This window comes from Brachyistius frenatus, unplaced genomic scaffold (genome assembly GCF_029030835.1).
Source record: "Brachyistius frenatus isolate BFR_SWC_R1_liver_20210118 unplaced genomic scaffold, ASM2903083v1 Contig_85, whole genome shotgun sequence".
Lineage (NCBI taxonomy): Eukaryota > Metazoa > Chordata > Actinopteri > Embiotocidae > Brachyistius > Brachyistius frenatus.
Genome location: NW_027210684.1, coordinates 141,176 through 212,844, shown reverse-complemented (window position 1 = coordinate 212,844; position 71,669 = coordinate 141,176). Strand labels below are relative to the sequence as shown.

The 71,669-nt window shown below is 40.8% G+C and overlaps 4 protein-coding genes across 10 annotated transcripts in view; 3 read left to right on the top strand and 1 right to left on the bottom strand.

The window, feature by feature from the left end:
- ctnnd2b (catenin (cadherin-associated protein), delta 2b) overlaps nt 1-15,359 on the bottom strand; it is a 180,830-nt gene extending 165,471 nt beyond the window's left edge. For all 4 annotated transcript variants that reach the window (XM_069709815.1, XM_069709816.1, XM_069709817.1 and 1 more), the window contains exon 1: nt 15,056-15,359. The gene's annotated coding sequence lies outside the window, so the exon portion shown is untranslated. The remainder of the gene's footprint in view (nt 1-15,055) is intronic.
- A 9,948-nt stretch (nt 15,360-25,307) lies between these two features.
- pkia (cAMP-dependent protein kinase inhibitor alpha) lies at nt 25,308-32,172 on the top strand. The gene is made up of 3 exons (XM_069709792.1): nt 25,308-25,620; nt 26,006-26,268; nt 28,999-32,172. Exons 2-3 carry the CDS (start codon nt 26,106-26,108, stop codon nt 29,067-29,069), a joined length of 234 nt encoding a protein of 77 aa, XP_069565893.1. The 5' UTR covers nt 25,308-25,620; nt 26,006-26,105; the 3' UTR covers nt 29,070-32,172.
- Nucleotides 32,173-32,480: 308 nt separating this feature from the next.
- Nucleotides 32,481-49,869, top strand: lyn (LYN proto-oncogene, Src family tyrosine kinase). Of its 2 annotated transcripts, none has more exons than XM_069709804.1 (13): nt 32,481-32,851; nt 36,291-36,367; nt 36,863-36,902; nt 38,125-38,230; nt 38,619-38,717; nt 38,887-38,990; nt 39,125-39,274; nt 40,356-40,508; nt 44,470-44,652; nt 44,991-45,067; nt 45,910-46,063; nt 47,929-48,060; nt 48,426-49,869. In XM_069709804.1, exons 2-13 carry the CDS (start codon nt 36,296-36,298, stop codon nt 48,626-48,628), a joined length of 1,473 nt encoding a protein of 490 aa, XP_069565905.1. In that variant the 5' UTR covers nt 32,481-32,851; nt 36,291-36,295; the 3' UTR covers nt 48,629-49,869. The 2 variants fall into 2 exon arrangements, with proteins under 2 accessions (XP_069565905.1, XP_069565904.1); XM_069709803.1 differs by having other exon boundaries at nt 36,291-36,427.
- Nucleotides 49,870-50,296: 427 nt separating this feature from the next.
- urod (uroporphyrinogen decarboxylase) lies at nt 50,297-64,520 on the top strand. Of its 3 annotated transcripts, XM_069709793.1 has the most exons (11): nt 50,297-50,483; nt 51,193-51,388; nt 51,718-51,830; nt 51,943-52,022; nt 52,195-52,257; nt 54,680-54,877; nt 55,052-55,213; nt 57,026-57,160; nt 57,681-57,781; nt 58,280-58,346; nt 63,327-64,520. In XM_069709793.1, exons 2-11 carry the CDS (start codon nt 51,357-51,359, stop codon nt 63,489-63,491), a joined length of 1,116 nt encoding a protein of 371 aa, XP_069565894.1. In that variant the 5' UTR covers nt 50,297-50,483; nt 51,193-51,356; the 3' UTR covers nt 63,492-64,520. The 3 variants fall into 3 exon arrangements, with proteins under 3 accessions (XP_069565894.1, XP_069565895.1, XP_069565896.1); XM_069709794.1 differs by lacking the exon at nt 51,193-51,388; XM_069709795.1 differs by lacking the exon at nt 51,193-51,388 and having other exon boundaries at nt 50,301-50,406.
- Nucleotides 64,521-71,669: the final 7,149 nt, after the last annotated feature.

Genomic DNA, 71,669 nt, shown 5'->3' with positions numbered 1-71,669 from the left:
AAAAGAAACAATGACAATGAAGCCAACAGCAGTGTCCCGTGTTAAAGTCCTATTGTTGTCAACCCATCCATCCACCCTTAACTATTTTCTAAGTGGACTTTGTGAAACTATAACTAGATCCCTTTATATTTCCCTCCTTGCTTCTGTCATGATTACAGCCCACTAGAGAGAGCCATCACAATGAAACTAGCTACTATAAGTCATAATAAACTGCTCACACAAATAACCTATGGGATCATTTATTATAGGAGGACAGTTTCTTGCTGTAACATCACTTTAACTGTGTGCAGTGCCAGATTTTTTAAATGGAGTCTTTTTGAAGGAAGGGATGATGGGAAGCCGAGAAACATGGGGGAAATAAAAAAAAAAGTGCAACTGATTTAAAATCTAAAGAAAGAAATGTCAGTAAAGAAATATAAACCGAATCAGAAGCAGACTTAGAGAAACAACAGAGACACAAACTATAAGGAGCCACAAAAGCTATTACGCTCTAAATTATTGCTGCTAGATGAATTCCTTCTCTGGTAAATGTCTTTAAAGGCAATATATTTTAAATAAATTCACTATTGTAAATGCAACGGATGGCTTCACTCACGGTGAAAGCCGTGGTTACAACCAGAGTCATTCATATTCTGCCACGCTGTGTTTACAGTACAGTAAATGGTTGCGAGTGCAGCATAACTCCTGGAAATAATGAGATGTCTGACAATCAAATGTAATTAGTGTTTTTTATAAGAGGCAAGAAAAGGAAAGTAGGAGTGATACATATGCAGGTCTATAACATAAAGGTCCACTGCAGAAACACATACATCTATCTTATCATTGTCGGATCAATGTCTGCCATTAATTAAGCGAGTTAACTGGGGGCACATTGTTATTTCACTGCAACAAATCAATGGGATTCATTAATTTAGCCTGAAGGCAAAGATAAGTAAGGACACACTGTTATTTTCCTACAGCAGCTGAGAGGAGTACAAACAAGGAATTCCCAGCTTTAACTGCCATACTGGAGCACATGGAGTGCAGTATGTTAGCCAGCTGAGCGAAAATCTCTGAAGGATTTGACCCTTAGCCAATAAACTGCAAAATCTCCTCGTCTCTCAGTCAGACACAATGCTTAGTCATCAGCGAGTCTCGCTCAGCTCAACCTGACAAATCCTCATTAGTCAAACTTAAAAGGTCTGGGAGAAAATATTTCCCCTGTGTTGGGTTCAGGAGCTCACTCTGTCTTCCAAGCCTGTTTTTAAAGGAGGCAGCGTGTGACATTTTCAATCTGCAACAGCCAAACGCTGCAACCATTTTTGCCTGAATGGGTCTGGTGATGAAACACCCCCCAAAAACAGTCCCACACATCTCACAGGGAGTGTCCGATAGCTGAGCCGCACTGGTTATATAATACATATCTGATTTCATTTCATTTCCATCTATTTCCCAAGTATACTTGGGAATACTTCAATCACACACTACATTACGTACTTCAAACTTTTTTAAGTCCCAGATGAGCTGATTAAAAAAAACTTCAACAAGTTTAATATGTATTCTAATGAGTTTCCAAATGCACAAGGACTCCAGGTCAAATACATTAATTTCATGTACCAGTAAATGAGATTATAACAAAAAAACACAGGTATTAAAAGATACATTTGGATTTTAGCATTTATATGTGAAGCAGGGTTTTCTCTTGTGGTTGTAGTTGAGAAAAAAAATACTAATTATGCCTTCTCACATAAGTTTGAACTATTAACATGAAAAATATATATTTACAAAATGGACTGTTTGCAATAATAATCACAAAAGATTGGTAAATCAAGGCTTAGAGTGTGTGAATGGATTAAAATGTGATTTTCTGATCCTCCCATAGTCAGTCTTTATCCAGCAGCAAGCTGGAAGGATGGGTATGGGTAAAAAACTTTTCTTTTTTTTGTTTTAATCGTATTAATACTGTTATCGGTTCTTGTGCATTACAAAAAAAACTAGGATTTAAAATTATCATTAAAAAATAAATTTATAACAAGGCTATTATAAATATGATAAACTATTCTTTTTGTACAGTAACAACAGTTACAACAGTGAAATCACTATGAACTCAATAACATCTCACTTGTATTCCTGACATCAAAATGCCGAGTGAAGTTTCGACAGAATGAAGAACACAGAACAACTTCTTCCTGTCGTCTATCTCGTTGGACTGCTTTAAGGCGGCTGTTGTCTCAGCCAGCAGCTAACTCTACAAGAGTTTAACTACTTCTAATAAAGGTTACAAACTAAGCTGAACTCAGCAGCCAGACATTTCTCTGTTCTGTTTCAGAGCAGCTGAGATTATCGCCACAATGAGAATAGCTGGTCCACTTTAACAGTCAGTCCACCTCAAGCGAGCCTGCTCAGGTTGAGCTAATGCTTTGCTGCTCATGTCGGTGGTGACCTTCTTCACTTTAATCAGCAAAACTTCAGTTTTAAAGAGTTGTAATATTTATTACACAAGACAAACAGTTTAAACTGTAGACACACTGCACTGCTAACTTCATATTCTGCTCTGGTGTCGGGTCATCAGCCTTACCGAGAGGGAAAAGCCTGTTAAGGTGGGTTTCTGTAGACTTAATTTGTGTGACTATGTCCAGCCAGGCTGATCAATGACACTCCTTTCAGCTAATCCCAAATCCAGAGCAGTGCTCTTGCGAGCCGGCGATAGTTTCACAAGACTGGAAACAACATCCTCGTTATTTGCGTGCCTTATTTTGTGTCTAGACATCTCATAACAAGACCTTTCCAGTTAATTAACTCTGTTAATGTTTTCCAGAAATGATTTCCAAAAATAAAAACATCATCCATTATTGCTTTTTTTATTCATCCTGGATAAAAAAAAAAAAAAAAAGTTTTTTCAGTGTGTGCACAGAAAGCCAATCTTTAAGAACAGCTCCTGATGGACCAACAAATCTGATGACTCATATTAACTTCAAGCACAAAGGATCCTAATGTTTGCAAACTCATGAGTTCATCTTGACTATTGTGGTGAGAGAATGAGATAAAAAGGATGACTGTGCTGTTAATGTTTATGGGCAAAGATGCCCAACCAAACAGTGACCCCCTCACTGGCAAAAAAACAACAACCTTATGTCTGGGAAAAAAAAGGTGTAGAGCCATTGTAGTGGGTCTACAGTCCATAGCTATCATTGACATGCTTATAATAGCAGCCTCGCTCAAATGGAACCCGTGATCTCGTGGTTACAACATGGGAAGTCATGCGCACCGTATGCTTGGCGTTCAAGTGTGGTTAAGTTGTGAGAACATCGTTGCTAGGCAACGTGGACGGTGTCTAGAAGCCATAGAAGCTAATAATTTAGTATGCTAACAGGGTAATGGATGCAGGAAATGCAAAGTCACAGAAAAGATGAGGCTGTTGGAAACATCAACTTTTTTCTCAGACGTAGTTATGAAGAAAAACTCTACTTGACTAAAACTATAACCTATTAGCTCAACATCCAACGAAAAATGAACTTCCATGTCCATGCCATTTCCGTAAACTTCAGCAAACACATCACAACTCATGAAGGCTTTTAGAGAATTTTGAGCTCCGAAGTCGTGAATAACAAATGAGGGCGCCTTAGCAGTTATGACATCCACAAACAGAATTACGTTTTATTGGTCCAGACATCTTCCTTGTTAAAACCTGGTGCTTACATTACCCACAATGCAACTTTACTGCCAACATTCGAGTACGAGATCGCAGTGTTTTAGACTGGTAGCAGCGTCCAGCCGATTGTTTCCAGCAGAGATGAGGAGGGGCTACAGTGGTCTGCTAAACTCACTCTTTTCTACCCCACAACCACAGATTTTTTTTTAATTTTCACACTCATGGTCTTCAACCCCAACTGATGCTGACCCTACTGACATCCATTTAGGCAATTCATCAGAGTTTGTGAAGCTTCCTCTGGAGCCACAAAGAACTTTTGTGCAACCTGTTTACTCTTTTGCAGTAGGAAGCTATTCCCCAACATCTTCAATTAAACTTGTATGTGTGAAATCAGAGTTCCTCTTAAAGTGAAAATCAACATCATTAGTAGCACATAATTCTCTGTGGATTAAGAATATCTATAGCAAATCTAATGGCAATATGTGTAGTTAAGGCAAATGATTTCATGAGAAGCTAGAATGTCAACTTGGTACTAGTACTGGACTGCAGAAAAAGTCAAGAGTCATCTGTATTATGGGGTACAGATCGCATAATAATCCATCAAATGGCTGTTGAGATATTTCAGTGTGGACCAAAGTTGTGGACCGACTGACTGGCCATTTTAGCATGGCTGAAAATGTTGACAGATGGAAAAAACGGAAGATTGTCTGCAGTTTTGCATATTCGTTAATAGATCTTCTTGTGTGGCGATAGCATGGCTTGTACCCATATGCACACCTAGACACACAATGCAGCACAACCCCCTCCACAAGCAAAAAAATTATCTTCAGTCTAGATATGTCTACAAATTGTGCTACAGCTACATTGGCGTGGAACCAACCTTACTACTCCAAAGTACCAATCACAACTGATGAACACAATGCAACAGTCCACCAGGAGCACCAGGTTGCTGCCTAAAATCTATGGTTTACTTCTGTCTGAATGGGACACCAAAGTGCTGAGCAAACCTTTACGATAAAGAGGAGATTAGTGGCTGTCAGGGTGCTGGCTCGATGTGAGTACAGTGAATGAAGAGGCATTAAAGCCAGACAAAGCTGGTCCACACTGGCCAGACGCCACTTCCTCTACTGCACGCGTACAAACACAAACCCACTCATTGGAAACCTGCAAGCAAGCAAAGACTCGCAAAGGGTTCAAAATTAATGAGCGCTCGGGGCACCAAACTGCCCTTTAAGTAAAAAAAATTGCTTCGAACATAAAAACTGTCAGTGAAAAAGAATAGATAGCACTGCCTCCCATTTCTGAAACACTTTTTTTTGCTTTTCACCTGCAAGTTTAATTGGGTGAGTGGTCATTTTTTTTTCACATTTAATGGCTTCTTACAGCGACTTTTTTGCAGCACATTCACAATGTTATTGGTCAGAAAATAATCAAGGACATAGCCTGAAGCAACAGAATACAATGACACCATGCAGTCTGCAACAGACCCCACACATACCGCGCTGTCAGCAAAAACATGAAACAACCACGACGCTAAGCAGTGGAGGTGGTGAAGGTGGAGTGGTTAGAGACAAAGAAAAGAAAGCACCATTTGAAAAAAAATTTAAGAAATTTTAGCAGTATAATTTCAGTGTTTAGTCACAAATAAAACTTGCAAATGTGTTGTTTTTATGCCAATAAAAAAGCTTAAATCACATTAAGGGGGCAAAAGATGACTTCTGTAAACCCACTGATTGCAGACCCAGATGAAAGTTCTCTTTCTACTAGTAAAATGTCTGCATGACTGTATCCTCCACCAGTTCCACTGAATGCAGGCGGTAAAATAAAGCAGAGTGAGAATTGTTCTCATCAAGGTGATAAGTGATAAATAGGTGTTTGACCACAATGTGTCTTTACAGCTCCAAAATTTCTGCAGGACATAATGGCTTTCTCTCAGCAGCGTTACAGGAAAGAAGCTCATTTGTAATTACGTAAGGCCCACTTACACATAGGAGTGAGAACAAAGAGCCGCCGCTGTCGGGCTGCAGCCGGCAGCCCTCCAACGCCCACCAAGCCAAAACCACACACATACAAAGAAACAAGGGCGAAGCTAAATGACATGTGAGCGTACACAATGTAAGAACCATTTCTTTTGTCAGGACAACAGAGTGAGCAGGTAAATATGTTGAAAAATGCTCTTACATCGTCTGCGTTCGACGAAGGTTAAATAAAGGGCAGAAAATTTGCCTGCAAAGATTTTAAAGCCCAGAACACCTGAGACATTGAAAGGAAAGGTACGTTTATTTCTCTTCATTTAGGAAGTTCAAAATCTTAATGCCTGATGCCCAAGCTTGATTTGGTTTAGATTCGGTCGAGTGTATTATAGGTACTCTTTTATTTAGCTTTACTGTTGTTTTTTTTTTACAGTAAATTACAGTTAATTAAAATGAGCACCAACTGTAATAATCTCTTTAAACATGTGGAATTGCAAATCTGGTGATAATATATTGACTAATGAGCTGTAAAGTTGGATGCACTCTGATTATAATAATGTACTGTCAACGTTATGTTTGTAAACTGTGTGAAATACATTATTTACTGTTCAATTAAATGGATGAATACCAAAAGACATGTAAGTGGGTCTACATATGTGCTGCAAACTTTTTTTAATTTACAAAAAGTTGCACCAAATAGCATGGTTACATTCATATTGTTTACTTCTTTAAATCTGCACTAATCAATGTGTTTATATTGAATACTGATCATAAGTTCTTGTTTTCAGTGAAAGCTTGGATAAATAAGCACCACAGTTGACACAAGAAGTTATCAAAAACGAGAGACAAAGTGGGCCACTCATGTTAGCCTTATCAACTTTATAAATATGATGGGGCTTGATATGGGACAGATATGGGACTGGATACATTTTGGACAACAGAAAGGAAACGTTTTGTTCGTGAATTTGACAGTGAACATAAAAACAATCAGCTTCAGTCTCTTTTCTTCTCTTAATAAACAACCTTTGAAACTGATATTTTATGTGCGTTGTCCTGTTGGAGTCTGTCACTGTTTATTATCTTTACTGCCGGTTCCTGCTGTTCTGCATCATGTGGTGGAACGCCGCATTGTCATTTTTTACGGGAGAAAGTACAGGCTCTTGTTTGGATGCAATTTGGTCTGTTACAATTAGGTCCTTTAAGGTTAGTCAAAACATTCCTCTTTTGCAGATGTCCCGCCGTGGAGCTGCATGTCTCTGCTCTGTGATTGTCGGCCTCACCAACAGTTCATGTTTTGTATCTCTATGCTGTCCTTTTCTCTCTCTGCTCTCCCCTCACCCTAACCGGTAGAGGCAGATGGCCGCCCACCTCTGAGCCTCCTAGCTTATGTGGGAATTGTTGAGTTTCTCTGTTCAATGATGTAAAGTTCTGACGGCAGATGGTGTTAAGTGCCATGAAATAATCTGTGTTGTGATTTAGCGCAATATAAATAAAACTGAATTGAATTTAATTTAATTCATGTTTTGAATGAAAATGTATCAGAATCATGGACATTTAAAATGAGATCGTATAGAGGTATAAATCAAGAATGAATGCGTGTGCTGTGTGTAGCCTATGCAGTATAACACATCTTGTTTTACTGAAACTCAGGTATTATATTGGTGCTCGTGAAGGGAAATTTCAAACAGCCTTTTCTAGTTGTCTCATAAATATTAATTTCCAATTACCATCCAATTGTTTTATGATAGGCAACATATGTCACACACAAACATACAGCATCTATCCTAAAGGGGAAAGCTCCCCCTTCCCACTCCCACCCACCCACTCACTGTCTCCCTCACACACTCCAAGCTAATTGGAAGTCACCCCTCGCTGACCTCCCCTCATACACAAAAAGAGTCATCGCCATGACAGCAGAGTCTTGCTCATTATCCACAACAAGGGTCGGCCTTGTTAGAGCCCAAACTGCCAGACCGCACCTGGCTGACATCACAGTAAACCGAAGTCTGCGTTGCCACGGCAACCACAATTTGGCAAACCGCAACTTGGCAACATTCGACTCCACAGGGGATTGATTGGGTGAGCAATGCAGTGAGAGGTGGATTAGGAGGAGTATTATTGTCTCCCTTGGTGCAGAGGGACACGCTGGACCTGAGCTTTGCCAGACAATGAGAGGATGGTGGACTCACTGAAACAACGATGACAGCCCTGGCCTGAACTTGGCTTAACACAGAGATGAAAGATGCCTCTCATTTATCCATTACTCATTAATTTGCTAATGTGCTGCGGTGATTAAAAAATAGTGTAGTGGCCTTCTGGCTGAGCAGGCTGCGGCTCGTTCCATGTGGTTGCTAAGTTGAACTAAATGTCATTATTTAACTGAGCACAATGGAACAGATACGGTCGTATTTCCACTCAGATTAATTCACAACCAGATGGGAGCCATAGTAAATATAGGTGCAAAGCAATTTCCCATGGAGAGTTTTCCGTCTGGAAAGTGCACACTCAACCATCGAGTGAAATGAACAAAACTCAAGTGACAAAATGATGTGTCCGACAAACAGCCATTACCCTCTCCATACAGATGCCGATCTGCTCCTCTCTCCTCTTAAGGCCGAGGAGAAGAGGGAAAACCACTCAGTGCCTGAGACAGGGAGGCAAAGTGCAGCTCTTATTTGCCATCATCCATTAGTGAACCAGCCAGATCCACGAGTGAGAGCTGCAGGGAGAGGATGTGGCTGTTGGTCGTTCAGTCACCTGAGTTAGGTCATGGCTGCAGGTGTTCATATAGTGTGCAAACAGAGAAGGTTAATAGCAGCATTGTGAGATTTCCACGAGCGGCTCCATTTACATGCACTCAGGATTTAGTTCTTCACCTGGTTACCCAAGTAAGCTGATTTCTCCTCACTGTCAGTACAGGAATTAATGTACCCTAAGGGCCTGATTTACTAAACGTTTGCGTGTGTAAAATCACGTGCAAACTCCACACCACTCACAAAAAAATGCCCAAGCAGAGACGTACTAAAGACGTGCAGTGAGGGTTGCATCTTTCAAATGTGCAATTTAACACACGTTGTCCATTTTGAGTGTTTTCCTGCATGCATGCAATATTGGGCATTTCTGCTTGAAGGTGCAAAATACTGGGAGGGGAAATGGAAATAGAATAAGTTAGCACCCGCAATGATATTTACTAAACCTGAAAGTAGAAATAAGAGAAGTGACTGCGTGTTTATTTAACCCTTCATTTAAATACAGTGATTTGCACCTGATTTCAATGACGCAAAATGGGTGCAAAAAATTTACAAACTTTTGGAAAAAACATGCAATTTAGTACCCTTTATTTGAGATCTCAATGAATCAGGCCCTAAGTGTATTGAGAAGAAAATAACCGACTCAGACGGTCAATCCTGGGCTCTTGTGTTAAGTGCGCCCACCATTAACCCCAACCTCCTCCCAGTAACCCTCGTGCAGTTCTTAAGTGTAGCACTTAAATCTTTTAAAAAATAATGTTGCCTCTGAAGACGATTCAGTCCCCACAAAAACAACTTAATAATATATAGATGTCATTTGCAGTCGACAGAGTTGTTTTCCTTGTTCTATTTAGCAATGGCAACAGTCACAACATGTCTGAGGATACCATTACATTTTCAGGAAAAGTTAGGCTGCTCAGAGATGCCATTAACTGACACGCCACTGGTACAACGCGTTCTGCTGTCATGTGCTCCATTCCCTCTAGTTCCTGTCGGTCTCAGTGTCCTTTTGTCCAGGCACTAATTTAAGCTTCATCTGTACGTATGCACACGCTTCCGTCATCCTTGAAACATATTTAGCTTCAGACAGATTTAAAAGAAGTGTGACCAAGCTGGAGATGACTAAATGTAAGCTGAAGACTAAAAGTTAAGCAAGAGAACCGGTGAAACAGTAGAGTGTCATCTGCATATTATGTTGATTTCCTATAGAGACTACACTGTAAAGAGGCATTCATATAGAAAAATCAATAGCAGACAAATACAATAGTTACAGAGTCAAATCCAACTGTGGAGAGTTCATGTAGCCTACACGAGGATGTTGAGACAACATATACATTATCTAAGGCAAAAGAGAATTGCACAAAGTTACATAATTGATTATCATTATGGTGAAGCAATAAATGTGCACTGACGTAGCTCTATGGCTGGAATGATTAGAGAGGAAAGCCTTATGTTAACAAGTGTATGGGAATTTAAGACAGGGTGGATAACGACTGTCCAGTTTTTGTTTATTGCATTTATGTTCAATCTATTCTACTTAATCTTCAAGTATTGCTAAATTATTCTTCTATACTTCTGTACTGTTTCATCTCAATATTTAGTTTACAAATTATTTCAATTTTCTTTTAATGAGCTGTACTGTTTGAAAAAAAAAAAAAAAAAAAAAGGTGGCCCATGATGTCAGCGTCCTGTGCTGCTTTTTACATATCCTACTATGTTTCTGCTCTGAATGGTTCAGGGAATAAAGAGGTTGTTGACCAGGCAACCTATCTTCCCATCTCCTCGCTGATGGAGGGAGGGGGTGCCTGCTGTGATATGAATCAGATGCTGCCATGATTGAAATACAATGACCTGACAACACAGAGTCTCTCTCTCCTTCAAGGTTATCAGCAGGGATTATCAGGTTGGTACAATGGACGGCTGCTTCACAAAGGTAGGAAATGGTTGCGCTCCAAATGTATCCTTTAATTGTAATTTTATATCACATTAGACTGCAGTTGTTTTAAAAAATGAATAAAATAAGAGCATGAGTGGGAATTATGTACACTGATACTGGTATATCCCTCCTATTGTTGCTTGTAATTGCAATACTAGGAGAGAAACAATACCAGCATGGAAATAATAATGTACCAATTATATATCATTACATTGCACAAATAATTATAATTATTAGACAATATCCTAAATCATCAAGTTACATACAGCTAATTTATATACAAGCTAACATAACCACTCAAAAAAAAAAACACTAACTTTGAAGTTACCAAAGCATGCTAATGCTGCTACTAAAGTGGGTCATATGATGTTTCATGCTAATTAATTATTTGACAACCCCTTATATGCTGCAGTATATGTAATCTCTGATGGTTTTGTTTCAACTTGTGGAGGCTGCTCTTTTCTCAGTACTTTACTTTTGATTTGTTTAGTCCTCTACTCACTGAGATATGGATTGATTTAGCACTTTTTCTGACTAACGCCTACAATTTAGACATCTGACTGCTTCAACTTTTGTGGTAGTTGTTACAGAACACTTTGAATACTCCCATATTAAGATGGTGATTGCCACCCAGCAACACAACACCTCTTAGGTTCGGTTACTTTCAAGTTGGATCTGGACTTTGAGTTTCCACCATTATTTCTAGGGGTGGTATTAACAATGTATTTAGCAGGTTCGCTTGCTGGGAATGTTGTGACGTCGCTAAAACAAATTCAGGGTTGAGAAACACCAGCAGTCAGACTCTGATGCAGCAGTGATCTACAATAGTTGCTGTAGTTGTACATGCACACTTTTCCAGTGCAACAAACAGGTTAATACCAACATTTTAACTGCACTCTCCTTCAGTCTCACCTTCAAATAAATTTGTACAGGTTGTTTTATCGCTTCTGTACCAGTATGTTGCACCATCACACCAAATCTCAGAAAATGCCTTCCCCCTTAACATTACAGCCCTCGAAACTGCATATGTCCAAATTAGATTCATTAATCTAGATTTAGATTTTAGTGAGGGAAACATTATATATTGATAGTCGATGTTGTGCAGGAAGCAGTAATTCATGTCTTGGAGTCAGTGAGAGGTTATTAAAAGTTTGTGCATGTATCATCGTCTGAATATAAAAACTTAATGAGGCCTGTTGAGGCGGCAGCAGCTGAGGAAAGTCTTTGAAAAAGGGATGATAACACGCTCTTAACACTTCTGTGAACCGTGGCGGAGTGCATCACTTTTCAGACATTTCACAAGGGATGTAGCTATGGGGGTCACTCCACCATCCACAATGAATCTTTGGCAATTCGACAGAGAAATGGAGAGAGGGTGGGCGGGGTGGGGAAGTGGTGGGGTTCTCCATTATATGCCAGAGTAGAAGGTGAATGTTCTCCGAGGACTTCTGGCTTCCTGTAATGCTGCTCAGCGTGTTACAGGAACGCGGCATTTGGGGAGAAGGAGCTCTTTGATCAGTTAAATGTTGTGTGACGAGAACACTGGCTGGCAGTTTCACCTGTGTGTGTTAAGTGTTTAGAGCGCTGCTCTGAGATGTTGTGAATCTAGGCTTGTAGCAGTCAGTAAACACAAGCTGCTTGTGTGTGCGCTCTGGCGGACCAAGTTAATACTAGAGACAAGGAGTTGAAACTGTGATGATGTTCATGCCAGAGTAGCAACATGAGGAACGTGCTTACGTTCAAATGCTGTTTGCTATTATGCAATATGAGGTCAATCACTAGTAAGTCAGGGGTTCCAAACCTGGGGGTTGAGACCCCCTATGGGGTCACAAGATCAGTATCAGGGGTCGCTGGGGCTTTATTTTTGAGCTTTTTTGTCACTTTAGCTTATTATGAAACATAACATCTTCAGTATGTCTGAGAAGATTGATAGTACTGTTATACAGTATCTGCCAGCTAAATATGAAGCTGTAATCAGATTTGAGTCACTAGCCACCCCCCCCCCACACACACACACACACACACACACACAAATGCACACACTTCCCTCCATAAAATGTGTTGTTAGGTTTTTTTTACATTGCAGAGCAGCAGCTTGAAAATGGCCTAGAAGTGACTGCTGCTAAACATGTAGTGGCTATTCTACACTAATTCTGCTGTCTGACAACAGAAATATAAAAATATGTGCAGCTTTATTGGTAATTCAGCTCTGTTAATGTACACAGAGAGAAGGAGAGAAGCAACCAAATATAACGGCCTGAAATGATCTGACACTAGGCAGAATAAAAAATATGCCGCATTTATTCACAAATATGCTAATTAGCAAATTACATCACCAAGCTACACGTCAAGCATTGAGAGTAGTTGGCCAACACTGGTTTTGTTACCTTTAGGCAAGTTCTCTCCCCCTGCTTTCAGTTTTTATGCTAAACTAAGCTAACAAGGACATGACTCCCTATAAAAACACAAACTTCAGTTTTTGTACACGGTGTATAGTTTGATAGCTCTAGAGGAGCATGAAGGCAGATTGTGTTTCCTTTGGACAATCCAGCTATCTGTTTCCCCCTGCTTTCAGTCTTTATGCTAAGCTAAGCTAACTGACTGTGAGACACGAGGGTGGTATCACTTTTCTCCCTGACATGTTTTTTCACACCGGTGTCGTGACGAATAAACGACACGAAAATGTGAAATACTCACCAGCGAATATTTCAATGTGAAATACTCACCAGCGAATATTTCAATGTGAAATACTCACCAGCGAATATTTCAATGTGAAAACTATTCATACGAGCAGCAATGCAAATTTGCCACAGTTGCAACACTAAAAACAAAAACAACAAATTATAGAGATTGACACCAGCTCATTCAGGACAGATTCAAAATGGCACAAATATCTTGTTAAAATAGGTGCAGATGGTATTAAGGTATTCCGCTAAAGGTGGAAATCGTCAGTACTGTTGTAAATATGTGATCTTTTTTATGCTTTATGGTGATGTATCGTCATATATCACTCAGTCATACAGGCAGCCGGGCAGACAACCAGGCAGCCGATCTGAGAGAGAAGGGCTTTTGTTTGGTAATATTTGGGGTTCAGACCTGATGATACGGACAAAGCTGTGTGCTGTGCCTCCTCTGTGAGAGTTGTGCGGGTGGCCAGCAAATCCCCCTACATGTGCGCTTCAGCATGTGAATGAAATTTCAACACAGCGGAAACGAGGGATGTCACGACACCAGAGAAGCACAAAGTGATTGGTTGATCCCTCTACTTGCGCCATGGAAGCTCAAAGCTGACGGAAAAAAGCTTTTCTGTTGCACAATATTTGCGTTCTGTGTCAAAGTTCTCAAGACAAAAACAACGGTTTGAATGACAGAAATTAATCACTTGAAAAAAAACCTCCTCCGATGTTTATAGACCTTAACACTCAGCAAGAAAACAAATTGTAACTGTCACTTCTAAACGAGTCCTTAAAAGTATCAGAAGCTAAGAAGACAGCAACCACTGGTGAAAAGTCAGTATAATTTTAATAACTAAAATAAGTTAGTAGGCTACCATTCGACAAGTGCCTTGCCATATTTTGATTGGTCGTGGTGTTAAATAGGACCTGTGAGACTCTCCATTGGCCATGTCACTATAGATAATCTGCTTTACTGATCTGTGTTGTGTTTTTAGTCTTAAACCAAACATACTGTAGTCTACATGCTCAAATACTATGACCACTATGAAATAAGCAGCATACTGATTACTTAATCGGACATTTCACTGTCTGACATAATCTCTGCTGAACGTTAAACCCCCCCAATCTCCATCACATTAAACTTCTTTTTCGGGCTGGGTAGCTCCTCCATTTTGGGAGTGATCTGTGATCTACAGCACTGTAGCTCCTAAAAAAGAAAACACAGGAAATAAGTTTAAATGAAGCATCATAAACTGCCATGCAGTCCACACTGGCTGGAGATGAACTGAGGGTATGAGAGGGCTAATTCAACGAGCAGGAGGAGGCCCCAATTTCTGCCAGGTCACAGAACAGAAATCCACAGCCAATTAACAAGAGCAAACATTACAATGCTCTCTGCTGAAACCCAGTCATCTTGGCAACGTGATGAACATTAATTACTCTACAGTGGAGAGGAGAAACAGCCTGGAGCTGATCAGAAACACGCTGTGGTGCTGGTTGGAGTGATCAACATGGAGCAGCCAGGCCGGAGCTGGAGCAACACAAGGCAGCAAGGTGCTCTTCATCCGTTCACATGCCTGCTGATGGCTGAGGGAAACTGAAATCCGGAGCTGTGCGTGCTTCGCCCCGCAAAGGCGGCACAAAGACGGTGCAGTCGGCGCACGACGAGTCGCTGTCACCCATCATAATATTACGAATATCGCTCATATTTAGGTCAATCTGAAAGTAAAATCGTTTTGGCATCAGCCGACCCCCCTCTTCCACTCCTCCCCTCCCTCCCCCGACCCCCACACACATCGGCCTCGGATGGACAGCGAGTTAAACTGAAATGGGGGGGTTTCCATTTGCAAGCGCACCACAGCCCTATTCAGCGCGTCACAAACAAAAAACACAGTCCACACCACGCCTCGGGATAAACGCACATAAAACAGCAAAAACATCTGGCACACACTTCGACCACAATACAACATCCAGCCATATTCCCTGCAGGCTGTCATATTCGAGCATTTTTCTTCTATCAAGCATTCGCACAGATGGGAGGTGTGAGACGAGCGGCATGAGGAAACTGGAATGACATTGCGCCTGCTTACTGTAAAATAAATTCCCTCGGGGGATGGAGAGCCTCCTTTTTTTCCCTCTTGACTCCCCTCCTTTCCGACGTGCGAATTTCCCGAAATTCAGACCATGCAAAACAGGTAGTCAGTCCTTCCACCCCTCCGAAGTATTTGGTCCAGCTCGGCTGTGTGAAAGGAGAAGGCAAGCCAGCATCCGACAGAGGAGAGAGCCAGCTGTGGGGAGGAAATGAGAAAGGAAGGAAGGAGCGGCCGGGCCGGAGCACTGCGCACAGGAGAGGAGAGGAGGCGAGGAGAGCGGCAGAGGTTCTCTCTCTCTCTCTCTCTCACTCTCTCTCCGTCTCTCTCCCTCTCTCTCAGTTCACAATACAACATCCCCCCATCCCTGCCAGACAGATTGACACACGGCTTGGGTACCAGTGTCAGCAGCGACACCCACCGGTGATGAGAGGGACTGCAGTATGGAGGGTGATTAATGCCAAAGAACGGCGGCAGCAGCTGGACGACTGAAGCATGTCTGCTATGTTACTGCAGGTACTTCAGGACAACATTTAGTTCATTAGTTAGACGTATGTACGACTTTAGACAAAAAAAATATGTCTTTCCCAAGAGTTACTCACCAAATGGCAAGCTCGGATACATTTTTGTATATTACAATGATTGTCATTGCAATTTTTGTTCAATTATTCTATTATTTCCCTTCTTAAGATAATATGTTTTTGTCATATACACAGTAAAAACACAGGCGGTTACATCATACAATGAGATTTTTACAACTTTGCTAGTCCTCCTTTCATCTTTAACAATAATTTAAAAAGAAAAAAATATATAAGATCTAAAAAAAAAAACTATTTGAAAAATCATCACAATGCCTTTTTCTTTGCATGCAGCAAGCAGTGTGCTTGTTTCACTGACAGCTGAGGTGGCTGTCATCCTAAGTGCTGTGTCCCACAAAGAAATTTCAATCATATTGCCACATAGCCTAAATATACAGTGTATATCATGTTTTTTGTTTTGATAGGTGTTTGTTTTGATGGGTGTTACCAAAAACACAGATCATGCATTTATTAAGGATACTGGGATACCTGATGCCAACGAAGACTACTGAATAAAAACGTTCTGCAAACTGAGGTGAACAGTTCTTGTTCCTGGTTTGCAAATCAAGGTGCAAGGACATCTTTATGTATCTTGGAAGGCATGTTTGAGTTGTTGTGGAAGCCCATGGCTCTTTTTGAATTGCGTGGCAGGCTGCTGTCTGGTTAGTTGTCGGCCTGTGACAGAGTACAGGTTTTATTGTCTGATACGCCTTCACAGCTTTTAATCAAATTATATAATTGGCAATCAATCAGAATCAACAGTGTTCTTCATTTTCACTAAATGGATGCAAAGTGGATGAAAAAGATCACAAAATCATTATTCCTGTTTTTTATGAGACCAGTGTAGGTTTTTTGAGAGCTTATCTAAACAACAGTATATCTGAGGTGTAGGTTAAGTTTAGGTGCGCTAACATGCGAGCTGTTCACATTCCAACTGATTTAAGATATAAGACATCTGCAAAAGGAAAGTGTTCGGAGAGCTTCCTTGTACCAGTAAGCTCACGGTTTGTCAATGAAATCGTTCTGCGTGGCCAGTATACACCAGCGTGAGCTGCAGAGTCAAAAGCACAAAGCTGTTGGAAGAAAAATCCAAAACGGCTTTTATTCAGTCAATGTAACGTCTGAGAGGGAGTTGTCAAACCAGGGTTCAAATCCTGTTTGTGGCAGAGATATTTTACCTTCAGCTCAGGATTCCTCTGAGACAAGTGATCTGTCAGTGAAAACATCCCTACCTGTCCAGGCGATGCAGCGAGTTCTGCTTAACATATCTCACTCTGAGACCATCCCCAGCTCCTTTGGTAAATTGGCTGGAAAGAATACAATACTTACACAGAAACATATGCCAAATCAGGACAAAGCTTTAGTAGAGAGAGTTGGAACATAAAAAGAGGCTGGAAAAAAGTTTGTAACCCAGTTGAACTGAGCGCTGTATATCCTCAGACTCTTTTCTATCTCTGGCTCTATCTTTATTCCTTTCCCTCTCATCCAGTCTCTTCTCTCTCTGCCCGTCTTTGTGTAACATTTCTTTGTTCAGTCAACTGTAAGCTATTTCCAAATGCCACAGTCAATGGCATCAGTGGCAAACTAAATCTTGCACACATTGTTCTCATATACAACATCTGCTTCACTGAACAAGAAATGACTTGGGATGTTCAGATTATCTCCACGTCACAGCCAAAATGTCACGCCATAACGCTTGAAAAAGCAACCATTTTAATTTATACCAAACTGTAAAATATCACTGAATATAAGCATATTCATTGTTGCTGCAGTGCTCGCTCCAGTGAAATGCCTTGTAAATCTGTTTATTCATTTATTTGCTGTATCACCCTCCGCATGCTCTCCTTGTGCTACATCTTTCAGTACTCCAGTCAAGCTATTCTTATCTGTAGCCTATTCGGTGCTGCTCTAATGACCTGACATCTCTACGGGGATCATTAAAGTTTCATCTGACCTAATCTAAAAATTGAAGTCCCCTTAAGCAAGGCACTTGTCTGCTCCAGTGGAGCTGCTCAGTGTCCATCAGCAGGAGGACTGCGTTTGTACTGAGAAGCAGCTCGTAGGTGTTAGGATAAGTATGCATGCATGTGTGAGGCATGATGCTTCAGGGCAGAACACACACACACAAAAAGATTTATGAACCCATGTGAATTAGACTGAAAGCAGGACGGTGGTGCGACAGCGTGGCGAAAATGCAGTTCCAATTCAAACAGAGATAAACACTGACACACACAAAAAATGATATTAATATAGCTATTCATGTGTTTACCTAAAAGTCAAACCAACAAGATTTTAGGAAAGTTAGAGATGCATACACCCATTATTTTAAACTTTGACTTATGGGTCCCATTTAAATGGTAAATGTTCTGCACTTGTTTAGCGCTTTATTACCTTGGCGGTCTCGAAGCACTTTTACACCGTTTCCCATTCGCCCGTTCACACACACATTCACACACTGTGTAATGAGGCTGAGCTGCCATTGCAAGGTGCTCGCCATCAGGAATACATTCACACACATTAACACACCAACGGTATGGAGCAGGAGCAACTTGGGGTTCAGTGCCCAAGGACACTTAGACATCTGGACAGGAGGAGTTGGGGATTGAACTACCAACCTTCTGATTAATGGGCAACATAGCCCCATCTGGTACTTGTAATGGTTTGGACTTTATTTCCATTTTGTAGCTTTTAGTTTAGTGTAGGTTTCCTGTTTTACCTGGTAGTCACTCTCCCTGTCTGCGTAACCGCCCGCGCTCATTCCCAGAGCGTCAAATACTGCTGTTTTGTTACAGCCGATGGTGTCAGGTAAATACGCACAAGGTGCCCTTTGCTATCAAAGACACACGCACAAGGTACCTTATGTGTTATGCACCGTGATGAGCCGGGTGGAAAAGGGTCATTTGAGTACAAAGAGGATGAAGTCTGCAGAGGTGTGGGATGGTTAGATAAGAAAACAGATTCACCGTTCACAGAAGTCAGCTTGTCACCTTCGGCGTCCATTTGAGATGTGGAGTTGCACGGCGCCCAAGACCAGTGGCAATATGTATGCCTAAATGAGACACGAACAGCTTTCAGAAAATGCCATTACTTGACGGAAATAAACGTTATATTATTTAATGCACGTTGGTCTTAGTTTACTTCACTTCATGTCCTTGCATGTCTGCCCACCCTGATTAATTTCATTTGGCCCTCGCAGTACTCCTCTCCCTAATGTGTCTCTTTCTCATTCCATTCCCATGTTCGAGTGCAACACCAGCAGTTTCTGAATTTATTGATCCACCCTCGTAGTTACATCAGTTGACATGATTTTCCACAGTGGAAGGCCGCTCATGTTAGGTAGCTAAAAGGTTTTAATTTTTTTATCAACTTGGACACTTGCTGGTTAGTTTCTTGTCCCTTCTCTTCCAGCCAATCAAATGTTAGCATGCCTTAATTCATCGTCTTTGACATCGGAATTATCTATGGCTCACTCTAGAGATAATCAAGACAGGTTTTTCCAAATATTGGTAGAGACAATTCTGCCCTCTCAAGACACTGCTAGGACCATGTCCATTGTGTCAATAAACTATGCCTGTCAGTTTCAGGGACAGGTCTTTCATTTTGGTGATTTTATTACAGATTTCATCTTTGAATTCTCAGTTGATCTATTGCACTGTATTTCATCACAACACTATTTTGAAGAATGCGTTTCACCAATTTGCTATAGTCTTATTTTTTCCCCCAGGAATAGTGCGAAATATGATGGGTTTATTTTATATTTCCCCCTTTTTGGTTATCTGTAAACCTATTCGGTATTAAAGTTCGACTCATACCATTTCTTTCAAGGGGACTTACTGCTTGTATCACAATTTCAGATACATTTTATTAACCTTGACAGGCGGCTTTGCTTCAGACACCTCTAATTTCCTCCCTTGCAGCTACTCTGAACAGCAACAGCTCTGTAACTCCACTACATTCCCCCATATGATAAAAAATAAATACATACAAAAAATATAAATAGTGTGTGTAACAGGGGCTGACAGGAAGATGTATTATTTATAGTGGAGGGCATAAATATACAAAAATATATAAATACGCAGATCTCCTGCAATAAGTCAAATGCATCTTTACTATAAAGTAATATGCATCATTTAGACAGGTCATATTTTAATTAGGTTATTTTTAACCTGTTCCAACTGTATCATTCCAAATTCACAAAAAACTAACATGCTATAAAAAGTACCGCTCTTGGTCTTAATTAATAGACAAAGCCAGCGAGATTGGTGTTCATATTTGTTTTTCTGCTGAACAGCTCCTCTGCCAATAAGTTCCTGTGCACACTCAGGTCTAGTCAGATTACAGCTAACCAAATTCTCTCTGAGTAAAATATGACACGGCCTTTGCTGAGGTCTGAATCGTGTTTTTTTCTGTGGGAGAAACTTCTAAAGAAATTCCCCCCTCTGAAGGTTTAACTTCATGTAGAAATCCAGGAAACAGGAAGGAGCTTTGGTCAGCGAGAGACTTTGTCAGCTGGAGAATTTAAAGTGTACTCTTTATTGAGCATACAGTAAAAAGACTGCGGGTTTCCTTGATCCACTTCAAACTGACACAAACCATGCTGTTAAATAAGATGTACAGTAGGCTATTACAAGCACAGTGTCACTCTTTTTCCCTGGAGGTTAAACCATTGCATAAAATGAGGCTGCTTATTGTTGCTGGACATCTTGTATCTCCAAAAGTTGCACTTATAGTCAATTTCCTTTCTAAAACAGTTAGCATTGTTCCTCATAATATTTTATAGGAATTCTCTTCAGCTTTAGATGAAGGGCACATTAAATGGCTTCAGACTCGCATAGCAAATGTGCTTAAAGTTAGTAAAGGTGTCCCACAAAGCTCTATGGTTGGTCCACTTTTATTCACTATATGCAAAATACAATATCTGCTACTGCAAGGTGTGATGTGCATTTTTAAGTAGATGACTTCATTGCATGTTACCTCCTCTCTGTGTCATGGTTGAGTAGGGGCAAGGACCCAAATGCACGACTCAGACACAAGCTCTTAAGGCAACAAAAGCACTTATATTTACAGATGGGAAAAAGACAAGGTAAAAATAAACTCAAGGAACGCAAAATCCAGCACAAAACAAGATTATTCCAAAAAGCGGGAGGATTTGGGCACGACATGGTGTTCACTCTGACTTTATAATCTGGTAACTGGGAGAGACTGGAAGTGGCTGACTGATTGTCAGTTGACAGCAGCTGGTGCTGATTGGGGAAGGAGGAGCAGGTGAGGTGATTTAGCAGGCAGGAGAAGAGGCTTGAAGGAGAGACAGGATGAGACACACAGAGGACCTCTGGTGAGAAGAATGAAAGACGCAGGTAGTGGTACAGGGAACAAACACAATGTCTAATCTATTTACTGCAAAATTACACCTTGCTTTTGATACATTTTAGATTATGTGTTGATAAAAAAATTTAAAAAAAGACCACAGAAGAGAATTCAGCCCTATATTCCTACCCTTCAAGGTTCTCAGATTAAAATTGTTGATTGCAGATATTGAAGTATCTGGCTGGAAACATATTGACTTTTAATACAAATGAAAAACACAACAAGCAAACTGCAAAATTATATTTTCTCTGTTAGATGAAAGACCACTCTTTTTCATGTTGTTTATGGCACCACTGTTTGATGAGGCAGAATTTACAAAGAAGTTTTAAGCTTGAACAAAGTTATAATATAACATCTACTGATTCTAAACTAGGGCCATCGTCAGAGATGAATCCTGAGATTGTCGGTTGTTTCGGGTCTCTCGAACATCAGACACGTTCCCTCAGGCAACCCAGCTGAGGTGGATCAGGCTTCAACTTGTGCTCTAGCTGCACTCTCCCACAGATGCACTCTCTTGACCCAGAGCCACCTGGAGGCTTTTTTCAGCAGCCACCCTGATGTGGTGTGACACATGTAAGTGTAAGCCCTACTGAAGGACTGTCCTTCAAAGCCTCTGCAAATTACTTCTGCAGGAAAGCACCTTGTCTTCCAGCCTTGTTTGTGACTAGGCCCTCATATTTCTCCATCTTTCACTCAAAAGCCTCCTCCATCTGGTTCTCCCATGGCACAGTCAGCTTCATCATGACAATGTTCTTTGTTGTTTCTGATACCAGTCCGATGTGAGTCCTGAGGGTGGTCTTGGCGACATGTTGAGGGAACCCGAGTTGCCTACCCAGGTCCACTGTCAGACTGATGAGGTTTTGGCCTTCTAGCTGATGGTGATTGTACTGTAGATGGTATGTGCAGTGGTCTTCAGCACCTCATCAGCCTTCCCAGAGTTTTTGGACAGCAGCTCAACATCTGCTCCAGGGGCCCCTTTCTCTGGCAAAGAGAGCATGTCAATGTGTCAACCGAGCCCCAGCAGTGCAGGTGGGCTGAGAAGGACGTCACAGACCTCCTTGACCAAGAACTTGATGCGTTGTGGCCTCCTCCAGAGGTCAGTCCACCAGGTCTTCCTCTCTACAGCTTGCTCCATTCTGGTCCAGCCGCCTTGCTGTGTCATTCCTACTTCTGTGCTGGCCCTCTCCTCCACAACAACGGCTCTCACCTCATTGTGGACCAGTGGTTTCTGCTCCCTTCCCCAAGCCTTGTCATAGCTGGGATTTAGGCAGGTTTCTAGCCCAGCCCTTCTTCTAGCCACTGTTCCCACTACGACTCAATGGCATAGCTGATCTGCCTTCTCAACTACAGCCTCTGCTCTGCTAGTGGAATAGATTTATAAATGTTTCTTTTAAATGTTTTTTTTAAAGTTTTTTTTTAATTTTTTATATAAAACAGAGTTTGAAAAGCTGCGTGCAAGTATTGAAAGTAGCGAGAACACTGCAGTAAATGTAAAAAAAATATATGGCAAGTTGCTCTTCTTCCCAACTTATAAAACATCTGTAAATGATTTATGAACCATTATTCAATACCATAATAACAGCTATATATAAATGGTGCCTTGTCAGAAAATTATATTTTTACCAGTGTACACTTACAGTGTCTTCCTGAAAGAGTCAGGTGGGGCATAAAAAGGGTGACTTCTTTTACCAGCAGAATTATTTGCAATGAACATTATAACATGTTTCTGGACAAATAGCTGTACAATGCAAATACAAATAATAAAAAAAAGTTTTGTGTTTTTTTCAATCACGGTTCTGCGTGTGTTTGTTGTGCTTGTAACTCCCTCTTGTTAAAAACAAAAGAAGTGACCTCAAAAACCTTGTAATGGATGTAATTTCAGCTCAGTGCTATACATTAACAGGGAGACATTTTTAATAAGCTCTCCTGAGAATTATTTCACAGCCTGGAAACACCTGATGTAAGACTTAAGTGAGGTAAAGCACAGCTGTAGAAACAGTCAGTGAGCAAGTGAGCCGAAACTCAGTTCTGCCACCAGCACACATCTAACAGAAAAGTGGAGCTGCACAGCTTGTGAAGCTGGTAAGGTCTGACATCAGCTCGATGCCACTAATCAGATTCCTTTTTCAAAACTTCCCAAATGTGTCCTGCTGAAATCCTCTGCCATAAGAGCAAAGAGCAGAAGTTGTTTCTGCAGAAACACAGTCTAAGATGGTGGTACTGCTCACTGTTAGAGGTGAAGTCATCGGACAGGACAGGGTTTTTTTTTGTGTGGTTTTGATTCATGAAAAGGGTCCTTCTTTTTTCAGAATAAACAATTATAAAAAAAAAAAAAGATGAATACAATTTTGCTCTTCAAAAAGGTAATGAGATGTTGCTGAAATGTGACATATAACAGTTTACACACAACGTATACAATGTATAGTATAGCATAGTGGCACTGAGCATACTTGATTGCTACCTTTTTCAAATAAGCTGTTTGTTAGAAAATATTATATTATTTTGTTATGTATTATTATTACTTAATATATAAAGATATTCATGAAATCCATTGCTTTAATTTTTTGGTAATTGACAATTAAGTTTCCCTAGACCACACCTCACAATGTTAGATTCTTAATAACAATTTAGTTGAACAATACTGTTTGATTGGTACAACAATTAACAAATTGTTGTATTTCTGTCTGTATCCGTTCTTGCAGACAGCATTGCCACCCGGTGGTATGGAAAGCTATTGCGTACAGTTACCTCCTGGCATTAGAGTACTTAAAAGGGGACTTCACCAATTTTCCTCCCATCATTATAAATGTGGGAAAATATCTGTAGGAAGTATATCTCTCTTCTCTCTGTGTTGCCTGGACTGAGATCTCCCTGTTCTGCAGGATTCCAGCCTACCGTGCTTGAGACTATCCATCCTTGTTGTTTTCGGCCCATTTCCTCTGAATTCTAGGTCAAACCCACCCAAAAGCAGCAGCCTGGAGCCAACAGGAAGATGCCAAAGCACTCTGGTTTCCTTTGGTTATAGACCACCATTTTCAACAATGATTGAAGTCTTTTTCAGGAAACCTCAATTACCAGCAGTAATATGTCATCGAAACAACATCATGGAAGATCAAATAGTTCCCATGTTATATTCACATGTGTCCCTGTAGCATCTCTTCTTATGTACTGTTGTTATTGATTTTAGATTTACAGATATATTGTCCACGTTGAAGCAAAATACATCTCAAAGTGTGCTTTCACCTCTAATTATTTGGCTGCAAGTTTGGTACAACTCTGGATAATGAAAGCTCCAAAAAGACAATCTAAAATGGAGTCGTAGGTTTGTTATTAGGGCTGCAACAAATGATTATTTTCATTATCAAGTCATCTGTCAATTATTTTCTCAAATATTCAATTGTTTTTTTAGTCTTTAAATGTCAAAACATGATGAAAAGTCATCCAGTGTCTCCCAAAGCCAAATGTGGTGTTTTGTGCCGATTAACAATCCAGAACCAAAAGATATATATTTTTGTTATCATTGAGTACCAAATGATCCAGGTAATATTCACATTGAAGGAGCTGGAATCAGAGAATTTTTACTTTTTTTTGTTTTCTTCATTAAAAGGGATTACTTTATTAATTAAGCATCAAAACAGATGACACTTTATTTTCTTTTGAGAAGCTACTTGAGTGATCTACTAAGCACTGCATTTGTATTTTCATGTTCAATAATTGTGATAAAAATGAAAATTGACATATGATGTCAAAACTATTATGAGCTTAGTTTCCCGATGTCTTCAGGTACTGTGGGGAATATAAAGTAAAGTAGTCTGGAGCACATTAGACATTTTATTGTTTGTGTGATTATATTTTTCCAAATTGTTCTTCTTTATTTAGCTTTATTCAATTAATTGTTGTTAACACTTTTAAATTATATAGCCTATCTAATAATTGTATGTCTATAGTTGTTCTGAATTATATTTCTACTTCTTTGTCTTTGATGTAAAACACATTGTTCTGCATTTAAAAGGATGTTTGTTTTTTGTTGACTAATACACTGATTTAACCAAGATTTTAAAATATGTATCTACATTGGTCTTCAAAAGTGAATCTGTTTTCATTTAAACTACAGCGCAGTAGTTATACAAAACAACTTCCCTGTAATTGACCACATCACAGATGAACAGACGCGTCAGTCGTTTGGTTGTCATTTTTCCAGGTGACCTTGAATGCATCACCCGCCCCGGTGCTGCTCAGAGCTCTCCCCTCTCATCCTTTTGTGTCTGCTGTCCAATCGGCCCTCAGATGCGGGTTGCTGGCTGCTCATTGGTCGCGAAGGAGGAAGATGCGGCGGCCATGGAGAAGAGACTGAGGACTTTTCAAAGCTGATTTGATTGATAAGCCGAAATTTGTCGCCTTGCCACGTCGCCGTATGTCGTGAAATCTCATTCGATCATTACTGGCGGGCCGCTGCTCGGTCCCGGGGATTTTGATTGTGTTTGTTTATTTATCTGGCTCTGTCTTGTTTGTGCTGTCGGGTCGGTTGATGTGGTGTCGGGCCCGTTGCGCTGCTTTAGGTGAAGTCACTCCCTACAAAATGTAGCTTCGGTTTACACAGCAGAAGAGTCGTCACTGAAGGTAAGAGGATGCTTACAACGCTACTGAATACAGTCCTGAGTTATTCCGGGGATGAGATCTGACTTGTGGTTCCGGTCAACCTCGATCCTGGACTCGCGGGCCTGTTTGTGAACGGGCTGCTGCTGTTACTTCAGACTGTGACGCTGTTTGAATGAATTAAAAGGGGAAATGTTCAGACTGGAGACATGAAAGTAGGCTATTGAGATGCATTATTGTCTCTACAGGTTTGAAATGAATCATTGAAATAAGGAAATATAGTCCTGTTTCCACCCTTTTGTGTTCATTGTAGAATATTATGTTGGCTATCATAAAGAATATGTTTTTCAGTCATATGACAACAGGCTGTTTGAAGCAACTTAACTGGTCTTCCAGGTCCTCTCATCAGTTCCAGCCGCTGCACTCTGTGCGATGTGCAGGTGAACCTCCGGGGGTGAAGCTGCGGCTCATCTTCTTGCAGGTGTTATTGTGTGAAGGATGCGCGAGCGATGTCTGATGTTGAGGCCACGTACGCAGACTTCATCGCCTCCGGCAGGACGGGGCGCAGGAACGCCCTGCACGACATCCTGCAGAGTCCCACCGACCCCGAGGGACGAGAGCTGCCCCTCACCCTGTCCCTGTCCCAGCTGCACATCAACGCGGGAGGGGGAGGTGAGCTGCTCGGGTCATCTGCCGTATACATCCGGGAGTTCGTCATGTACACTACAGTATTCTTGACTCTACATGAAGTACATTTTGTATTTGGGCGTGTGCATGTTGCATCGTTCGTGATAACATTGGTATCATTTTTTACCTGGTAAAACAAGCTCACGTGAAATAATGACATCATATTAGGTAGCGTGACGCTATGCTGTACGTCACATGCATAACGTGACCACGGCAACAACAAGCACGGCTGAAAAGCAGGTGGTTCCAGACTTCAGTCGTGTGGACGTATTTCAGTTGCAAAGATCAGATGTACAGTTGTGTGATAGTTTAACTGGTGACCCATTGTTGCACTTTATAATGAAAGCGTCCTGTCGTGGCCATAGTAGCTGTGATGGGAGCATTGCTGTGAGGTGGTACAGTTGTAGAACTCTGTCTCAAACCTGATGCAAAGCAGCACCAAGCACAACACGAGTGTCTTTGCTAGTTTCAGGTCAGTCATTATGTTCCCATCCGGCACCCAAGTTGTTCAAATAATGTGTATTTTTTTGAGAATAATGTGCACTCATCGGTGTGTCGGTCTTAACGTGAGTTGTGGTCCGGCACGTCGCTCTTCGCTGGCATTTAGTGATTGACCAACAAAAACCTGCTCTTTTATCAATGGTTCGGTATTTTACTGCTATTTTAACGGTGCATTTGATAGTATGTGCCTCATATGCAGGCGCACAACACGCCAACATACACAGTGACATGCAGCAGCTTGTCCTTAAAGATAAAAAGATGACAAGGTGAAAGAGTGTCGTTGTAAACATCAGCCTGCTCCATCTGCACATGAACACGTCCGTTCCTACAACTTGGCATAGCCGCTGTTATAAAAGCAATTCGCAAAGATGAAAGTGCACTGGTCTTGTAAAAGGAATGTGAGTTGACACTTTGATTGGTTTATTTCATGTTACGCCCAAAACACACCAATGAATAATTAGGACACTAAGTACACCTCTCGTTGAGCCTTACCTTAGATTAGCTGCTTTTAAATGAGTTTAAGTGGATTTGGAAACACTCCAAATGTACTTGTGTTATGCGCTTTACACTAAGGGCCTGATTTACTGAGGTCTCAAATAAAGGGTACTAAGTTGCGTGTTCCTTCTAAAAGTTTGCACGTTTTTTTTCACCTGTTTTGCAGGTGATTTACTGAGTAATTGCATCATTGAAATCAGGTGCAAATCGCTGTAATTAAATGAGGGGTTTGTGTGTGTTAAAGTGATTCCAGCAATGGAAAACAGAGCAAAAGGAAAAAGGAAATGTGATCCCATTGAAATTAAGAAATATAAATATAACAAGAACAAAATGCTGTATTGAAGATTATCAGTGAGGAAATCAATACTGTGGGAAAATAAAAAGGCGAAAAAAAGGCTTCATAATAAAACGTCGTCAAATAAAAGAGGAAGGACGGTGGATGAGATCCTCCAACGAACACTGATCAGCAGGTCCAGATCTTTCTGTGATGAGCAGGTGACTTTCTTTCATTCAGTTCCTCGCGAGTGCTCGTGAACCTTATGAAGCTACCTGTGAATTCTGCGGGACACATTCAGGACCTGTGAGAACACACCTGAATAACGGGACTGGTGGGATATCCAAGCAGAGACACGCTGGAACGACCCAGAGGCACGACGATGCTGAGTCGGAGGAAGTTTTGACATTGCTGGTATTTCATGGCTCCTCCGTGTTGTTGGTTTTAAATCATCATTCAGTTCATTCAATAACTCAGAAATGTCTTCACTGGATAAACGACATGTCTGAATAATTTATGACTCTGACATCAAAAATGTTTCCACGGGTGTAAAACCACGTTCTCTACGTATTCTTTAGTTTCTCTGCGTCTCCTTCTCACCAATAAGAACAGCCGTCTCTCCAGATGTGCGCATCTGATTAACACGTTCCTTTCAGTCGTACTAAAATAAAATTTAGTAAATATCATTGCAGCTGCTACATTTATGTATTTGCAGGTTTCCCTCCCAGTATTTTGCACCTTCAGGTAGAAACGTCCAATATTACATATGCATGCAGGCAAACACGCAAAATGGACAACATGTGTTAAAATGCACATTTGAAAGACGCAATCATCACGGCACGTCGTCAGTAAATCTGCTTGGACTTTTTTTTGTGGGTGGTGTGGAGTTTGCAGGTGATTTTACTCACAAACCTTCAGTGAATCAGGTCCTTCGTGTTTAAATCAAGCTCATCGTGGGTTGGAGATCAGGTTGGATGGATGGGTTGACAAAATATTATACTTAAACAAGTAAAACTGATGTTTATAGTTTCAATGTGATCAGCAACGTTTCTTTTAACTTTGACCGTTCCTCATCCCGACTGGTCTTTGTCTCGTTATAACCATGACAACAAATGTCCAACATTCCCGCTGTTGGTCTGGAAACTAATTCAGGAAGCACACTAACTGGTTGTGACACATTAATGGGATTTCTAACTTTATCTTAATGCAGTCGTGTCTCAACTAACCAACAGAGCAGATATACTGTATGCTGGAGCAAACACTGGATGTTAGTGTCTATTTCTTAGGGACAATTACAGAGCGGACGATGATGAGGCTTTCACACGATTTGGAAAATAGCGACGCAAAGTTTTTTTTGCAGTTTATTTTCCTCCTCCACTTACAAACTGAAGTTTTTGCGAAGTGAAACGTAGGAGTAAAGAAAACTGCTCCTACTTTCTCCGCAGATGGAGACGACACTGAGGACAGCCAGAGCTCCTCTTCGGGCCAGAGGGAGGCGGGGCAGAGGAACAGCTAACCTGCCGCACACTCCCGCCAGCAGACGGAGAGTCGCAGGACGGATTACATCCGCCATCGTGATGAATCTGTTTGTCCAAAGAGGGCTGGTCGCCGGAGGGTAGTACCTTCACTGCTGACATGCCTTTGAGCAGGGCGCTGACCCAACCCCTAAACATCCACTGTAGAGGTGCTGCGATGTGAACACCCAGTGCTCCACGTGGCTCTGTTGTGCACTACAATTCATTACAGGGTGCTTTGTCAGAGTTGGGGTGTAAAACTGATTTTTACCTTCAGTCTTAGTTACTAAACACACAGGCTGGATGACTGAAATGAAAAGAGAACATAGACGGGGCTCCTACGTGAGTTTTCTAGTAGTTCAAGTAATTTGTAAGACCACTGGGACGTGCCGATATAACGGTCACAGTGCATGTTTGTAGAGGTAGTGATGCTGATAGAGATTATATTGCCAGTTAATGGCTTGTGCTTCCTTTAAATTGACATTATTGCAGAGGGAATTGGATTCAGGAGTAGAAGAGCTGGAACAAAAACACTGGAACTTGATGTGTATATGCTGAAAAGTGAGTTCACTGTTCTATAGGAAGCAACCGGCTGCAGCGGAGCAGTAAGTTGGGGGTTATGTTGGCACCAATATTATGTAATAATACACTTCGAGAAAGTAGCGATGACAGATTTAAAAAAAATAAAACCAGAAGTGATGATGGTGGACTATGTTTTAAAATGTTTATACTTTTTTTTTGTATCTTTTTTATCGATGCCATTATAATCACAACCTTCTTGGAGTAGTTTGACAGTTTTGGAAATCATTTTTTTGCTCACTTGCCAAGAGTGAGATGAGAAGATTGATAACACTGTCCCTGTTCAGGACATTTTCAAAAAAAAAAGAAATGCATGAAAAACATTATTTTATTATTTCTTTCATTTGTTTCCAAAATGAATTAAAATATTTAATAGTGTCTAATTGGCCAGAACTTGAACTGTAAAATTGAAGGATTTGGCTGAATTTTCAAATATTATGTGATCACATAATTGTGCAGGGACTAAGTAAATAGACTAGAAAGAATGAATAGACTTGTGAGAGTAATTGTTTGGCAGTGTCAAACTGCACCAATCTTAATGTACCGAACAGTTGGGGACAAATTCACACACCTTTACAACCCTGCTGCGCCTCATACAGGAGCTTTATGTCGCTGGGTTAGCAGAAGCTCAGCTTAGCAAAGCATAAAGACTGGAAAGAGGGGGAAGCAACGAGCTTTATTGGATTCAGACGGAACAAAATGAATCTACCTTCATGTCTAAAGCTCACTAAATAACACTTAACAAAAAGGAAACAGCAATCAGCTGTATTGCGTTGGGCTCTGTGCTGAACTGTTGCCTGGTTACCACTTCAGACTCCAGGAAGAAACTTTTTCATGAATAAAGCAAACGATAGGATGTGTTAATTAGTGACTTTCAGAGGTGCCAGTAGGTGCATGTTGTTACCTTTGGATAGCTGGCGTTTTCCGCTTGTGTCCAGTCCTCGTGCGAAGCTGCAAACTGTGTCCGTATGATATCAACTTCATGTGGCCATATCTGGTTTTATATTTTTTATTTCGCTGCTGTCAGCTTTGTTAAACTCAAGTCAAAAGTCTCTGTGCTGGTTGGTTCCACCAGAATACTAAGAAAGCTGCAAATTAATTAAATGAAAAACAGTTGTTGCCTCGATGTTAACTAGCTTAGTTTGAAGTTTTAAGTGTTGAACATTTTCTTGCTTAACATTTTAGTACAATTATGCAGCTTATATAATGTGGTAAATATCATTTTAAATAATAATCGTGTTACACAATAAGCCGAAGCCTGTCATAGAAAGATGATACTGTGACTTTGTGTTTTGAAAGAAGAAATATTGTAAAAACACATTTTATACAGACGAGCTCTACTGTGATGTCATATTGTTATAAACACACAAAGCAAGACTTTCTGACCATCAACACGCCTCCAATAACAGTAACAAACAGCTGATCCCAGTGCTGCTGGAGAACTGATCGTGGTGCTGTTACATCGCAGCCAGTGTTTGAGAAGAAAGTCTCTCATTTCCATCGTTCTCCCTGTATGTATCATATCATTATAATTAAATGATATTTGCAAGGAAGTTCAGGGGCACAGCAGTTATAAGCAGCAGATGTCATTTTACACAACCCCCGAAGTTAAAAAAAAAAAAAAAAACTAAATTACAATCTTGGAGCACCTCCATGTTGCTGAAACACATAAGGCCAATTCCTCCTGACCTTTGACCTTTGGCTTCCTACTGTATTTTTCAGTTTGGATGAGTGGGTTTACTGACAGATCTGCTGTTCAACTCTGCTGCGGGCTCCCTGATGTGTTCAGAAGCTGTGTCCTCCTCTTTTCTTATCTTTTCTTTTTGTTCATTGATTTCCTGTTGAAGAGGCAACACTTTTTTTTATTGTTTTCGAAAACTTGTGTTGATTTATGATCAGCCATGGATAAGCTAAGTGATCTGACCAGCTGCTGGCTCCAGCTACATATTTAGTGTACTTGCATGAGAGTGGTATCGATCTACTCATCTGACACTCAGAAGTAAACTCTATAAGTGCATCACCAAAAATGTTAAACTATTCCTCAAATGTAGATATGCAATACTCAGTGGAGCTTCCGGTAACTGTAATATCTGTTTGTTTGTGTGAAAGTCTCTATCTCTGACAGGGAGGCTGAAATACATTCCTGCTACGTTGTGTGATAGCTTCTACATAATGATCATCTGTACAGATCACCACGCATGCATTTTGCAAACTCTAACTGTCCCGTAACACCACAGCTCGACTGTGACTCCATGCTGATGATAATCTATTGGCTAATGTAACTCTTGTTATTTTGTAATCCTCCTTCAATCAGGTGTTCAAGTTGTAAACTGCCATGTGACTGTTATAAGTGACTCACTCCGGCTTCAACAAAACCGTGTAAACTTAAATGTTCACCATTCAGCATGTAGAAGTACGGCAGGTGCATGATTCTGCTCAACGTGTAGCTGTTTGTCTGAGTGTCTATAACCATATTTTCTACTTCTGGTGTCGAACAAAGTGAAATAAAGAACGGACGAGAGGGAAGTGTCTCCCGTGTTGTTGTACCTCTGCAGACTCTCCAACAGGCGGCACTGTTGGATCATTTATGAAACTTGAGGTTAAAACGTGCATGAAACTGCAACTGTGGCAAGTTTTAAAGTGTATAGATTGTGTTTAACACTTCTGTAACCAAATATTTGATGAGTTCTTTAAAAAAGATTATATAACGGTGAGAGGTCATTACGATATCTGCAGAATTCCTCAAAGGGAGTTTGACATATTTTGAAACTCGACTTTACTTCAAGTTTAACAAGCGTGTCCGTATGTAGGGCTGAAGGACCATCTGTGTGCCCCTGTGTGTGTGTGTGTGTGTGTGTGTGTGTGTGTGTGTGTGTGTGTGTGTGTGTGTGTGTGTGTGTGTGTGTGTGTGTGTGTGTGTGTGTGTGTGTGTGTTGCTGATTATGCAAATAATCATTAGACAATTGTACCAGGAAGTTTTAGTAATAAAAAAAAAATCCCCAGCAGTTCCTCTAAGTTCCTCATTCTGGTGAAACAATCCATGTCGACCGGCTGACCCACTGTGAAGCCAGATTCTGCCGGTGAGTGTGTGTGAGTGTGTGTGTGACAGTCACTCTGATGAAAAGCAAAGAAGATATCTGAGGACTAAAAGATTTCTACACTTTGGATTAGTTGTTTTCTTTAGCAGGGATACTCACAGAGAGAGGTAAGAAATAAAGCTTGTGAACTGTGAATAAAGTCAGTTAGAGAAGTGTGATCATTACATGAACTCACACATGGCAAGAGTTAAAAACATTACAAGTAAAAGTTTCACTCTGTGGAAAATGGTAAATGTTGCAGAGAGAGGTTTACTTCATAAGACTTTGCAGTCTTTTTTATTACATGGCCCTGAATATGTTATGTAAAAGTTAATAAAGTATATATCTATCTATCTATAGATAATCTTTTTTTTTATGTAAGTTTAAGGATGCAACATGTGGTGACCACCTTCAGCTTTATCATTTATTTGCATTTAAATTCCACAGTGAGTTATCTCAGTTAGCCCAGCCCATTGCTAAAGGAGGAAGTGTGTGGCACACTGTGTGTGTGTGTGTGTGTGTGTGTGTGTGTGTGTGTGTGTGTGTGTGTGTGTGTGTGTGTGTGTGTGTGTGTGTGTGTGTGTGTGTGTGTGTGTGTGTGTGTGTGTGTGTGTGTGTGTGTGTGTGTGTGTGTGTGTGTGTGCTTCTAATGAGATCAGACTTTCAGTTTCCGGCTGTTTGCTGACTGTCAAGTTAAAAATATAAGAGGCACTGAACCAACAAAACACAAAAACAAGCCAAAACTGCCAAACTGCTGGCTCTCACACTTTGATTCAAACAACTGTTTCACACTTTAAAGTATTGTGTGTTTTTTTTCATTTCACTTTATAAACTTCTATTGAGACAAATTCGGCTGATTTTCAGGTGTGCCCCTTGTCTGTTTGCATTAGCTTGATGCAGCTTTTTTTTTTGCTCTTGTCCAAACAACCTAATTCAGGTCAGCCAGGTCCAGTTGTGCAACCTTTCACCTGCATATTTGCAATGAACACTCATTTTAAAAATACTATCACTCAAAACTGTGTCACAAGGTTTTATTCTGTAGGTACAAAAGTACCATTACATAGTAGAAAAAGAAAAGTATGAAGGTGTATTTTGGTGTTATTTGAGGCCTAAAAGCAGCAGAACTGAATGCTTTTAGAATAATGATGATGATGATGATGATGATAGTAATGACTAATAATGGTAATAATAATAATAATAAAGTTTAAACTTTTTTGTGATCAACTGTTTTATTTTTTCAGATATAACAAAAACACAAAGGAATCCGACTCTCTGTGGTCTTCTGGTCAGAGTTTTCAGTGAAATGTCCTCTGTGTGGACCTTCATTCCCCCCTGAGGATGAATTGTAATCCCCTTGTGCCATTATCAGATTTAAATTTCAGTTTGTCCCCTGCTTTGGTTCATGACCAAAAACCAGCAGACCCAACGAGCGTCCAGTCAGCGCTCTACTTTACATTTATTGCTTAATAGCACTAATTAGCATGCTAACACTAAACAGGGGAAAATGGTCGGTTTTAAACCTGATAATTGTAGCATGTTGTGAGCATTGTTGGCGTGCATGGCCCTCAGTTTATTTCTCTCTTGTTTGAACATTTCATGTCATATTACAGATCAGTTCTTCAGCACTGCCCTGGTTCGGGCCACTTGGATGTCGTTGAGAACCGAAACTAGCTGTGGCCCACTTATTTTCTTACTGTAAAGATCCGTTATAACGTTTGTTCTGCGTGACCTGGAGTTTTAAAGAGCATTCACAGACCTGCAGGTTTCGTTGAATGTGTTCCTTTTTTTATTTTCTGTTGCTCAGCAATGCACTTTTGTCTCTGGGAGAAGAGCCAAAGTGTTTTTCCTGTTTTAGACAACAGGTGTTGATTACAGCCACAGTTAAACTTTTCCTGCTTGAGATGAACAAAGCATCTGATCATTTGTTCTTTATCTTGTTGTGTTGAAAATGTTGTTCTCTCTGTGATTCACCATTTCATGAAGTCATCTTTTTACAAACACATTCCAGCCAAATCATATTAGTGTTATAATAACTGCTCTTGTCAGCTCATGGCAGTTTCCCCAAAGAAAACAAAAAGTTTCAACTGATTATGAATTTCGAGTGTCTTCACTTTTGAGAGCCTCCTTATCACTTTTCCTTTATGATACAGACCTTTGCTCTCATAAAAGTCACCGGGTATGATAGAAATAGTTCACAAAATAACTTTGCAAAATATTTTCACTGCTGAAATTACATACAATAGATTTATAACTGTTCACTTAAGCAAGGTGCATGTGTAGGTTGTTTTTTTTTTCACTAAAACTGTAATACAGCAGGTGATGCTGGGATGTGTGCTATATTTACTTTTCATGTTTTATGCCATTTGAAAGTAAAATGAGAGCACACGTGTTTATTTACATTGCAAACTCCGGCTAGGTAGATATACGTTGCACAAAGCACAAAACTTCCTCAATATATTCATTAATACCCAAACATAATCTAAAAGTAAATGTGTAAGTTTCATAAACTGTTTTCCACCTGATGACTTCCAGTTTGCTCTGTGGTCGTTCCTGTCGGCCTCTCCTGCGACCTATTTACAACAACTCTTTGAAATACAACCACCATGGTCACACAGAAAATGTGTTTTTTTTGTTTCGAAAGACTTTTGTGGTCATTTGGTTGTACAGATCTATTTGTGTTTACATGCAAACATCAGTCTGTGGGCATCAAACTGGTGAGCAGAAAACAGCCCAGCTAAAACTCACAATAACAAAATACAATATAGAAAACTGCAGCAATAAATCTTTTATTACAGTAAATTATATTCAGGTTAGGCAAATGATGATGGGATGAGGTGCAGCCATGAGAACAAAGTGTAGTGGAGTAGCACTAACACATTAAGTAAGTAGGTAGTATATTTGGACTGATGCTGCCATAAAAGGAAAATGGGGATTCAAATTTATCTTCCATGATAAAATTTTCTTACCAAATTGAACCATTGGCTCTGTGGAAAAGTCACACAAACAAAACCTGGGCTCAAAACCCTCACCCTTACTCTTTTTTATTATTTTATTTTATATTTGGATATCAAGTTCTACACACACAACAACAATGAGCTAATTTTACAGCTGCTCCTGCCATAACTGCGTGATCAGGTATGGGATTTGGATTTGGTAGCATTTGGGTCTCGTATATCTACATGTATAGGATACAGAGCAGACTGGTTTATACAGCACAGCTGGTAAATCTGAGAGTCCGTGTTGGAGTTAATGTAATAATTATTTACAGAATATTTCATTTGTATTCAAAGCAGAGCGTGTCCCATAATTTGTAGACTACACCTGTTGTTCCTCCTTGTTATTTGCAATGCTATGCTGAATATTGTATAGAAATTAATTTCCCCTTCAGTAATACAAATGGAAAAATTAGCATGGTTTGGTTCTGTTATTGTTACACAAAAGAACTGAAAAGTCACAGGTGTTTGGTACCAAAGTGTCTCCACTCGGTGTTTGTTTGTTTCAGCAGCTGTAAATGGTAAATGTGTAACAGTCATCTTCACTCTTCCTTTTTCTCACTTCCTCCTGCAGGCACGATGGGCTGTATGAAATCCACGCTGAGCGGAGGTCTGAGTGAAGCTATGGAGGGAAAAATCAGCCAGCAGAATGTAAATACTGATCAAATGCACTATGTCAGAGACCCCACCTCCAATAAAACAAACAACATAGTAAGTAGTCAGACAGCAACATCAAAACATTGATTTTTTTTTTTTTTCTGCTCTCTGAGATAATGTCAACCAAACGCTGTGCTGTTCTTGCTTTAAGGCTAAACAAAAGAAAAGTCATAGCAAAAATATCCAGCATGTCATTGTTTTTAATTTGCTGCTGGCTAATAACAAAAGTTTAGCAAATGAAGATGGAACTGCCCATAATCACTAGACTTGTTAAAATAGGATTTGTTGTGATTTAGGCTTCAGTTATCAAGAGAGTATGTTAAATTTAAGATTGCTATCGTTTCTGATTTGGAAAAAGTGACTCATATTTCCCAACAAAGAAAACTTCCCGTCTCAAATGTTTTTCAGATGAAATGGATAGATTGTGAAAGTCTGTAGTCTGTAGACACATAGGCCACCATATAACATTTATATTGTTTGTGTTTGCAGAATAACCTGTTACCTGGTCAGGTGTTCCAAAAGATGGAAGGTATTCCACTTTTTCTCTTTTGTTATGTTTAGTTAATTTTTTCTGACTTTATTTTATGTTGTAAAAAATACAATACAAAACTCATTGTGACAGCTTTGACAAATGGAAAGTGAAACTGTGGTCGTCAGCGAGGCCACTAGCCACGGCAGCTTTATAGTTAGTTAGTTTTAAAAAATAAGTTAATGCATTAATATTAGAGGGTTTACATTTTTTACATCTGACTCAATACACAAACATTGTAATACGTATATCGGCGACACTAACATAGTCACTAGTGCCAGTAATCATGTCAACCTTTCATTCTGATTATGAGTATTTTCTTCCTAGTCTTGTTTGATGCTAATGTTCAGCTTTTTAGCATGTGTAAGTAAATCCAAACTTTAAATTCCAGTGTCATTTTAGTGAAAAAATAACCCTTGTTGTCAATACAGCCTGTAAACAAATGGAACTTAAAGACCATTTGATTTTTAGAAAATTTCAGATTTCAAGTCTTCAAATTAGTGTCCAACACAAAATTTGACAATTACTGACTCAACATTTCCATAGATTAAGGTGGACTTTATCTGAACTAATGTGGCTACAAGAATAGTGACCAAGCTAAGCTGCATCTTTCAGGCTAACATGCATATGGTGGCCAATGTTGAGGTTACTGTTTTAAATCACTAATAGCCTCAATGTAGGATAACTAATGACATCAAAATGTCTCTATGCGTGCACCTAAATTCAAATTAAAGGGATAATGTGCGTCTTTTCAAACAGAATTATTATTAACTATAGGCTATGCTTAACCCTCGTGTTGTCCTCGGGTCAAAATGACCTGCAGCTGTGTTCAACCAAGTTTCTATTTTATTTCTATAATTTTATATTTTTTGGGATCATTGGTCATCATTCTTTAAAGAAACCCTCACAGCCAAAAAATATGAAAATAAAATAGAACTTGGTTGAACACAGCTGCGGGTCATTTTGATCCAAGGACAACACGAGGGTTAAAAGTAGCCTACTTATGCTTAAAAGTAGCCCCAGTAGCACATCTACAGTCACAGGCTACTTGTAGTTTTGCCAGTCTGATGCCCTCTGTAGTCATCATTTGTGGGTTCGTTCACCGCTCCTGTCTTGACATCTCTGTACATGCTTGATTGTTGCTATTTGATAACTGAACTGTGGAACTGTTTATTTTGTCCTAGATTTTAACGTTTCACTGTGTTTCTGTTTCCTCTCTCAGAGCAGATGGGGGGTGGTAAAATAGTGATCAGCCTTTACCCATATGAAGTTGTGCATCAGGACGACTTAGGATTCAAGAAGGGAGAAAAGATGAAAATCTTAGAAGAGTGGGTGCCTTGTATTGACTGATTCAACCTCGGCAAATATTATTCATCATTTATACATAGCATCATGCAGGGCAAAAGCCAATGTTGAAAGCTTGCTTAAAATGCTGTACTGTTTAAACTCCAGACCACAAAGATAAAATAGTGTCTAGGACATTTTTTTTTTAATTCAAAGAGTGATCCAAAAGTTTGAAAAGTTGCCACTTTATATTTTAGTATTAACATAAAGAAATATTTATTGAATGACTTGCAGAAATGAGATTTGGTGCATCTATTAAAAACACATATTACTATCACTTATAAGCATCAAATAAGTTTTAGACTTATGTCAACACCAACAATCAAAAGAGAAACAATAATTGTAGTAAAATGTATTTATATGTATTTGCAGACATGGCGAGTGGTGGAAAGCAAGGTCTCTGACAAACAACAAGGAAGGATTCATTCCATCGAACTATGTCGCCGAAGTTGACACCATGGAAACAGAGGAGTGCGTACAATTGCATCTTAATTTGAATGGCTCTAAAAAAAAAAGTGTTTAGTTTTACACTGGTGATGTAAATTTGATCTTTTTTATAAGAAACTATGAAAGTAATTTATGTGTTCATCATCAAGGTTATGTCTTGTATTATAATCAGTGTATTTCTTGTTCAATGGAGGTGGTTTTTCAAGGACATCACGAGGAAGGATGCAGAGAGGCAGCTGTTGGCACCAGCAAACAAGCCAGGCTCTTATCTTATCAGGGAAAGTGAAACATCAAAAGGTATGGAAATCACAGCAGCTCTGAGAGACACAATCACAAACACGCTCCACTTCCAAGACAGTGCTAGTGTTTCATGTAGACTTCTGTATTAGGACTCACCAGTCATTCTCCTTTGCTCAATGATGTTTCCATAGGGAGTTACTCGTTGTCCATCAGAGACACGGACGCCCAGGGGATGGATTCAGTCAAACATTATAAGATCAGGATGCTGGATAATGGAGGCTACTACATCTCCCCAAAAATCGCCTTCCGCGACATCAGCAGCATGATCAAGCACTACCACAGTGAGCATGACTCTGTAAAAGCCTGTAACCACACCGGATGTGATGTCATGGTGTTCTGACACATCCTCAGGCACACTTGTACATCGCAGCTGCAAGGTTTGATGTTTAGCCACTGGAGGACAGCGGAAGAAATGATTAACCCAGCAGTGCAGGTTTTGTCTCCCCTTTCTTCCTGTGAGAGTAAATACAAAACCTGCGTCGACACGTGCTCCATCGCTGCGGTTGTGGATGTAAAACGTTGGATAGATAAATGAAATAAAAAGGTGTCACGTGTTTTACTAGCACAATTTGATCCAAAGGCATTTGGAACATTTAGAAGAGCTGCATGATTTAATAATTGTATCTCCATGTCAGCATTGGATGAAACCAGACGTTAGCCAACGACCGGCTGAAGTCTGTTGTGTTGCTCAGTTTGCATTCATCCTGCCAGAGCGGGAGTGTCAAACCAGACACAGTTTAAAAACTCGGTGCAGTGTGACATACAAAGAGATTCATCTGGCAGTTATAGGTTGTTTAACTTTGTGTGAGCATGTGTTTGAATCGAATATATGCTCATTTGCATTTAAAAGTCCTGCACTGTAGTTTTAACTCTTTATTTAAAAGATATTTAATTAAAAAGATGGTACGACACCTACCCCTTTTTTATTTCTACAAAACTTGGTAAAGGTTGTTTGTTTTGTTTACTGGTTTTGAAGACCTCAATTTAACACAAAAAATAGATTTCATACCTTCAATACCTTTTTTCACTTTTGCTAAAAACAATAATGTAACATCATAATAGAAATGACAACTTGTGGTTTTACAGGGAGATGTGTAAATATTTCTCGGTAAACAGCGGACACAGTGACTTCTTGAAGTGGTGGTGACAAGACTTGGAAGAGCCAAGCTCGCTGTTTCCACCAGCTTTTTATGCTAAGCTAGGCTAAATTGCTTCCCAGCTCCTGCTCCATATTTAACAACAACAACAACAACACTGTATCAAATCTTCTCATTTAAAAAGATAACTTGTGCCTTGTTATTTATTACCAAGGATGCCTCAGTTCTCATTGTCTGTGTGTGTGTTTGTGTGTATAACTTCCAGACAAACCGGACGGCCTGTGTCGTAGACTGGAGCGTCCGTATGTAAAACCCAAAGCTCAGAAGCCGTGGGACAAAGACGCCTGGGAGATTTCCAAAGAGTCTATTAAGATGGTGAAGAAACTGGGGGCAGGGCAGTTTGGAGAAGTCTGGATGGGTGAGTAAAGAGAAACAATACTCTTCAGTTATTCAATAGCATTGACTCAGAGCAGCTTCTCAGATGTAAGAATTTAGATTGAGGAAGTAGTTGGAAAAAAGCAGGGCACATATACTTATTTAATCCCCGTGGGACACAGGGCCACAAAGAGATCCTTAACAAAGTCGTGTGAAGCTAAAAAACACATTAAAACTGCAAATAATTATGTCATGAATTCGAGGCCACTTAATGATTTCAAAGACGACAACCTGCTTGTGTCATTTTACACTGTTTCTGATCCAGAATTCACAGAAAATAGTTGCCTGCCAACAAAAACAAGGAAGAAGACACAAGAGCTTTAAACCTGTAAACTTTTATTTTGTTAAACAAATGAAAGGCTGCTAGGTTCACATTAAACAATGTTACGCATTTCAGAAGTACAAATAGGGTACAGTAATTTTACTTTTAGTAGAAGAGGCAAATATCCTATCTGGGGTTTGTGGAGAAGAACAGTAACATGATTAAAACATTTGATTTGATTGATATATCGAGGCCTCCACACTAATACACGAACCCCAATTTTAAAGTTTAAAGTTGAAGCTTTTAAATATCCTGCTAAAGGCATTTTGGTTCTGATGGTTGAGTGAGAAGTAGGGCGTGTCGTGTTGAGCAGGTCTTAGGGTTTCCAAATCATTTCTGTCATTTACTGAAAATAGACAGCAGAAGTGATCAGTATACGGGGAAGTTGCATTTCCTCGTAATCACAACTAAAATGACTTTTCTTGAAGCTCATTGGTTTGTTTTGCTCTGATTTCTCCAAAAATATACTCAAACACCTGCCTCTGGGTGACGGAGGACCCCATTCATGTGTAGACCAGTGTTTTCATCCATGGAGGAAATGTTGGAGTCCGAAGGGTGATTTGCATTGGAAGTGTGGGAGCGGTGATGACACACGCATACTGTTACATGCATGTTATGTTGAGCGAGGACTACCACAGAAAGTATAGTGCAATTATTTGTGCAAACCTTGCTCTGAAACTGATACTGACTTTTTCTTTTTGCAGGGATGTAAGGCTTTGTGATGGTTTTTTGAGGGGTTTTTTGTTAAAAAAAAACAAAAAAAAAAACATATTCCTATGACCTGTGATTAAGTACTCAACTGCTGTTGCATTTCTTTAAGCAACCATGACATAGTGATGGAAATAAGTGTTGAGGTCTGTTTTATCTTGTGGGTCATGCTGGGAAAGTTAGGCTTCTGGTTCCAGGTAGGAGGTTTACACTGAACTGTAGAGTATTTTTATTTTAGTTAATAATGACTAGATAATCTCAATAAAAGTGAATGTATCCAATAACTGCTGAGTCATTTAAAGAAATTGATTATCAATGTATCTAGCAATGTTTTCGATCTTAAAAAGCTCCATGTGAATATCACAGAGGTGTTATTATTGTGGAGTAATACGTTTTGCTGCTTTGCATTTAGGGCTGATATGAACAAACAAATGATGTGCTGGCAGTTTTATTAACTTTACCGTCTGGCTCAAATAATGGAAAATAAGAAAACACCGTGACGCAAGTACAGAGAGAGAAGAAGTCGATACCAACATGGCTGGCCCAAAAATAGAAGGAAAAGTCCAAGCAAACTTTAACTCAGCTGACTCTCCTTCGGAAAGCACGGATATGTCTTTCTTTTTCCTTCTTCTTCTTTCCTTGATATCAGGAAACAGTTTCATGAATATCCCTGTAGTGACACTGAAATCCCAAAGCAACGCTCTCTTCCTCACTCCCTTTCCTTCTTCTTTGTCCAACTATTTCTGTCTTTGCATGTTACAATTGACTCATGCAGTAAATCAAGAATATGTTTTTCATTTGATATTTAGTCACCTCATAAACCTGCAATATGTAAGGTTATTATTATCATTATTGTTGTTGTTATTATTATTACTAATTATTACTAATTAACATGAGGAAATAACATCTCCTTTGTTTATCTCTCAAAAGTAATGATCAGAATTCTAGATGAGAGACTTTGACTGCAGACTTTGACTCCATTCCCAAAAATGATGATTTAACTTGGACTTGCCGACTGAACGTGTTGACTTGAAGCCAGAAAACTCAGCAGACTTGAGTTGGAGGCCCAAAAAAAATCTTTGAAAATGGCCCACAAATGTCTAAAGCTCATTTGAGAATAATTAATGACTCGACTGGATGTACGCAGTGTCTCCATAACCTGATGCCCAGTTTCAGCAGAACAAAATGTCACTAACTCTAAATTTAGATGGGAGGAATTGTCCTTTCATTATAAAAGTAATTAAGTTTGTAGTTTAACCAGTGTATCACCTCTTTTTCTCCCTGCAGTAGCACAAATGATTCTGTGTCTTTAAACCACATTGATATCATTGAATCTCCCCTTCTGATTGGCTGGCTCTTTCCTGAGTGATGCACACCCAGGCCAACCACAGGTTCTCTTTGGTCTTATATCTTGCTCGGACACTGACAGAATAATCGCTTTGTGTTTTCTTCTGCATAATAGTTTGGACAGTGGGCCATGCTGAGGGCGGACATGATGTCACGTTTGTGACATCACAAACTGACGGAAGTCCAAACAACACATCCTAATGGCACAGTTGCTTGAATCTCGGTGCTCTGGTTGTTTTGACACTTTCACAGTATTTTTATAGCACCTCGACCTGCTTTATAATCAAAAAGGAAAGATAAAACGTGCTAGAATAACTTCTGTGTTTCCAAATACAACAGTGTGTCTATTGGCCAAACATCCTCCTAGTCTAAGTTGAACAACGGTTAACTGGCTGGACGTTGCACTCAGGGAGTGCTAATCGAATAGGCTTCATAAGCAAATGGGACTATTCATTAACCAGAAACTGCAGTTTAACCCTCGTGTTGTCCTCGGATCAAAATGACCCGCAGCTGTGTTCAACCAAGTTCTATTTTATTTCTATATTTTTATATTTTTTGGGGATCATTGGTCATCATTCTTTAAAGAAACCCTCACAGCCTCCTTGTCACCAATGATCCCCAAAAAAATGAAAATAAAATAGAATTTGGTTGAACACAGCTGCGGGTCATTTTGACCCGAGGACAACAGGAGGGTTAAGGACTGTGTGGGTGTTTACCAGCCGTGCTCAACATCTGTCTGGCCCTCCTGTTCTTTTTGTTGCATATATAAGAGTTAACTGAAGTTTGGTGACCAAACTGAACTCCAACATAGCCCCGCCCACCTTCAACCTGAGGTCTAATGTTCCACGTCAACAAAAACACACACATTCCCGTCTGTGTCTCTGAAGCAAGTTTTCCTAAGTTTGAAAATAATCCTCCTTATGATGTCATCTGGGTTGATGATGTCTGCTCTGGCCTAAATAATTCAAGTTTTTGACAGAAAGCTGTGTATTTCAAACTCTTGTCAAGGTCTTTTAAAGATGTGGGTGTTTACCAAACAGGAAGGGTTTTAAGACAGATGTTCTTGCAGTTGATTATATGGTGATATTTAGTTGCATTGTGGGAAATCTGGGATTCAATACTTTTGTAGCTGGTTATAAGTCAGCCTATCTGAACGCCAACATCTTGGATTCTGTTCTGGTTTTTTTGCAGAACAGTGGAATGCTAAATTGCTAGTGTGCCCATAAAAAAACACATTGAACATAATGTTTCATATCAGCCTCACAAAATGATTTCAGTGTAACATGGATTATTAAACAGTGGGTGCTGTGTCTCAGCTGCTACTGATTGTTAAACAGTAACTCCAGTGTTACTTCCTGTTATTTGCATTTTATCTTCTTATCACCACAACGGTGGAATAACAGAGCAATATTGCATCTGGAATCAGTTTCCAGTGTGTCTGATCCGAGTTGTCCAGCAGACATTGCAGCACAGAAGACCTGCAGCACGTCAAAGCAGATGACATCATGCTTTGATGGAAATTCACTTACTCTTCCCCTCGTCTCCCTTTCACTTTCTGCACAATCAGCGTACTACAACAACTCAACCAAAGTAGCGGTGAAGACGCTGAAGCCGGGCACCATGACGGTTGAAGCCTTCATGGAGGAAGCCAATGTGATGAAGACGCTGCAGCATGACCGGCTGGTGCGGCTCTATGCTGTCGTCACCAGGATACAACCCATCTACATCATCACTGAGTACATGGCAAACGGTAACAGAGCTCCAAGTTTAACACATGTTGATGATATTTTCATACGGAGAGCCTTTTAATGAATGAGACTGTACCATAAGCTCATTTTCTGGGTGACTCTGAGTCAGCATCTAACAATATGAGGCCGTATTTGTGCAGTCACACACTGATCCTTAGACACACTTGACAAAAAAAGATTAGCAGCTGAACAAAAAACCTGTCTTCAGAATAACTTAACCAAACCTTCGGACATTTTGTAGACTAAAATCACAGCTGACATGAATACACAAGTAAAACCACAGTACACCAGTGCACACGCAAACTAAGTCATCATGTTTTCTGTTCTGTCTCGTCTGCAGGGAGCCTTCTAGACTTTTTAAAGAGCGACACAGGATGCAAACAGCTGCTACCGAAGCTCATCGATTTCTCCGCCCAGGTGATTTTCACATACGCTTCACTCGCCTCACTGCTGTGAGACCAACATCTTACTGTTCCCACTGAACTGAAGGGAGGAAGTGTGCCAAAAGTAAAAAATCAGACACTTATATTACCTAAACACAACGTCCTGTGTTGTTCTCTTCTCGTCGGTTGGGTTTGAGGTTTAATCCTGTTGTTGAAGCAGTTATTTATTGGTTTATACGAATTAATAAGTGAGAAAGCTCAATTTAAATGACAAGTCAAATCATGGACAATGTTTTTCTCCAAACACTTACTTTAAGGATAATCCTTTTCAGTTTTTTGATTTCTTTTTCCTGCATCATGCATGCATGCATGGATTCTTTTTTTGTTTGTGATTATTCAGAGTCCCTCACAGTGTTTTTTCCAATTAAAAAAGTAGATTTAGAAATATATCAATTCATATTACAACGTATTTAGATTCATTAATCCAATATTATTTAGCCTTTACTGGGTCCCACTAAATTTGAACATTTACAGTTTAAGTAATTCATAGTGTTTTTAACTGTGTATTCACAGATAAATTAAGTCTCAGAGCGAAGTGTTGCATTGGGATAAAATGATGGCACTATAAAGTCTTTAAGATATGATGGAGCATCAAGGACTTTATATGTAAAGGGAAAGATTTTAAATATATTCTTTATTTCACAGATAGACATTATTTGCTCATACTCACACGGATTGGTGTTGGACTATAACATTCATTTGATTGATTAGATGATGAATTAATTTGTCTTCTGTTTTATGTTGTTCTTTTCTTTTCCTGTGAATGCTCAGAGCTCTTACTGTACACTACACCCTCTACTTCTTGTTGTGTTGCAGATAGCAGAGGGCATGGCGTACATAGAGAAGAAGAATTACATCCACAGAGACCTGAGGGCGGCTAATGTCCTGGTGTCTGAGAGTCTGCTGTGTAAAATAGCTGATTTTGGCTTGGCGAGAGTCATAGAGGACGACGAGTACTCCGCCAGAGAGGGTAAATGTTGTGTGTGTGAGAATAGGAGAGTGACTTTATTTTCATCTTGCGGAGGAAGTTTTTTCTTCATTATAAATCAACCTGCCTGACTTGATACATACTGAAACCAAATTCCTCTTTTGACAGACAGACAGACCATTTTGTTGGTCACAAACAAAGACACTTCTGGTTTAATTCACTGGTTGTTTCACTTTTTACAACCATGTATAAACACACGTCAACAAACATGACCTCTGATGGTCCTGTGCCACACACGAGCTGTGTACGTCCATCATTAGTAGTGAAAAGTAATTCTCCTACACATTCCCACACATCACCTGTGCTGGTTCTATGATACAAAATAGGAGGTTTAGATTCTATTCATGTGCTCACATTTATTTTTAAATTCCTATTACTGTTGTTTCAGTGTCTCCTGGTTACAGATCTGTGCTCAGACAGGTTTCATCTTCATCTGAGAGACATACAGTCAATTCAGACAGCATTCAGACCCTTCATAAATGTATTGTGTTATTTTAAAAGGATACATTTGGTAGGTTTCTCCCTAAGTCTACACCAAATAACCCACAATTAGAAAGTAAAAACAAAGTTTTTAGGATTGTTTGAAAATGTATCCAAAATCAAAAACAAAAATGTCTCACTTTCAGACTCTGCTGGGGTTTCAAACTGTAGTCAGGTGCATCCTGTTTCCTTTATTAATCATTATTATGTACTCAGAACTAAACTGGAGTCTAATTGTGGTAAACTGAAGTGATTGGCCAGAGTTTAAAAAGGTACACACATCACCCTTTGAGGTGAGGCATATATCAGGATGTGGATATAAAACCATTGCTAAAGCTACTAGAGCTCAGTGAAATTGAAAACTAGTAGGCTGTCTAGCCAAACATAGTAGACAAGCAAAAAGGTCCTTGGCATGGGAGGTGACCTAAAACCCAACCATCACTCCAACAGAACTGCAGACGTCTGTCTTCAGAGATGGAAAACACACCAGAAGGACAACCATTTCAGCAGCTCTCTATCTATCAACCCTGAATGGTGGAGCAGCTAGATGGAAGACACTCTAACAAAATAGTTTGTCAAATTTCGATTAAACTATACTGAGAGCATGAGGAGAAATATTCTCTGAGGCATAACTTAAATCTTTGGGCAGAAATTTAAGAGCATGCCCTGCTTATTCCTAGAGTGAAGCATGGTGGTGGAAGCATCATGATATGGATACTTCTCAGCAGCAGAGGAGGAACTGGTCAGAACTGAAGGAAGATTGAAAATGACTTAAATTAACAATCTGAATTCTTTTATAAATGACAGATCTCATTTCTTCGTCTTTCATCAAATTTGCTAAATAATTCTCAAACCATGTTTTTACTTCATCAGTGTGAGTTATTGAGTGTAGATTGATGACTAAAATCCCCAGTTTAGCCATTTAAAGTAAATCTACAACACAATAACGTGTCAAAACAGTCTGAATCCTTTCTGCTATGACTATACAGTATGTATCTCTGTCAGAGGATGAAACCTGTCTGATCACTGATCTGTAACCAGGATACGCTTTACAAAATTTTACAAAATAAATGCAAGTACATAAATAGAATCGAAACCTTCCATGACATGTTTCACAAACAACGTGTGAGATGTGTGAGAATATTTGGAGGATTTATCTACATAGACTAAGCTAACTGTGAATATCATATACCTGCAATTTATTGATGGCATCTTTTGTTTGTGTGTGTGTGTGTGTGTGTGTGTGTGTGTGTGTGTGTGTGTGTGTGTGTGTGTGTGTGTGTGTGTGTGTGTGTGTGTGTGTGTGTGTGTGTGTGTGTGTGTGTGTGTGTGTGTGTGTGTGTGTGTGTGTGTGTGTGTACACACAGGAGCCAAATTCCCCATTAAGTGGACGGCTCCGGAGGCCATTAACTACGGCACCTTCACCATCAAATCAGACATGTGGTCCTTCGGAGTCCTGCTCTATGAGATCATCACCTACGGCAAAATCCCTTACCCAGGTAAACATTAACCATGACATATTTATGCGACATCATTAGTGCTGATCACACACACTTATGAAACACTTTACAACCATTTTACAATTTTATTTTGTTATAGTCCTCAGATTATGAAATTAATTACCTTATATCACGTTGTGAGGCAATACACTGACAAGTCCTGCCCTCTGCTGGTGAATTTTATTTTCTCGACTGCATTGAAAAAGTTCACTTGCACTTCCATTGCAACCTTCAAAGCATCACCCTCCTATTCCACTTCCACTCCTTCCACTGCCTACTACTTGAACCACCTCTACACTATACTTTAGGTTTTGTTTTGTTGCTCTTTACACTCACTGCACTCTATGTGTGTACACTGTCTCTAGGTATGACCAAAGGAGAGGTGATGTCCTCGGTGCAGCGCGGCTACAGGATGCCTCGGCCCGACAACTGTCCCACCGAGCTGTATGACATCATGATGTCCTGCTGGAAGAACAGACCCGAGGACCGGCCCACCTTCGACTACATGCAGAGTGTCCTGGATGACTTCTACACCGCCACAGAGGGACAGTACCAGCAGCAGCCATAGGGAGACGAAGCCAGAAAGACTTTTAGGTTTCACACTCATTACGTTTGGAGCATTTATTTTAAATGTGACTTACTTTTTATAACATTGTATTTTTGTATATATGACAAAATCGACATAATCCATATATGTGCAGGTATGAACATACACAATACTTTATTTTGGCCATTTAAAGGGCCATTTGTGTGTAAATATTAGGTTTTGTGCAGTTCAGTCTCATTTGAAACATATTCAGGGGCTGTCATCAGAGGAGAGGAATTTGGTTCAAAAGTGCTAAAACCAGATCGAACATGAAAAGAGAGAAGGAGTCTAAATTATGTTGTTTCATTTTTACCTTTTGACACGAGAGTCTTAAATATTTAGGCCAAATAGTCTGTTTCAATATGTTTGTAAGAGTGACTGAACAAACAAAGACAAAGACTTTGCAAAGGCAGGAAAGGATAACGGGTCAGTCTACATAGAACTGTTGTTGTCGAGGTTCATAAAAGTTAAGCCATTTCCAAGCAGAAACCTCAAACCTTCTGTCTTTATGTGTTGTTGTATGCCTTTCCACGTGCTGGATAATGAAGCAAATCATCTGGCACTCTGCAAATATATATATATATATATATAGCCTATAATGATTTTATGATTATTTGTGTTACATTTCAAGGTTAATTATTTCATAATAATCTCTACTTGTGGTGTAAACATTTGAAGTAAATCCCGAGTCACTTGCTGTTCATTAACCAGAAAAGGTTTAATCACGTGTAAGTCCACTTCATATTGAAGTGCTGTAGCTTTTGTTTGTTGTTTCTGTCGGGGATTAAATGTAGGAGCTGTTTTTATTATTATCATCATTTCAAATCTGGTCTTTTACAGTCAAATCTGTCATCAGGAGTACATTGCACTGTTTGACCCTGGATGGCTTCAACTTAAATGTAACTGTACTGGATGTGTTTAGAAGAAGTGACTGCATGGGCTATTTTTTAACATAGGAGCCTTATTGTAACGTCTTGCTGTAAGGACGTTAATGTGTTAAGTGCCATGAAATAACCTATGTTCTGATTTGGCGCTATATAAATAAAGTTGAATTGAATTGAATTGAATGTTGTTTGTTGGTCATCAAATGAGAATTTATGTTTGATGTTTGAATGAAAATGTGCAAATTTTGTATGAAAAGCGCATGGAGTGAATTAGCTATATTTTGTGTTGCATGACTTTGTACATTTAGCTCATTTTGAAGTGGCTTGAAAGAGCTTCAATAAATGTAACAAATAACTTGGTTTACTTGAAAGCAATTATATTTGATCCATTTAATAATATGGCATGTTTTAATTTTTTAAGCTTTTTATGCATTTTAAACAATGCAGACATTTGTTTGTCAAAGGTCTATTCCAGTTTATCTATAACAATTATTCTGAAACCACAAAAAAATGAGGCGAAACCAAATGTTTGGAGAGTCTGGACCTGGTGACTGTTCTTTAACTTTATTTGATTTTTTTTTTTTTTTGAGCCACCAGATAAAAATATAATAATGATAGAAAATGTAAAGGAAAAACTAATCGTCAAACATTTTGTTTGTTGTTTGTGTTTATATTTGACCAATTTAGTATTTTGAAAGAAAAACGGAGAAAAGGAAAAGACTATTATTTTGAAGTCTCGATTCGTTTCCTGCTCTGGTCACATGACCTTCCAAGATGTCCGCGCCTTGCAGAGCGGAGTCGTAGCAGCTGACAGAGTTGTTGTCCAGCAGGTTTAAATGACAGTCGAGGGTCCGCAAGTCGCTACTGACATATCCGGTGAGCAACGGAGGAGTTTTTCTGAAAACCTGTGACCTTCTCATTCCTGCAGACATGAGCAAAGGCGATTTAATCCTGTAAGTACTTCTGTCCTCAGGCCGCCTGAACACATTCGTGGATTCTGGTTACGCAGTTTGGCTGCTGGCTGTCAAAGCAGAGGGACCTTATGAAACCTGCCCGTGTCACTGTTATGGAAACATCTCTTCACACGATATAAATGAGTCCAGCGTCACGCTTACTGTTTATATTCCCGTTTTCAAAACAGGAAATACTATTTCCGTTCTTTGATGCTACGTATTAATCCACATAAGTACGGTTTATCTTAATTGACGAACCTTCATTCAGAAATGCAGCAGTTTAACACTCGTGCTCATATTTAAAGGTGAGGTCCCTCTGCAGCATGGGTTACGAGCTATAACACATTTCGTGGACCTTCTTATAAATTCGGCATATAGAAAAACTCATATTCTGTATTTATTTGGCAAAGCTGACCTGGTGTGAACCTTTGAGTGATGAAGCTTGTATTGAGAACTGATATTGTTAACTGACTTCCAGGATACATAATAATCCCATAATAATAATGGACCTCAACGTTTCCTCAGTTATCTCAGACAGAATATGAGACTGACTGTAAACACACATTATGATAGTGTATATTTTATGGCCTACACTATACTGTACTCTAACTGCAGTTCAGCAAATGCAAAAAAAATTATGTAGCATTTCTACCTGAAGCATGAATGGAAGTTAATATAATGTTTCATTTATTTTTCACCTGTCTAACAGTTCGATGTACTTTTAAAGTTTGAATTCCGGCCGGGTTGTGATGCATCACTGGTCCATCCAGAGCAGCCCTGCGTTCAACCGTCTCTCTGCTGCTGCCTGATGATAAGAGAGCAGACGAGCGTTATCTCTTCTAATCACTCCGCCTTTCACAGCTCCTCAGCTGCATGCCCAATGTGATTCCAGGGAAAATGGAGGGGTACGCCTATATGATAGATAACACAAGCATGCTGCTCCATTGTGGTGATTAAGACGCCACCAGTTAAACCCCGATCTCAGGATTTTATCATTTGAATTGAATTTGCTTTGTGTCCTCCAGGCTGTCAAAATGGCTTCGCTGGGAGTCAGTAGAAGCAATGAATGTAACTTGTTGTCCACCTGAACATGTTCTTGTGTCTTTGACTTAACAAGACTTGCTTTCTGACGCCGGTTTCTGTTCACTGCAGCAGGATTATCATCTGTGTGTTTGATGCTTAAAGCTGCACCAGGAACGAACCGATGCTAACCTCGCGGTGTTTCTCCATTCAGCCCTAAAGACTTTCCTCAGCTGAAGAATGACACGTTCCTGCGAGCGGCGCGAGGGGAACAAACGGAGCACGTCCCGGTCTGGTGTATGAGACAGGCTGGAAGATACCTGCCAGGTACACACCTCTGATCAGCACGTCTTCCTTTCTGTACAATGTTGCATGTTCTTCATAACAGTGTGCGTCTGACCTGATCGGTCTCTGGTCGTCGTTCACGCATCGTCTGCAGAGTTCCGTGAGTTCCGAGCGGGGAAGGACTTCTTCGAGACGTGTCGGTCACCGGAGGCCTGCTGTGAACTCACCCTGCAGGTATGACATCTAATTTCACACACCGATAACATCCGCGCCAGCAAACCAGCATTTCCTACTTAAAGTTCCTGTTGTGTCGTGTTGCTGTGACGGAGTGATTTACACACCGTGTTCACCACAAGCTGACGAAACATGAGTGCACGTTATTCCTTTTCTGTTTCTCCACTTTCAGCCTCTGAGACGTTTTCCCTTCGATGCTGCCATCATCTTCTCAGACATCCTGGTTGTCCCTCAGGTACGACTGTCAGGACCAGAATCATTAACATGTCAAGCACATTTATTTCTGGGCAAAGTGTCAGTGGCAGAATTAAACCTGCGTTAATCTGTTATATTCAAGACTAACATTTAGTCAAATTAATGTCCAATACTAAAAAAAAGTCTGCAGTGCAAAATTTGCCACTTATTGGAGCTTTTTTTTTTTTTTAACTCGTAGTTCTAATTTTATGGCCTAGAAGTTCATCAGAGCCTGAATGAGAGTGAATAGTGGACAGAAACACTCAAGAAAGCTGCTCCAGCAAATGGATTGCAAACATTCTGGCAATATGGACAAGTTTGGAAGTTCAGTCAACATTTAGATGACGCGAAGTGACTGAGATTCGTAAAGTTGTTTTTGTGCTTAAAAGCTGTGGATCAAGTTGCACTGAAGCTGCAGGAGTAAATGTGTGTTTTAAGGTGAGACAGTAGGAGTGTGTTCCCGGCTGTTTAATGAATATTGTGTGTGTTTGCCAGGCTCTGTGTTTGGGGCTCGGTGACAGCTGATAGAGGAACAGACTGATTGCTTTGGACAGAAACTGCATCGCATTGTTTACTTATAATTTTCCAGAGCAAAAAAAATCTAACTGCTGTGCAGAATGTCTCTTTGATCCTGTGTGGCTGATCAATAATACTGATTAATTCCTGTATTGACACAGTTTGTTGGGAGTGAAGCTCTGCCTGTTTACACCGCAGTCATGTCTGAAATGAGTTTCTGCATGAATCAATAATTAACATCTGGCATATGTCCAGTGTGTGCTGTATTTTGAGGGAAGAACCGGATCTCCTTGCATACTAATATTACGAGTGTAATAACCAGAATGAGCACGCTGGTATTTTTAGCTTGCGCAGCAGATAACACTGATGTTGATGGTGTGAGGGGGGGGTTACTGTGATTTGTGCTTTCGACCCACCAGATGATCTCTTTGGACACACACAGTTCATCTCTGGCAGCTTGTTGCGCTAACTTTCTGTGGTGTGCTTTAGCATGTAGCTCAAACAAAGGTTTGCAATACAAGGATGCGTGTCGATAACACACAAGTTCACCTCAAAACAGTGTTCACGCAGGTTTCCAGCTGACTGATAGAGAAACTGTTCATGTAATAACTTTAATGAGAAACCGGTCAATTAGCTGATGATCTGACCTTTTATCTGTCAGCTTGTTCTGATCTCTGCCCCCTTGTGGCCAAATGGGCTAAAACACCTTAAATAGCATACTAGTGTGTTTAAGCAAAGACTGTACATAAAAGTGGACGTCGCTTTGGGTCTGAAAAGTAATGCCAATGCGGAAGTACTCGAAAGTGCAATACCACTGAGGGTCAAGGAGCAAAACTCCACTGACTCTCATACAACTTCTTTTATGAGATACAAATTCAATACATTTGTTTCCAGATCATTTTGGTTTTATTCACTAAATTCATTCCTTCTGATCAGTGTTCTAAAAAAATGAATCCATGATTGATTAGATATTCGGGTTAGGTTCTCTGTCAGATTCACTGCTCACTCCTTCCCGGCTCTTCCAAAAATGTTCACTTTTGACTGATAAACCAAGAAGAAAAGCCAAACTCCAGACTTTAAAAGAGCAGCTTTTAAACCCATCGAGGACTTGCGTCTATTTGTCAATTGTTTTCGTTACCATTTACATACTTAATACTGTGAGTCAAATTATTTTTGAGTTTTTTTTTTTTTTTTTAATCAAAATCACTTTCCTTTGATGAGTTATCTGGTTCTCAGGACAGTCAAGTAAATTGAATCCAATCATATATGATTAGGTGTGAATCTGTGTTATTACAAACAGCTGAGGAACTTTCTACCTTCTGTCTCGGTGGATGTAATATAAGATGCTTTGCAGTTTTTAGCATTATATATACATCTATAAAGTGTTAGTGATCAGTGTATTTCCCCCAAAATATTCCAAATATAAAGAGTTAATTTATGGAGGAAACCACAGCTGTCTGATATGTGATATCCCCCCCCCCCCCCCCCCCCCCCCCCCCCCCCCCCCCCCCCCCCCCCCCCCCCCCCCCCCCCCCCCCCCCCCCCCCCCCCCCCCCCCCCCCCCCCCCCCCCCCCCCCCCCCCCCCCCCCCCCCCCCCCCCCCCCCCCCCCCCCCCCCCCCCCCCCCCCCCCCCCCCCCCCCCCCCCCCCCCCCCCCCCCCCCCCCCCCCCCCCCCCCCCCCCCCCCCCCCCCCCCCCCCCCCCCCCCCCCCCCCCCCCCCCCCCCCCCCCCCCCCCCCCCCCCCCCCCCCCCCCCCCCCCCCCCCCCCCCCCCCCCCCCCCCCCCCCCCCCCCCCCCCCCCCCCGATGTTTGGATGATTGTGTCTTTCACTTTTAACATTTTGATCGTCAGCACCGTTTCTTCGTAAACATGATGCAACATCTTTCCTTCCTCTTCCTCCCTGCAGGCGCTGGGTATGGACGTCCAGATGGTGGCGGGTAAAGGTCCCACGTTCCCAGAGCCCCTGAAGGAGCCGGAGGACCTTCAGCGGCTGCAGGTCAAAGTGGACGTAGACAAGGAGCTGGGCTACGTCTTCAGAGCCATCACGCTGACTCGACACAAGATCGACGGCAAAGTGCCTCTCATAGGATTCACTGGAGCTCCGGTTAGAAATGGACATGCGCACACACACACACACACACACACACACACACACACACACACACACACACACACACACACACACACACACACACACACACACACACACACACACACACATTCAGAGAAGTACAGTAAAGCCTGCATTCTCTCACCTCTTGGCTGCGTCCCTCCACAGTGGACACTCATGTCCTACATGATAGAAGGCGGAGGCTCCAACACCCACTCGAAGGCGAAGCGCTGGCTGTACCGGCACCCCGAGGCCAGCCACATGCTGCTGAGGATGCTGACGGATGTGATCGTGGAGTATCTGCTGGGTCAGGTGGCAGCGGGAGCTCAGGTCAGCAACATTCAGCTTCAAACCACTGCAACTTGTTTTCGTTTTGGTGATATATAGGTGGCTGATACAACAATGAGATTCCAAAAATGTTGTAAATGTAACGGGAGCTCAGACCTCAGCGGTTCACTGTAAGCCATATATTGTGGGGCATTTGAGAGCTGGACATAAATACTTTTTGCAGATCGTGGCAGCTGCTGCACACAGAAACCAACCTGCCTCTCAGTATCAGCACAAAATCCAGTTGAGGCAGCATTTTTTTTTTTTTTTTTCGTTTTGTTCCTCCAAAATTGAGCACAGCCTGAGAGCACAACTCTGGATTATTACAGGACGTCTAGACGGTGTCACCACAGCAGAGAACAGGGCTGCTTTTACTGCAGGACTCTGTCTGGGGCAGCAGGGCATCTCTACACAGTTTGTCCTCATACCAAGACAACACAGGTCCATGTCCCTTGGTGGAACTGAGCAGCCACTCGGCTCAGCTTCTGAAATGAAACATGATTTAGTTCTCCACTGAGAGGTTAGTTTAGAAGAACATTAACAAACATAAAAGTGGATAGAATAACTTGCGATTAAAAACAATAACTGTTGTCCTCCTTCGAACCTTTAGAAGATATGAACTTAAAGTGGTGGTTGACAATAGACTGTAATAAAAACCGGTGCAGTTTGTGTTTTGAAAAGTGAAGCCAATGCAGTTGCCTTGAAATGTAATACTACTGAGAGCCACTAGGGGCTGGCTCCAGAAAACCTCTGGTTCCCGTAGACTCCCATTCAGAAAGCATCAACTTCTCTCATGAAGTCAATGCATTTTTCCCACAAACCATGATGATGTCATTTGTATAAATTCTCTCTGATCACTGTTCTGAAAATTAATCTACAATTAATTAGATATTAGGCCTCAGAGAGATTTGCTTGGCGGGGTTTCCTGGTTTGATTGACAGGCATGGAGTGCATTTAGGTTTTCTGTATAGGTGGGTGTGGCCCATCTAACTTTGGTCACTTCTGACTAAAAACAAAACAAAATGGCATCGGGCAAAATACCAGACTGGAGGCTTCAAAACGGAAGTTCAGGATGGTTGACTGAAAGCAAAACTAAGAATACATGTTTAACACAATCTTTCAAATCTTCTGAGCAGGATCCATTAGAATAACTTCTTCAAAACAACATTTGTCACATGAAATACAGCAGTAATGTGTCTTCCAGTGTGTAATGTTTCCTTTTGAGAAAAACTCACCTGCATTCGTCCAGATTAACTAAAAGTACATTTTTCTCCTGCTCCCCTGTGTGTGTGTGTGTGTGTGTGTGTGTGTGTGTGTGTGTGTGTGTGTGTGTGTGTGTGTGTGTGTGTGCGTGCGTGTGTGTGTGTGTGTGTGTGTGTGTGTGTGTGTGTGTGTGTGTGTGTGTGTGTGTGTGTGTGTGTGTGCGTGTGCGCGTGCGTGCGCATGTCCCCGTGTGTGTCCGTGTGTGTCTGTGTCCGTGTGTGTGTCCATGTGTGTCTGTGTCCGTGTGTGTGTCCGTGTGTGTGTCCGTGTGTGTCCGTGTGTGTGTCCCCGTGTGTGTGTCCGTGTCCGTGTGTGTGTCCATGTGTGTCTGTGTCCGTGTGTGTGTGTCCGTGTGTGTGTCCGTGTGTGTGTCCATGTGTGTCTGTGTCCGTGTGTGTGTGTGTGCGTGTGCGTCCGTGTGTGTGTGTCCGTGTGTGTGTCCATGTGTGTCTGTGTCCGTGTGTGTGTGTCCGTGTGTGTGTCCGTGTGTGTGTCCATGTGTGTCTGTGTCCGTGTGTGTGTGTCCGTGTGTGTGTCCGTGTGTGTGTCCAGGCTCTGCAGGTGTTTGAGTCCCACGCCGGCATCCTGGGACCGGTCGAGTTTAAAGAGTTCTCACTGCCTTACCTCCGAGACATCGCCCGCCGCGTCAAAGACAAGCTGAAGGAGGCAGGACAGGACGTCCCCATGGTGAGAGAGACACAATATGAACACAAGCTTTGGTCCCACAAAGATATGTATGTACACAGGACATTTTGACATACTCTAACACACGTCAGCATGCACACGCTGCAAAAACATGAAGTCTTTCATCTGTACCTGAAGTCAACAATGAGAACATTTATTTATTCATCTGTTGCATCATTCTATTTATCTTTTTGTGCTTATTAGTAGCTGCTATATTAGTTTCAGTACTCTGTTCTATTCTTATCAGCAGTGTGTTGCTTCAACAACAATGTTTCCCTGGAGGCGTCATTAAGGATTCATTCAGTCTAATGAGAGCCACTGTTACACTGTATCACCTGCAGGGGGCAGCATTTCACTAAACATTCTATCTTGTTTATGTTACTTTCCTCTGCGTGCTGGTGTGTGTGTGTGTGTGTGTGTGTGTGTGTGTGTGTGTGTGTGTGTGTGTGTGTGTGTGTGTGTGTGTGTGTGTGTGTGTGTGTGTGTGTGTGTGTGTGTGTGTGTGTGTGTGTTTTTTTACCAGATTGTGTTTGCTAAGGATGGTCACTACAGTCTGGAAGATCTTTCTCAGTCTCATTATGAGGTGATCGGGCTGGACTGGACCATCGACCCTCAATCAGCACGGTACACACACACACACACACACACACACACACACACACACACACACACACACACACACTCTCTCTCTCTCTTACTGGTCTGCACCAAGCTGTGTGTTAAAGCTGCCACATCCTGTTTGTAAAATGTGTTTAAATACCATGCGGCTCCTTCTATTGTAGTTTCTATGATGCGAAGCACTGAATCATGTCTGGAATGTGAGCATGAATAGACAAAGATCAATACAGTGAAAAGCAGAAGCAGGTACAGCCTCAAAATCTACCCTCGCAACCAGACTGTAAAAAAAATGCAGCCAATTTTTTGCAGCAGCGACGGTGACCTGCCGTTGGTGTTTCCTGAACAGCAGGTTAACCTTGCTGACCTCCCTCTCTCGTCCCGGGTCTGTCACTGAGTGAAGGATTTAAGTCAACAAACATTTCCCGCTCTACTCATCAAATACTTAACCTGCTGTTTAAAGGATTATCTCTTGTGTCCTGTGGTGTGTCTGTATTGCGTATTCAGGGAGCGCACAGGAGGGAAGGTCAGCCTGCAGGGAAACATGGACCCTTGTGCTCTCTACGCTCCAAAGGTAACTTCCACTCCCACTCCGGTTCAGACCGGCAGCGAAACTCCCGCTGAAACACTTTAGTCTTGATTGTTCCAAGAGCCTGTTTGTTCACTTTCAAGTTATGAGAACACTCTCAAACATTTAGAAAACCCATCTACAGTAAGTCTTTGTGATTAATGGTGAACCATTAATTAGCGGTGGACTACACAGAAACTTAACCTGAAAAGAAAAAAACACGCTCTTCTCTGAAACAAGTTCAAACTGACAGACAGAAGTCTTCTTCATCCCCTCTTCTCCATTCTGTCTTCAACAGAACGGAAACTGTGCTTTGGATTTTCCATGTTACACATCACTCTAGATCAGAGGTCGTTAAAATGAAAGTGTCCGAGAGCTTCTCATGTTTAGTAACATGTATTCACATAGCTGAGCTCCACCCAAACCAACTGAATAAGCTTATTTTTTGTGAACAATAACAAAACGCTATTCAACACACATTTTGCAACACACAAGCTTGAATTCAACAGCGCGTGCATGTTTTGTTCTGTATGCATTTCTTTATGTTTTCTAATTGATCACAATCACTCACATCTGTCATAGAAAACCAAAAAAGCATCTTTATTACTTACTTTACTTGTCTTTATTTTCTGTCTGTCCACATATCACTATCACACGCCTTCCATTCACATGCCCTTCGACCGCAGCTCTTTTATTTTAAAAAGTCACAGCGTTCAGCCAACCAGCAGTGGAACTTTGATCTTTCTCTCTCTATGACAGACACTCACTTTATAGCTCCGCCCCACTGTTGCAGTCCAGCCAAAAATATTGTAATTATGTTATTTACCTCATTTATGAGCACCTGTTCCTTTCCAGCTCACAGTGAGAGTCTCTGCTGGGTTTTGCAGGTCGCGCTAGTTTCTGTCCTCTGATCTTTTTATGATTTTTTTTTTTTTAATTTCTAAATCTCTGTTATAAATAAAAAAAAATGCTGAAATTGATGGCCAAATATACCTGACATATGCACTGCATGTTGTACAAACCTTCAGCAAACTACTCAGAAACACATAACGAGCTACTAGTGGCTCGCAAGCGACGTGTTGGAGTACCCCTGTTCTAGATAATGTTCTAGATAATGCAACAAATGAAAATGGCACAAAACAGCGAGACCCTTCACCTGATGTTTTGTCGGAGAAAACTATTTTTGAACCAGTCACTGTAGTGGAGTGTCTGTTCGTAGCGCCACACTTCAGCTGCTCCACCTCTCAGGTTGGGTGACTGCTGTCGTCTTCCAGCTGCTACCCCTCCACAGATGAAGTTATGGACTCAAGGGACACTTTTTTTTATATTTCCTCTTCAAAAGTGGGGTTTCTTGAAGTTTTCTTCAGTTCTTTTTTCCACCATTTGAACTTTCCCTCCATTCAGTCTGGTTTCCATGGCTACGACTCCATGACCCACAGCAGCTGTGGTCAGAGGAACATCAGGCTGCTTGGAGATGCTCTTGTAGACCTCATGGCTCCATGCATGGCAGATATTTTCCTTCCTCATCTCCTCAGCTCTCTTCTTCTCCGTTCAGTGTGGTGCTCACAAACAGCACAATGAGGACTTTTTATTATTTGGAATGAGAACACCTCTTTCCATCGACTAGAATTAGTTCTTTGAACATCCTTTTTAAAGACATTAAACATTTGTCCAGCAGGGTTAGAGTTCTTCATTATAATTAATACAGTCATCAGGAATATTAGAATGAATGTAACATCACCACTCCATCTTAGGACAGAACTGAGACCGAGCCGATGACACTTCTTCCAATATGCCGGTGACATTAAATGGCCTGGTCGCACTCGTCATAACAATCATTGACCATCTGGTACCTGTTTTAATAATCTCAAAATGTGTCAATGTTCAACCACAAGCAGCCTCCTCTCCAGCCTTAGAATCCCTGCAGTTTAAATTAGCTCTTTTCAATGTCAGATCTTTTAGCCAATAAATCTTTTCTGGTTAATGATCTCATAATTGATAAAGAGTTTGCGGCCACCAACAGCATTATTTCTGCTGGAACTCAGAGTTGATCTGACTAAGTATCACCAGATATGATCGGTTAACTCTGAATGGAGACTTGAATATTCATGTTAATAACAAGAACCACCACAAAGCTATAGAGCTTAGAAATGTACTTGACAGCTTTGAACTGAACCAACATGTAAATGAAGCCACCCACCAGCATGGAAACACTCTGGACTTGGTGATAACAAGAGGGTTACACATGGATAACGTTTCAGTGTGTGAATTACCGATCTCTGACCATCACTGTATATTTTATCATGTGATTGTAACTATGCCAAAGACTAAAAGGGAAATTCTGGTTCAAAAGAGACTCCTTGATGAAAGGGCTGAAGCTAATTTCTCTGAGCTGATGAGATCAATTGAGCCCTACAATCATGAGTGTTCTTTAAACGACACGGTTGAACACTTCAATAACACTCTGTCGTCTGTTTTAAATACTGTTGCTCCTTTTAAATGTCAGAAATAAGTCAACTTTTCGAATCTCCCCGTGGTGAAACAATAACAGGGTGAAAGAGAACAAGAGAACTTGTCGGGCAGCTGAAAGAAAGTGGAGGAAAACTGGACTCCCAGTTCATGACATGCCACAGAAGCCATAACAGCAATACATCTGGCAAGATAGGATTACTTTTTTGAGATTATTACAGCGAATCCTGGAAACTCAAGAAGATTGTTCTCCACTATTGACCAGCTCCTCAACACTAGCTCTGCCCCCCCCCCCCCTCCTCCCCTCCCTCCGGCAGGTCTCGGCATGAAAATGTGAAGAACTAGCAGTGTTCTTCAGAGACAAAGCCACTTCAATCAGAACCAGTATTGCTGTTTATGTTCACACAGATGAACTCCAAATATCTTGTAACACAGATGCAACCATGGAAACATTCACCTCCATCACATTAACTGAGCTTTGTAAGACTGTCACTGGGTGTAACTCCTCCACTTCCTGTATTGACCCAATAGCATCAGTGTTTTTTAAGCAGGTATTCAACAGTATTTCAAGTCTTGTCCTCGATAATATATATATATATATATATAAACACATCCCTTCAAACAGGCATTTTCCCAGATGCCTTCAAAGCAGGTGTTGTAAAACCGTTACTATAGAAACCCAATCTCGATGTCAATGCATTGACCAGCTACAGGCCAAATATCCAACCTTCCATTTATTAGTGAAATACTTGAAAAGATAGTTTCAGTGCAAATAAACTCTTTTCTTAAAGAAAACCATCCTGGAGGAGTTTTAGGCTTTAGAGCACATCACAGCACATCACAGCACTTACTAAAATAATCAGCGACCTGCGAATAAACTCAGCCTTTGATTCAATTTATTATGATAGCCTGATCTATCGTCTTGAGAAGTCGGTTGGTCTGTCCGACCGTCTTAAACTGTTTCAAAACATACATCAAAGGGAGGAAGTTTTCTGTCAGCATTAGAGATCAAGTGTCAGAGAAACATGAAGCTGCTGTGGGGTTCCACAGGGAAGCTGCCTCGGTCCTCTACTGTTCTCACTCTACATGCTGCCACTGGGGAACATCATTAGAGAGCACAATGTTTGTTTTCATAGTTAAACAGATGATATACAACTGTACATCGCCACTGAACCAAATGATAATGCAGCCATATGCTCCATCACGGAATGTCTTTTAGCAATAAATAAATGGATGAGCAATAATTTCCTAAAATTAAACGAGGATAAAACAGAAATCCTCCTCATCGGCCCCAAAACCAAAAGAGAAATCGTAGAAAATGATCTGGGGCAACGAACTCCGTGGGTACGATCAGAGGTAACCAGTCTGGGTCTAATCTTAGACTCTGATCTAAATTTAAAGGGAAATATTAACAAGGTGACAGAAACTTATTTTTTCCACCTTAGAAACATAGCCACGATGCGGCCGTTTGTAAATCAGAGATGCCGAAAAGTTGATTCATGCCTTCATTTCTATCCGACTGGACTACTGTGATGCACTTTTTACTGGCCTACCAGAGAAAACAACAGAGGGACTTCATCTCATCCAAAACTCTGCAGCTCGAGTATTAACCAGAACCGAGAGAAGAGAACACATTAGTCTAGTTCTGGTTGCTCTGCACTGGCTGCCTGTAAGACACAGGATCGACTTTAAAGTCAAGCCTGTGTCATACGAAGCTCTTAATTGGCTCAGACCAAGTTACATTGCTAACTCTCTGGTTACCTATGAACACCTCAAGAACACTGAGATCATCTGCTGCTGGTTTATTGGAGGTTCCCAGCAACAGCTGAAAGACAATTGGGGATTCAGCTTTTGTCAGTTCTGCTCCAAAGCTGTGGATCAAACTATCTGTTAGATATCAGGGAAGCTAGCTCAGTTCATACTTTCAGAAGAAAGCTCAAAACATATCTCTTTACTTTATCCTTTAACTTGTTCAGTTCTCCTGAAGCTCTCTTGCACTTGAACTACCGCGCCTTTAAAATGCATATCGCTCATTTTATATTTTAACTATATTTGTTTAATTTTATGCATTTTATCTGTTTCTTATGCATCTCATTTCTTTTCTATATTTTTAAATGTTCCTTCGTATCTATTTTTATGTGAAACACTGCATGTAATTCTCTTGCCGTGAAGCACTTTGAGCTGCATTTCTTGTATGAAAGGTGCTCTACAAATAAATTGTATTATTATTATTATTATTATTATTATTGTTATTATTAGTAGTATTATAGAATATCCACACCCAAAATGCTTTAACATGAGTCATTTAGTTCTTGATAACCGGACGACTCTTTGTTCAAATGCAACCTCACATTCGTGTTATGAATCCCGTTTTCATTCCAAGTGTTTCTACCTGTTACAGCGAAGAGCTCCAATGTTCACACACAGTTACAAAGATGGTTTACCCTGTAACCAGGTTAGAGCAAAGTATGGGCTCTACCTACCAACCAGCTGAATCTTCCTCCTCCTCTTTTTCAGGAGCGAATTTCAGACATCGTGAAGAAGATGTTGGAGGGTTTTGGCACGAGAGGCTACATCGCCAACCTCGGCCACGGCCTCTACCCCGACATGGACCCGGAGAACGTGGGCGCCTTCGTCCAAGCTGTGCACCAACACTCAAAACAGATGATCAAACAAAAGTAATGAAAATCAAACGTACAATAATGCATTAGTTTATTAAAAACTGTGAAAAGTAGGAATTGTTGGTGTTTGAATAACATCAAGAAAAATTTTCAGCTTTTAATGAATCAATTCCCGGTAATTTAGGTCATTTTTACTTTGCATAAAAAACCAAAAACAACCACATCTGAACACAAATATAAAATTAAAAAAAACATCAAAATCACCATTCTCATCCTGTGCAGCTTTTTAGGATAAACATGTTGGTTTTCTAAGACTCTTCATCTATAATGTGTTTATCTGACTGGAGTGGATTATGTGTTGAGGGATGACATGATTTTTGCAAGTACGCGTACATTAAATGCTTTTTAAGTGCTATGTGATGGTATTTGTATTAATACTGGATCTACTTCAAAAAAAGGTCTAACAGCTTTGACTTGTAAAATAAATAAAGCGTTTAGATTTTTTTTTTTGTATCCAATCAGAACTCCCAGAAATATTACTATTCATAAAGGATTAGAATAGATGTAAGTATCTTCAATCGACACTGAGCTCTTCGTCGGTACAATGAGTTTCTCTCTGGAAGGACGCCAAAGAGAAAAAAAAACAAAAAGGATCCGAAGTATTGTGAAATCAAAAGCTGGTGATTTTGGTAAAAGGGTTTTAGCAAGGGACACTGCTGCAGTTATACAATCCATTTTTTATGGGAAAATGTCAACACGCAGCTGCCGAACATCTCATCTGTGAATAAATCCCCCGCTGGATCTCGGCGTCAACAGTCTTATCCTGCTGATGGAAAATCTTTGAAGAAATTCACATTGTATGAGAAGATTCCTTATACTGGTTTATTCTTTTATCCACCTTAAATCTGATTTTCTCTCGTTTTTATTTCATTAACTCGCACTCGTGAAAAAGTGGCTTATGAAATGAATGACGTTGTGATCATGCCGACTGAGAGGCTGCATGTGTTTGGAGATTTTAATAGCAAAACCCACGAGTCCGTCTGCCTGATTTTTTCCAGTTGTGTCAAATAAAGATAGATTATTAATAAAATGCATGTTGTTTTATATTCATCCAGAAAATCTGGCGTAAGCTTTGGCCACTCAGCCTGCAGCTTCAGGCTTTGAACATGGTGTTAATTCTTCTTTATGATGTGCATCACTTTAATCCTGACTGAAATGTCTCAACCAATGGAGGAATATTTTTACGAAACTTGGTAAAAAGCCCCCCTCGGGATAAATGGTAGTGACTGATGATCCCTAAAAACAGCACTCCAGATTTAGCATCGCAGTCCTTCAACGCCCTCAGACTCACCACGGACATGGTTGGTTAAAAATGGCCAATTCAAACATTCTTCTTATGAAACCCATTTTTTAGCAAAGTCTTCTGCCTACATAACCCACAGCGCAACTTGCTTTTGAATAGAAGTGTCCTCGACTTCATTTGATGGCCACCTACCTTCATAAGCTTTGACCTTTCCCATCGGCCTCAGCTGTACTTTGTATGTCAACACACTGACACATGCTGCATATGCCAGATATCAACGATAAAGGATATCGCTTGTCCACCCTCTGTGTGTCCATCCCGTCTTTCTCTGTCTTCTTTTCAAGCACCTTCGTCGTGTTGCAACTGAACAGAAATAATATAACTGACTTGCTGTCTTGCAAATGACATACTCCTCTTAGTACACTAACAAATAGTGCTCTTACGTGTTAGGATACTTACCTGGTAGTGCAGGAATTTTAACAAGGTAGTGTTGTTCAAAATCACACACTGCCCTTCTGCACTGACCGGAAATAACGTCAGCGTGTGAGTAAATCACCCGCCTAAATATCTGCAGCTTTAATTATTTTACCCACAAATGAACATGTTTTCGTGCCCTCTGTTTAAGAGACTCAATAAACACGCTGATTCTTCAGTCCAGCAGCAGCAGTGAAAATGTGAAAATTCTTTACGTCAGTGGCCCCGCCCCCTTCCTCTACGGAGCCAAGATGCCGACCGGTCAGGATAAAAAGTGTCGAGCGTTTCGCACTTCTTCTTCGGACCGTTTTGAGTGCACACTGCGTGTTTCTGCACTTGTACTTGTGAACGCACTGACGCACTCAAAATAGTGAGAGTTAGTGCACAAGTACGCCGTGTGGAACACAGCGATTGACATTCACCTTTATTTCTGGTTGTTGTTCCGCAAATCACTGAAGGAAATGAAGCTTATTCTACTGGTGGGATAGGAGTGACTAAAAATACGAAAGATTATGTCAGAAACTTGAACCACTTCCATACTTTCTGTTTGCTTTGTTGATGAATGTACAGCCTGAGATTGGGAGGCTGAGGCCTGGCCCAGAAAACGGGGACAGAGACGTGACAGTGACTGGGGCTGTAAGTGGGACAGAAGTGAGATGGTGTCCTGCCTGAAGGTGTGGGAACACGTTTTTATCAGCCAGTCTGAAGTCCTCTGAGAAATGCTTTGTAATGAAGGTCTATATAAATAAACAGCTCAACCAGCACAGCACAGTGTGGCCTCTGGAACAGCGTAAACTAAAGTTGTCTGAATGGATCAGCCGGAAAAAAAGGTCACACAGTTAAAATGCACATTTAACAGATCATTGATTTGCACCCGCTGGATCTTGTAGTGTTTTCCAGTCCTGAATAGTCACCGCAGTCTTCCCTCCCCGACCTGACCCTGACAGCAATTACAAGCTGCAGTGTCCTGACAACAGGTTAGGTAGGGAGGTAGGTAGGTAGGTAGGTAGGTAGGTAGGTAGGTAGGTAGTTACTTTATTAATCCCCGAGGGGAAATTTTTTTGCTACAGCAGCATACAGGAGCAATAAGATAATAGAAATAATAGAATAAAATAATAGAATAGAATAGAATAGAATAGAATAGAATAGAATAGAATAGAATAGAATAGAATAGAATAATATAATAATAGAAAAGCAATAAAATAAAATAGCAGTAAATAGCAGTAAAAAATATAAATATAAAATATAAAATGCACAGTATATACAGTACATTACATATCTATATATATTATATAAACAACCAATAAACACAGTCAACAGTTTTATTGTTGTGTGATGGATTTTGCCAGAGGTGAGTTATTGTACAGTCTTATTGCGGTCGGCAGGAATGATCTCCTGTATCAGGAATGATCTCCTGTATCAGGAATGATCTCCTGTATCAGGAATGATCTCCTGTATCAGGAATGATCTCCTGTATCCGATCTCCTGTATCAGGAATGATCCCTGTATCAGGAATGATCAGTATCAGGAATGATCTCCTGTATCAGGAATGATCTCCTGTATCTGTCCTTGTGACAGCGGAGCTGGAGGAGTCTTTTGGAGAAAGTGCTCCTCTGTCCCTGCAGCAGGTGGTGGAGAGGGTGGACAGGATTATCCAATATGGATAACAGTTTGTTCAGCGTCCTCCTCTCCAACACCTTTTCCAGACTATCCAGTTTGCAGCCAATGATGGAGCCGGCCTTCTTCACCAGTTTGTTAAGTCTGTTGGTGTCACCGGCTCCAATGCTGCCCCCCCAGCAGACCACAGTGAAGTACAGTTCACTGGCCACAACAGACTGGTAGAACATCTCCAACATCTGGCTGCACACATTGAAGGATCGAAGTTTCCTCAAGAAAAAGAGTCGACTCATCCCCTTCTTGTGGACAGCATTGATGTTGGTCTTCCAGTTCAGTCTGTTGTCATGGAGACACCAGGTACTTGTACTCCTCCACCATGTCCACTTCCTCTCCCAGAACTCTCAGCGGTTGTGGAGCCGTCGTCTTCCTCCTGAAGTTGACCACCATCTCTCTGGTCTTGGCCACGTTCAGGAGCAGTAACTGCTCTGAATTTAGACTCGGTTAAATCCTTCAAACGTGAATACAATTCCTCAGTGAAGTGCTGCTGCCATTTGTGAAGTGAAATCCAAGTGATAGCCGCCACAGCTGTGTGGTGAAGTGTTGTCTCTTTAAAGGCCCCCGAGACAAGTCAGGCTGCCTGTGTTCAAGTCGGCAGCAAAAAGCTCTCCAGAGTTACAAGTCAGGGACACGGCAGCTCAAGTCACTTCACTGGGTTCCAACAGATTCATCGAAAAAAGTTAATTGAAGGGAAAAAAACGATCAAACGATGTTGTGCTGTGGAAATGTTCTTTTTCAGAACAGAACTTCTTGGCAGAAGAAGACCAATCTAAACACCTCGCCCACCTCGTTGCTTTCCTTTTTTGTTTACGTTGACAATTTCCTGAATTTGAGAGAACATTTGGTGCCTGCCCTCTGCATAATGCATCCATGGTGAAACCACAAATGTACCGCCGATCACAAAAACCCACATAACTCAGCGGCCGACGTCGATCGAGCGAGGTAACTTGGAGGTCTTGCGAACGGAGCAGCTTCCCTCGGCTCCGGGTCACAGCGCTGCGCTCCCTTCGTGCTCAACAGGAGCCGTTTCTGAACTTTTTGAATGTTCCTCAAATGATTGCAGGGGGAGAACGTTTCAGCTCTGCACCCTTCGCTCTCATGGTCGGCTCCTTTTAACTTTTCACCAACAATTAGCGTCAATCAGCTCCTAAGTGGGGAGCTATAATACGAGGCGTCCTCCGCGTTCACCTCACTGAAAACCTCTTTGCAACATTAAATCTCCTAAGTTTCCAAAACAAATTATACGTTCACACGAGGAATCATTGTTTGCCATGTGGGCAAATCCAAACAACAATTACCAAGCGTTATAAGGAACAAAACAAAACAAAAACAACTGCGATGTATCCGTTTGTGGTACAGTGCTGTTCTGTTCAGAGAACGACCGGCGGGGCAGATTGTGTCTGTGTTCATTCTCGAACATAAAGTGTGTTTGAAAGAAGGCGTGGGATGTTTGAGGCTCACCTCAGGTCAGCAACACACTGGTTTAATCTGTAAGAGGGGTTTGTTCAAGTTTTGTTGGTGGTGGTTGTGACAAATATGAAGACAAAGCTGGAGGCCGTCGACCTTCAGTTCTGAAGGGGAGAACAAATGCGGGCGTCACCTGCTTCACACCGGTGCCAAAACCACCCGCTGGGATCTGTAACCCAGCCACCTTTTCACACCTGATCATCCGGGCTTATTTGGTAAACTCCGGCCACCGCCACTCAGCCTGAGGACAGAGGGATTTAAACACATAAAATAACACCTCTTAGAGCTGAAACAGTTTGGAGAACCGTGTAAGCATCTTCCAGGTTTAAAGGTCACTTGATTACAAGCCACGGTGATAAAGTCGGACATCATCTCCACCAATCAGGACTCGTCACTGCACCGTTTCTAGTTCAGCTGCGTATGAGAAGCTAAAAAAAAACTGCTGAGCCGTCAGAAGCCTCCAATCACAAACCTTAAGGTCTTTTGTGAATTTAACAATTTTGTAAATGGGGGGTAAATACAAAGCAACATTTTATTACACAGAAATTGTGTTCATCATTACTGTAATAATACCAGAAGCTCAAAGAAGAGACCTGTTAATCCAAAATTGTGTTTGTCTCTGGGAGGCAGCTAAGGACCTCAGATAAGCAGATTCCAACAAATCCGATTGTTGTTGTTGTTGTTGCTGCTGCTGTTGTTGTTGCTCTGTAGGATTCCAGTAAACATCCTGCAACCCAAGGGGTGAGGGGAGGTGACTTCTGGGGGTTTGTCGTCAGCAGACACTGGATTACAGCACAAACCGGGTTAGTGTCACCAGTGTTCAGATCCTGTTCAGCTTGATTTTTGCTGCTGTTGGTTTCATAAAGGTTTGACCTTTCATAGTTCATTTAAAAAAAAAAAAAGAAGCTATAGAGCCACTTGGAAAACTGTTTTAAAAAAGAAATCGGCCTAAAACAACGGTGGTGATCTCTATCTCTCCGTTTGCATTGTAGGCGCTTTAAACTTAATCCCTTCTTTCATTTCACGTTAATCTTTTTTTGCTCCAAAATTTCCTTTATTTCACAGTAAGTAAATATAGAATTAACCTATTTTGAATGCAATTGATTTATTTTTTTATATATTACATGCATGCTTTAAGGGTTTTTAAGGAGTAATTTATAGCTTAAGTTAAATTAAGGTGACAAATTCTTGGTATATTGAAATTTCTTTAATCCTTTTAAAACGTCTCAAACTGTAAAGAAAATGCCTTTAATTTACTAATTAAATGACATTCGTTGATTTGTACATTAATAAATGAAAATTTTGGTTGATCTCCTGAACTTGCACCTCGAAAACAACCTTCATTTAAGGTAATTAAGAGGTAACCGCAATGATATCCCAAATATGGAGTTTCATTTGTTTAAAGAAAAAATAATTGTGTGTGTGTGTTGATTGTAATAAAGATTCATGCCCCCCAGCGGTGCAGCAGTGTTGTAGATCTTTTGTTGATTCACCTGCTGAATGCACTTCAAGTTAAAATGGAGATGAGATGAAGGAATCAAACCTCCAGATAATTAAGACTGTACAACAAACTCTTATTAATTTATACACAAATATAGAACGCTCAATGCAGCTGATGAGAGGAGGGGGGGGGGGGGGGTTCATTCATCTCTGTCCTTTGTGTTGTTGTAGTACCAGAAACACACAGTCACACACACAGTCACACACACACACGCGCACACACACACACACACACACACACACACACACACACACACACACACACACACACACACACACACACACACACACACACACACACACACACACACACACACACACACACACAGGCTTTTGTTGTGGCCCTCATATTGTGTAAATAGCAAAGACAAATGAACAGAAATCATCGCTGATTGGCGACAGGTAAGACTGAAGAGGCTGCGACTGTTTATCACTGGGCCATCTGGGAATACAGTGACAGGCTGTGTGTGTGTGTGTGTGTGTGTGTGTGTGTGTGTGTGTGTGTGTGTGTGTGTGTGTGTGTGTGTGTGTGTGTGTGTGTGTGTGTGTGTGTGTGTGTGTGTGCGTGTGTGTGTGTGTGTGTGTGTGTGTGTGTGTGTGAGAGAGAGAAGGTAACAATGAATTTGTGCTCTTTAGAAATGGAGATCAATTTCCACATGGTCGCTTTTAAAGGCTTTGGCAGGAGAATAATACATAAGTGTGTGTGTGTGTGTGTGTGTGTGTGTGTGTGTGTGTGTGTGTGTGTGTGTGTGTGTGTGTGTGTGTGTGTGTGTGTGTGTGTGTGTGTGTGTGTGTGTGTGTGTGTGTGTTTCTGTGTCCATGTTTGTGTGAGAGAGACTGTGTACATGTGGGAAGCATTTCATTGTGTCTATTTGTGTCTTTGTGTGTGGGGGGGCTTTTATGTGCTTATTTTGTTGTGCACAGAGATTGAACAGGTGGATGCGTGGTTGTGTGCGTGTGCGTGTGCGTGTGTGTGTGTGTGTGTGTGTGTGTGTGTGTGTGTGTGTGTGTGTGTGTGTGTGTGTGTGTGTGTGTGTGTGTGTGTGTGCCTTTGAAGGAGGTCCAGGCTCCATCTCTCAGCAAATCAGTAGGCCTGAAAATCCAATCTGCCTGGAGAGACAGCAGGCTGTACATCATCTGCCGTGGATGGACACTATCAGCGCTTTATCAGTGACGACCCCCCCCTCTCCCTTCACCCCCCTTCAACACACACACACACACACACACACACACACACACTCACACTATATCTTTCAATGACCACATGCATGAATGAACACACACAGCCCACTGTGACAGAGACTGATAGGCATTATTACCATAGTGTGGAGGGAGGCTGCTGCAGAAAGTGAAACTCTGGCTTCAGCCTGAGGACCTTGAGATGCTTCACACTAATGCAGATGCTGACAGCTGTGACTCTCCCTGTTTGCTGACGGTACCTTCCTATTCCAACACGTCTGATGGGAACCTCAGTTGCCATCCACTTGCTTGCAGATGGTTATCTTTAATCATAGCATGAAATTCATCTGCATCACTGGGGAGTTTTACAGAGGAAGTTAATGGAAATCTTTGTAGTCCTATTAGTTCATTTATTCACATGTCTATTTTTAGACTGTCGACCCTCTAGAGGCCATTTGGAGTTTTAGTAACGTCCAAACATGATACTGAGCTGTAGAACTAGTTTATACGACATGTTTTGTGACCACTACGCAAGGCAAAAGGTTTTGTAGTTGGAAAGTCGGTAAAGTGAAGAATATTTCCGGACAGTCTCTCCTGGAAGTCGATACACACAAAAAAAAACACAAGTAGCCGTGTAATATT

Excerpts from the sequence above, each read along its gene's own strand:
- pkia (XM_069709792.1), top strand. The coding sequence starts at position 26,106 with ATGTCTGATGTTGAGGCCACGTACGCAGACTTCATCGCCTCCGGCAGG. Across the intron at positions 26,269-28,998 it reads CATCAACGCGGGAGGGGGAG|ATGGAGACGACACTGAGGAC; the intron begins GTGAGCTGCTCG and ends CTTTCTCCGCAG.
- lyn (XM_069709803.1), top strand. The coding sequence starts at position 36,296 with ATGGGCTGTATGAAATCCACGCTGAGCGGAGGTCTGAGTGAAGCTATG. Across the intron at positions 38,991-39,124 it reads GGAAAGTGAAACATCAAAAG|GGAGTTACTCGTTGTCCATC; the intron begins GTATGGAAATCA and ends ATGTTTCCATAG. Across the intron at positions 48,061-48,425 it reads CGGCAAAATCCCTTACCCAG|GTATGACCAAAGGAGAGGTG; the intron begins GTAAACATTAAC and ends CACTGTCTCTAG.
- urod (XM_069709793.1), top strand. The coding sequence starts at position 51,357 with ATGCCCAATGTGATTCCAGGGAAAATGGAGGG. Across the intron at positions 51,831-51,942 it reads GGCTGGAAGATACCTGCCAG|AGTTCCGTGAGTTCCGAGCG; the intron begins GTACACACCTCT and ends CATCGTCTGCAG. Across the intron at positions 52,023-52,194 it reads GCTGTGAACTCACCCTGCAG|CCTCTGAGACGTTTTCCCTT; the intron begins GTATGACATCTA and ends CTCCACTTTCAG.